The 72089-nt window shown below is 37.7% G+C and overlaps 1 long non-coding RNA gene across 1 annotated transcript; it reads left to right on the top strand.

Moving 5' to 3' along the window:
• The first annotated feature begins 21788 nt into the window (after positions 1 to 21788).
• On the top strand, positions 21789 to 29448 carry LOC144247566 (uncharacterized). Its single transcript, XR_013341207.1, has 3 exons — positions 21789 to 22128; positions 23567 to 23715; positions 28928 to 29448. It is a non-coding gene; the product is annotated as an uncharacterized LOC144247566 (long non-coding RNA).
• The last annotated feature ends 42641 nt before the right edge of the window (positions 29449 to 72089 follow it).

Here is a 72089-nt window from a genome sequence, read left to right as displayed (position 1 = left end):
ACAGGTTGTGGAGCTCCTGGTGAGACGCATCTAAAACCTGGAGCCACATCCTGGAGCTGGGGAGGAGCAGGGGTAGAACATAAGAGGCAGCAGCATCTGAGAAGCTCATTATTACAGACACGTGAACTTCTGACCTAATTAAAGTTAGATTTATTTCTCTTCTGTGTGTAATTTATATTGCTTTGTTCCTGGAGTTGCTGAAAGGAGGTACCCTCCATAATTGGTATTTATCTTCCAAGATTGTTTTCTGCAGTTCCACTGCTTTTCATTAGGAACTTTTTTATAGCTTATAGGTTTTCCTGTTCTCTACAGACTTTTCCAGATTTATCATTCTGGAGGAGAATGCTGAAATTCAAAATGGATAATTCAGTTATATTGCCTTTCTGTGCAAAGAACTGACACCTTGGGGTCTGCTGCAAGCCACATGCCTCATGAGCACTCTGACTGCTAAATCAGATAATTTTAAAAGACTAAGAATAAAAACACCTTTAATGACAAATAATAAAATGTTACTGAAATTGTAAAAAACCTCCTTCCCATTTAATGATTCATGGAAACTGTGGAAAATGTAAAAGCTATTCCACTTACTGTCTCTGTGTCCACATAGCACCTTTACAAAGCATAGCATGATATTCAGGCAGATGTGGGTGATGTGCCAGGACTTACCCTACCCATGAGCAAAGACATTAAGAAAGAACAAATCTTTCCATCTTCCCTACTTCCCCTCAAGCACAGGGAGAGGGCAGACACAAAGGGGGTATTAAAGCAATCCTAGTATAGCAGTGTCATATTTTTATGTCCTCTGGGCTCTGAAAAAAGAAGGGGAAGAGAAGATGCTCCTATTGGGGCAGCAACTCATGGCCTTTGCTCTCAATCTGACAAGAGCCAAATATGGGATGAAGTGTGTGACAAACGAGAGGCACAAAAGTATTCATGCAGGAAACTTGCAGTGTTCTGGGATTCACTCCCTTCATATAAATAATTCATTCTGTAGCTGGAGACTCTGTTTATGACATGTGTAAGATTGGCAGTAAAATATAAGATGGACCATGTGATTGTAGAGCTAGTTGAAAAATGAGAACTCAAGTTTGGGATAAAAAACCAGAAATGGGAGATTTTGAAATTTGTGTTCATTCTGTATTGAAAAAGAACAAGAGAGTTTGAAACATTTTTTCCCTTGATGTAAAACATAAAAAAAGAGCTATTCTCAGACTAGCAATACTGGAGGCACTCATGTGAAATGAAATACTTGCTCCGCAGTGAAATTCCTTCTGTCTGATACAGACAGGAACTTGCACCTGTGGCTTCCATATCCCAGATCAACAGTCACTTGGGGAATAGTTTCTGCTTGTCTCTCTCATTTTGATCAAAAATTTAATCCTAAGTCCAAGGGAAAAAAGGCTGTAATTAAAAAACTTCTAGAAAAATATTTCAGTTTGATGAATCTGGTATTTTGAAATGAAAAAGATAGAATAATTTTGATATTGCATGTACAGCTACACACACAGCATTTTTTCTCAGATCTCTTTTTACCTTAAAGGTATTATTAACACTTCATAAGACTTGTTCCTAGGACAAAATTAATATTAAGATTTTTTTTTCTTAGCTCCTGTAATTGCTAGTTTTTATAATAGCACTGTGTTATTTTCCTCCCTCCTCTGAATGTTTAAAAAATGCTGTTCTCAAAATGAAGGTTCTTACTAAATCTGGACTATAGACTAACACTGAGAACAAGTATTGCTCTAAATTCTTTTATTAAAGATGACTAGCTGTTGGAAGGACATAAGATGTCTTCAATGGAATATTATGAATTCCTTACTCTACTGTGTCTAGCTCTTCTCATCAGGCTTTTTGGCATTGCCCTCTCTATGATCCTGTCATTCAGTTGTAACTTACCAATCTATAGAAAGCTGTGCTATAGCCTTTCAAAAACACCTCGCTGAAAGATGCATATGAGCAAATATTTAATGAATGACATTTGAGATGCTATAATGCTCAACTGTTCATTACAGGCACCGTCTTTGTCCTGTGTGAAGCACAAAAAGGGGAAACAGGGTCATAGCTCAGCTGCCCGCATGTACAATCTTAGTCCTGGTCCTGCCCTCAGCAGGATGCAGAGGCCTCAGCAGTGTGAGACTTTGGCTGTTCTCTGACTCCATGGCTTTGGTGTAGAGGGCTGGACAGAAAAGAGAGGAAGGTACCTGAAGGGGCAGACAAAGGTGTACTAAACAAGAAATGCATCGAGTGCATCAGTAGCTGAAGCGATGAATTTGGATCTCCAAATGAAGGAAAAGTTATCCTGCATTTGTACTGAGGGATGTCAGAGTTCTTGTGTAGCAAAATGATGGGAAAATATACCTCAATGCTGAATGCTAATTACCTGACTGATGCATCAGTTTGTCCTTGTCCCGTATGCTTGTCTTGACCCACTTTTCCACAGCATGATAATGCATGTGTGTGCTTAGATATAGCCTTATGTTACACACAGGAATGTATGATGATCCACACAGAAGCCTGTAAGGTTGTGAGTTATGACCTCAGTATATCTGTAGATATCTGAACCATCTGTAGATATCTGAACCAGTTAGCTGAAACATGCAGATCTCACTGTCATATGAATCCTGGTTGGTTAATGAGGATTTGGGACAGCAAAAAAAGTGAGAGCTTAACAGGAAAACAGACCTTAAAATTTGAACAAATTTGTCCTGTTAGCATGGAGTTCAGTGACAAAGTACACTTTTTTCCCAAGCAAAGGTATTTTGCATATAATTATCTTGATATTGGAAAATACAAATATGATTATAAAGGTAAAGCTTTTCACTCTCTTGTTGAGAAAAGAGTGAGAGACATTTGCCAGAAATACCGCCCGAAATACTAGGACAGCTGATAAAACACTCTTCTTGCTTGACAAGCACTAAAACTCCACTGAGAATGAGAAATTAGAAAAACATTTTCCTTAAGCCCAGACCCAAGATGCTGAAGATGGCACACAGACTTGTATCATAGAGCTGAGGCTCCTAGCACCCACATTTGTCTTTGGAACCACAGACATTTGGTTAATTAGAGACAGCTCCATACGTGAGACACACAATATCGTCTCCCACTGATAGGCAGTGAGCAGTGCCAGCCAAGCAGATCCTCTTCAGTGTGAGAGAAAAGCAGCTCTGTTGTCCAGGATCCTGACAGAGCATGAAATATCTTTTAGGAAGACAAACTGTGAGTGAAGAAACTTAAGATGGAAAAAGGCCAACAAAATTTTTAAAGTCCAGTCTTTGTGAAGCAAGGAGTTTGTGACAAGAAGCTAGCAGTCTGCAGAGATGATCCTTCTCAATGTTCACAGAAACTAAGCTTTGCATAGCTGAGATGAGAGATAAACAGAGGTTAGAGATAAACTCAGGGATCTGCACTGAACCCAAACTGCTAAGCACTGTAACAGCAATAGATATAAAACATTACAAACACATGGATGGGGCTACCCAATTTATTCAGGGAAAAAAAAATGTTTGCTGTTTATATTAAGAATGAGTTCTCCCCTTTGAACTTTGAAGAGCAACTCTGACAACTTGTGGCACATAATTTCACAGGTACTGTTACAAAGTCAGTTTCTATGAACAGCCATATGTTTTGTGGAGAGTTATGGCCTACAGGCAGTAAAAATCCTAGGATTTTTTTAAAATAAAATATTTTAAAACCAATTAAAAACAAAATCAAGCCAGACTTTGGCAAAATATCTTGTTGAAACGCTTTTGTGAGGATGAAGTCAAAGGCTCACTAAACAGATGCCTGACTTTTGAGCCACTGATGACTCTCTTGAGACTGAATAACCCACCACTTCCAGACAATTCTTCAGATAAACCCTTCAGAGGAAAGGCAGAGAGCTTTAGATTCTGCTGTGAATCAGAGTGTCTGCCCTGGCAGTAAAGATGCTGCCACAGCTTTGGGGGACTTATCCAAGGACTTTGAGGTTCCCACCTCAAGGCTTATCCTTGTCTTTCCAGGGAACTTCTAAGGCCCACCTAACCTTGGAGTTTGCCTGAGAAGCTGCCCTTGGGTTCTAGGTAAGCACAAAGAATTGGCAGGAACATGAATATATTGTTCAGGCAATAGGAAAAAGAGATGATTAAATTTTTTCCTTAAGGAAAAGACAATCTCCTTTCTCCCCTGACGCAATGTATTTTTCATTTGAGCCCTGAACTATAATGTATTATCAGTCTTGCATAAAGTGTTTGGGATTTGGGAGATCTTTCCCATGGAAGTGAAATCCTGAATTTTGGTTGCTTTTACTCTAAGACACTCTTCAGAGAATACTCTGCTTATCTTTAAGCAAATAGCAAGATTGTGAAATGCAGGAAAACTGAAAGCACTGGGGACGGAAATTCCCCCTGCTGAGTACCTATTGTCTTCTGAGACAAAGCTCCAGACATTCCAGAAGCCACTATAGAAATGCCCATGTCAAAAATTCTGAAGGAAGCCCATGGACCTATTAAGCTGAGCTACAGTTTTGAAAATTTTGTGTTGGAAGTCCTGTCAATCTTTGATCCACCTCCACATTAATACTTGATTACAAACATTTTGGAATTAAAAAACCACCTAGATATTGTGCTCTTTCCAAGCAGGCCCAGCTGTTCAGAGCATCACATGCCACAAAGCTTCAAAAAAGGGTTAAGAAAGAAATATAGAAATTGCCCAGATGCAGAGCTTTCAGCTTGTGCTTGCTAACAAAAGTCTTGGCAATTATGTCAGTCAAAGGACAATCAAAAATGAAATTACTGAGAGTGCTTTGGGAAGTGAAAACATGCCATCAACTGGCCACCGGGTACAGGTTGGATGCGCCATTTATCTCAAGTCATTTAAAAGTATCATGAAGAAGCTGAAAGATAACCCAAGAGAGAATGATGCTGACAATCCAGGACTGTGGTACTGCTGAAGCTGGGTGGAAATTTGCTAGCAAAAGCCAATCTCACTGAAAAATACTAGTCACTTTTGCCTGAAATATCTGTTTTGACAAACTTTCACTTCTCATTGCCTTTATCAATAGCCATTCATCCCTAAAGATCGTTAGTACCAGAACACCTGGTGGTTGCATTTCTCTTTTATAGAACTGCTTCATGTTCCTGAGCAGATCAGTGTGATTGCTTCATACACCCAGGTATTTCTGCTTCACACTTCTTTTTAAATAACCGGATTCTAGCAGAGAAATGCTTTGTCTTAGTTATTAAGTTCCTTGCCGTGACTTTCCCCTATTGAATTCCATCTAATGATATTAAAATTCTTCCTACAGAAACTCACGATTCTTCTCTTTATTGACAGTTCTTCCCCATATTTTGTCATCAGTACATCTAATTATCTCACTTCTGCTTCTTGTGACAAGACAATGAATGAAAATGCTGAATAAATAGAAAAGTATCCTAGAACCAATCTATAAGAAAGTCTTACTCTAATGCTCACTTTAGCTACATACATCCTCTTTAGTACCACTCATTGATGTCTTTCTTTTACCTACTACTTTTCTCCATTTATAGTTTTTCTGCACTTCATTGTCTTTTTCCATTTAAGTAATAATTTCCCATCCTGGGCTGTACCAACCGCTTTATAGCAATTTGAGTAACCATGGTATGTTTCATTCCCATTCTCTTTTTTCAAGCATTATGTCCCTGATTAAAGACTGTGTGCTACAGTCTAATGTGCTAAATCTATATTGCACTCAATCTCCTTTTCTATTTGTCTTCATTTTATTAATTGCTAATTACTTCAAACTCTGTCCTAATGTCTAGTGTATAATGATATAATGTATGACAAGACACAAACTTGTCTGAGCACTTCTTTCCCCCTTTCTCCACAAATGCAGACATTGCATGCATTGCATACACTGTAATTCAATCAGATGATATTATGTCAAACCCATCGTGACACTGTAAATACTAGTGTGAATATCAGTTCTCTCACAGTATTGGAATGGAGATTATCAAGGTAATTTTTGTTTATTCCCCACTCTTGCCCCCATTTAAATCTTACAATTTTTCTTCAATTTAAAATGAATTAATTTCTGTTTCTACAGGCCCCATTCTCATCCACCATGCCCCATGTTGCTAACTTCATAATTTTTGAGAATCTAATGTCTAATGTAGACTATTAATTTTGTATGAAGACAAACAGGTATTTCAGGTATTTTTAAGCTCCATCTCACTGTTACTCCATTCTTATTCACTTACTTCTTATTGTTTCTTGTGTTTTTTTCTCCTTCTTTTTTAATTCATGCAGCTCAAATATTTTGTTTCATGCATTTTCTTTGGAAAAATTCATCAGAGCTTTTTTTTTTTTTTGTCAGTGATTTTATCACTTTTTCCTGAGAGTTCTGACATCTAAAATACATATTTTAATTTCTTGGACAGTTATTTTCAATTCTTAAGATCAATTTTTTGGGATCATTGTTCCATATTCAGACATTAAAATCTTCCTTGAGTGTAAAATTTTACCAGTTCTATAGGGCAAAATTCAATGTGAGTTGACAAATCTACTTCCTATCCCTTGACACCAGCAAGCAAATCAACTGTCTCATAAAATATCACAATTTTCAGCATCACAATTGGCAGTTATTGACAGTCTCAGTGGAGACAACAATGACTAGATTGGCAATGAAAATGAATTATTTTGTCATTCTGAGTGGATCTCCTGTAACAAGGCTAAAGGAATTTGGCAGCTCATAATTGGAAATCCTGTTTTTTTCTGGCACTACTCTCTGTACAATGAACGATGCAAAGGTTTTAGAGTTATCACTCTGATGCTCACTGGTAATTAATCAGATAAATATACTAGCCAAGAAATATCAATTCAGCTAATGAGAAACAAAAACCAAAATGTGAAGCATGCTCCAACTTGGAGATTGCTGTCTCTTAAATGATTTTCTCATCTGCAATTTGGAGACAGCTCTGCATTAGGAACCAGATTTTTAACATCAGCCTTAGACTCAAGCATAATGTTTGTGAGAAAATTTTACAGATCAGAGGGAGGCTTTGTGAGATGCACAGATCTCAGTGCTTTGTGAACAACTGCTGTTTAGAAATGTGGGGGTTTTTTTTGACAGTGTCAATTAAGTCTTCTATCCATTGGGTCTTGCTGAGAAAATTTTTATCTAACAAGTACTGCCTTATAAAACAGTGCCCATACATGCAGCATGGGCCATTCCTTTTGGAGATGATTTAGGAAAGGTTGTAACAATTTTCTTTTACAGGCTGTTTATTTGCAGATTATTTTCACAAATTTACAGCACTTCTGAGATACACACACATTTTTTCTGCAGTTTCTACCAAAACCATTGTCAGCTGATGGGAGATTTCTCTCTGGTTATACTGGCAAATAGAATAACTAGTGATTTTATGACCTGTAGGACTCCACTTTTCTCTCACATTGTCTTATTAAAAAAAAAAAAAAAATAGCATCCTTTACAGTTTTGCATGGAAAGACTGGGGACAGCTGTCCTTTAAATGAATCCCTCCTTTCCTTACCTGATTTTTCTTCTGCTTCTGGAGGATGATTTTCTCTTCTGTCCCTTGGTACTGAGTATATTTTTGGAGACTCCCTCTACCTCTTTATTTGTTTTTGTTTCCCTACTTCCCCTTTGCCATTTTCTGGCATTGAAACTCTGATGAGCCATGCGGTTCCAGGCTATGTCCAGATTTTCTTTTCTTTCAGTCTCCCACTTCTCTAAGCCATTATCTCACTCTCTATCACCCATGATGGTTTCTCAACTTTGTTTCTTGCTTCACTGCAGGTGCCTTTGTCTTTTGACCTCCCAGATCGAAGAATGATGCCTGTAGAAGTCCCAAAAAAATGAAGATTGGGCTTGTCAGTGTCTGCTTACACATCACCCGACACCCTGCCTCCTAAAGCTAGAACTAATACATGCACAGTAAATAATAAGGATAAACAAAGACAGACGTGATAAAATTTCAGGCTTCCTATGGAACACTTGATGACTTCAGAATGAACACAGTTGCAACTGATGTGTGGTTGATGCTGTTCAACTAATAAGTGATCCAGGAAAGGTCACACCTTGGTGACAGTTTGTTGCTGATAATTTAGGGCACTGAAAAGGGAAAGTTAGCTGTCAAAGAGGTGCAGAAGTATCTCCCAGTACTGAATTACTAAATAAATAGAGATACTAATTACCAGAGATGAACATAAAATAATGTACGTGGGAGAAAAATCCTACTTTTGAAAAATCCTAATTTTACTAATCAGGAGCTAATCATTACTACCCAGAAACAAAGGTTTTGTGCTCTGAAACATAGAGGTAACACAGTCATTCAGTATGAAAAAAAAAGTAAAAGGAGAGAAGAAGAAATTGAATGTTAGAGATTTTAAGGAAAGCAATATAAAACAGAAGAGAAGACTAACATTACTCTGCCACCACCTGATGGAGATGAATCCCTGAGGCATGTAGAGCTTGAACACTGTGTACTTCTAGTTGCTCCATCTCAAAAATAAAATGATAGAACTGCAAGGGGCTCAGACAAGGGCAACAAGGACAATGAAAAATCTGGGATGGTTCTGAGCCACACAGGAACCACAGAGCAGACTGGAGAGATGTCTGAGGAGGTACACAACAGAGGCCTAAATATTGAGTGCCATTAAGAGGATAGAAGGAGAACTGCCTGTCCTCTGTTTTCCTTCTCTATAAAACCTAGTAGTGAAAACCACCAACTGGTAAGTGCAAAGCAGATAACAAGAGGCTGTAGTTTCCCTAAAACTAAATTAAAGAGTGGAATTCCCTGATACAGAACACTGTGAGTGCTAAAAGTTCACATGGCTTGGATGGTGTTTGGACAGTTTTATGGAAGAGACAGTTAAATCCCTCTTTGCTTGTCCTGTACTTGCACTCTTGGCAAGTAATACTGGATTAAACTGAACATGGGTCCACTCTGATGTGTCTCTTTTATCTCAATTATTCTGGTAACCTTGGCATAAAGGTTGTATTATTCTCAAGGGAATGAGGGCTGTAATGTTTATTTTTTGCTTTGAAATATATCCATGTTTAGAAAAAAGTTCAATAAAGTTTAATAGTAACAAGGCAACAACAGCAACCAGAAAAGTTCTCAAAACTGAAATCCAACTTGTTTGGTATATTAGATTGTTCCTAGAAGGGGCTAGTGCAACCCTTTCTTTCAAACCAGGCAACCTGATAGCAGATTTGTACTCAGAAGAAGGTCATTGAAAGAGTTGCTGCCAGCTCTCCACACCAGTGGGCAGGTGAGACTCAGAAGAAGTGAAAATTGATGCTCAAGCTCTTCTCTTGTCATTCTATCTAACATACCTGCCTAATATTTTTTTTGGCCTTAGCAATGCTCCTTGTCAATCAATCCCCATGCTAACAGAAGTGATTAAATATTTTTGTCCAAAAGACTGGAAAGTATGTGAGTTGCCTATCCATGTTGGAAGGACACTAGATTTTCTAAAGAATTTACCTCCCAAACAGAAGTTGTACATAAATAATGTATTTGCTCATACAGGTTCTTATAGAATTATTTTCTGAATGAGTATAAGAGGCTTTGTTCACACTTGGAGCAAACATATAAAACCATATTGCCTTGAATTCTGATTTTATGCAAGTAAATACAAATAATTTGTAATAAACAAACAAAATTGTAAATAAGATTGTAACTGAATATCATCAAAGACTGCTTTTTTTCCTTAATGACACCATCTACATGAAAGCCTACAGCATCTGTTAGCACCTCTTCTAACTAGGAAAGCTGAAAGAAAGTTCTGTGAGGAGTCTCTGCTTTATATGGTGATTTATTTTAGGACATTAGAACACCACTAGGCTGACCCCCTCAATGACACATGACCCATTTGTTGTCTCATTCTCTATTTAGAGGAGAAATGGTTATGTGGGTGTTTCTGAAAATCAAAATGCAGAGCAACTCACCAGACAGAATTCAGCTAGTAAGACAGAGGACTTTGTAGGCTTAGGTCTATTTCTATATACCAGGTTAGGTTCAAGTTGAGTCTGCTGTTGAGGAAAAAAAGAGGGATTTTCTATACATTTTGCAGGTCTACTGCAGTTACCAAGGAGAGACTGGTTTCACACATGATACAGTGATATTTAACTCTTCTGGAATTTTCTGTGCAGTTACATGTGACTTTTAAATACAAACCTTAGATCCTTGTCCTACAATAAACAAAACCACAGATGTCTGGCCTCTTTGACATCACTGAGTAAATTTGTTCATGAGATACTACTCATTGACCCTCTTAATTCCCTCTCAGCTTTCCTCATTACCTTCCCAATTTCCAACCACCACTGTCAATGTCCATGGTAGATACCATCTTGCTTTCCATTAGTATCACTTTTTATGCATTGTCAATTTGTAACACTAGAAAAATGCAGCTAGAGTGAAGGAAGTAAAAGTGAGCTTTTTCAGGCCTTGGTCTTTGGCTTGTCTTCCTCATTTTTAAGACATCTCTGGCTGAAATAATACTGGGCAAGAAAAAAAAAGCAGATTGTGCTGTTTCTGAAGCTCTCTGTTCCATGAATGACTTAGCTTCTTAATAATGTTTCACTACTCTCTTGACTCCTTAACAGGTTTATAAGAAATATTTGCATCCTAAATATCTCATGGTGGGACACAAGATTATGGTTTGGACCCATGTGAGCATAGCTTCCATTGTCTGGCCCCTTACTACCCATTCTCAGTAGAACTACTTCTTATTGAATTTCATGCTTTATTAGGTTGAAGTAGCTCCCTTTTCTTTGGATATTTCTGAACTTGGTTCTGAGAAGCAATTACTTCAGATGTCACAAAATTTCTTTTGTTAAACTGTGCCCCAGTATTACACTTTACCAGCTAATAAAAGGATAATTTAAATAATTTGATAAGAGAAAGGACATCCAACATTGTCAGGAGGTAACACCTTGGCATTAATTTCCAAGAGTCATTCATATTCATTGATTGAGAGACTATGAGTGTGAAATAACTGCAGAAGCCCAGGAGAAAGCAGAGCAGTAGTTGCTTTCTTTTTTTTTTTTTTTTTTTTTTTTTTTTTTAATTCATATCTCCCTGTTCTTTAAGCTATTCCTTCCAGCTTCTCCAGGTGTGAGCAACACCAAGAGTGGGGAGCAGGGTGGAAGATACTGTTCTCTTCCTTGTTGCTTTCCACTTTCAAGGGCTGAAGCAGAAGGCAAAGTAGAAGACTGTATGATTACGATATGTTAAATGAGCAGTGCCCTTTTTCCCATCTGAAAGGATTACCTAAAAATAAATTTCTTTCTTCTCCCCTGAGATAAAATTCCTCCTTAAGATCCACCAGGGAGGTGGGGGAGAAAGAGCACCCAGCCAAAACTATTCATAATGGATCGACTGCAGGATATAAATGGTAGTTGTATAAATACAAAAGATAAAATGAAGCAATGTGTAAAAAGACAGCAAGTGTTGGTTTTCTTTTTAGCTGGAAGAATGTGTGCATCTATTTGGATTTTTTTGGAAGATGTTCAAAGAGTTTCTCTGCTTTTAGAAATGCACACATGTTGTTTCCCATTATCCAGGAATGTTTCTTTTCTTGGGCCAATTTCTTCTGTGCATGAGAAGAATATAAAAAAACCTTCAGGTAAGGTGTTTAAAGTAATAAAAGCATAGAACTTGAAACAATTTTTACAATGGTTTCATATATTTTTCTACTGTTTTAATCTATTTAAGGACTAGTTTGAGTAAGAAACACTTAAAACATTTGCTTAAGACATCTTGCAAAAGATACATCATACTGTAAAATCTTGTTCTGGGATATTTCAAGATGAACAAGTACAAAAGTGTTCCTGTAATACATTTACTTGTTTTTTTTCTTCCCATGAAGAATAAAAGTGACTCGCAAAGGCATTATTTTCAGTGTAATTACATGCAATGCTTCCCGAGTATTTTTTTTTTTCCTGAAGGTAGACAAAACTAATTCAACTTTATTTGACTGGCTTTTCTTTATATCATTCAGCCATGGCTTTGTGTTTGCCTTTCTCTCTCCACACATCTTTTTCTCTTCCTCTGCTTCACCTTTTATTCTGGTTCCTTTCCACTCAATTCGCTCCACTTTCTCCTCCCTTCTCTGCTTCTTCCTCTTTCTCACACACCAGTATCTAACCCAGAAAGACCTAAATTTTGCTTCCTACATGCATCCATTCTTTATTTCTGTTTACTGCATCTTCCATAACAAACCAACTTTTTCTCAAAGAAATGCTATATTCCTTTACAGAAAGTTATACTTCTCAATTGCTGTTGAGAATTCTCCATGTGTATAGTTAAGTTGCTTAGTTGAGAAGGTCTCAATATATACAGAATCTTACGTATTTGCAATAATATATTATTACATATTTAGTAGCTTATTTTCACGTTGCGATTTCTCCATTCAGCACTCACACAGCTGTTATTTGTTTGATCTTTGCAACTATTTCTAAAAGACCAATGATGGCTTCACAATTCATACACCCTTTCTCCTCTCTTGTCTTTTCCTTAACACTTTCTTAGCATTTTCTCCCTCTCTCCTGATAAACCTGTTTCTCTTTGTTTCCCAATTTTCCTTCTTCACATTCCTGATTTTTGAATCAGATAGTGGGTGATTCATTTGACCTACTTGATATGTGTATAGCAAAGCAAGACAAATTGTATGACAGAATCACCTGTTTCCTTTTATTGCCATTACCTACAAAGGGTTACCGGATGACTTGTTCAGCTACAAATATCTACAGAGTTAGAGAAACTCAATTTCACTCTTTTGCCCTAATAAATCCACAAAGCAGAGAAAACTCAATGTGTCAGGTTCTCCATTTTCAATCTAGGCTGATAGTTGAGGTACTTAAAGAACTCATCCACTCTACCAAGTGTAAGACTGGTTGTTGGGTAAACTGGTAGGAAGCAACGCCAGGCTCTCACAAAGAAAGGCAAACACCTCACTGAGATGATAAAACATGGAAATGCCATGCCAAGATACACAAGTAAACCTTCTGTTCTATCAACATGCTCCAAGTAATAGCAAGAGCAAAATATCCAGCCTGAGCTACTTGGAAATATCAGCTATGAGAAGAAGTTGGACAACCTGGGAGTAATTTATCCTAAAGAAGAAACATCTGAACGGGGATATGACATTAGCCTTCAAATACATAAAAGATTAATGAAAAGTCGAGAGGCACAATCTGTTCCCCCTGTCCAAGGTGCACAGAAGAGCTTCAGTTGCAACAAGAAACATGATTTAGAGACATTTTTTCTATATTTCTGTAACTGTCATCAGAATCAAAACTGTCTTATTTTGTGCATGTATGTGCATGAACGTATGTATACATTTTAAAAACCTTTCACGTGAAAGCCAGCTGGTAAGTGCTAAGCTGTAAAACTGTGGCTCGGATTTCAACTGCCTAGGGAACAAGAAGAGCACTGTTTCTCTGATTCATAAAAGGGGTGTGTGCTTGTCACCACATCTCTTATTCTTTTGTCTGTAGAGAAACTGGGCATGGCTTGGGGCTATCAGCAAAGAAAACAAGCCTTTAAATAATCAGCTTCGGGCAGTTAAGTGAAAATTATCAGTATCTGGCTTTTTTAGAGGAGGGACTAGCACCTCTACCTTATTGTTTTAGGCCTCTATTTCATGTCATGGGCAACTCAGAGTTTTTATATCCGATCAATGTTGGAACACCTTCTGATCCACTTGTGGCCTCCATGTAACAGACACATAAAAGTCCCACAGAAGTATGAGGGGGATGGATACTAGAGAAGTGAAAGTTTTGAAAAGAGAAATGAACTTTTTCCCTTCTTACACCTTCAACAAGGTACAGACAGAACTAGCAGGGGAGACATACTGAGGCGGATCAAAAGTGACAGAAAGACAGCTGTGCATATCTGGCACACATTTGCTGGAATAAACCAGCATCTGTATACAATAAGCCTTGCAACATTTGGGTTTGGGAAAGATTCACTTTTCCAAGTTTTGTTGTTTATTTCTCAGTGGTGGCTCTAACAAGCACTGGCTGGCAAATCAATGTGTTTCTGAAGTTGGCAGATGTCTTTAAACCATATTTTTATCCTGGAGAGAACTGGACGAGGTCTTTATTTCATAAATATTATAGTCATTTTTTCTGCATCCTCCTCAGCCTAATTCAGTGAAGCATAAGTAAACAAGGCTGACAGTGTGGTACAACTCACCTTGAAATAAAGAAATGGGTATTTACTGACCACAGTAGGAAAAGTACTTGTTCTTTAAAATAATGGACATAAATGGTCGTATCCTTTGATAATGTAAATGGACATAGCCCTGGTGAATTGTATTATTTAACCATCAGACTGGTATTACCAGCATAGCATGGGAGGAGTATATTTTTAATACACTTTTCAAAAGATGGAAAAGTGAGGTTAAAACTGTAGACTCAAAAGTAGTATTTTTAATGTAAGTTGTCCATTAATTATTTATTTACCATTGTTATTTATTCCTCTCAGTAAATTTTTAAATTGAGATGGGACTGTATGTGCAAATTTTAGGGACTGTCTAATGGTGGCAAGAGTTATTTTTTTTTTTAAAGAACGGTGAAAAGTATCAGCTATCCCTTGATTCCTTAAAAAAATGATCGACATATATGCATTTGTGTTCAGATTATACATGAAATTGAATATATACACATGCATATTTTTTTCAGATATTATGATCCTTTCCCAGCACTTCCTCCAGTAGTATTATATTATTCATAGATGTAATCTGGCACCATACTTACTGCCACCTTGACATCAAAGAGATCTGACTATAGGTATCCACTTACATTTAAGGTGTAATACTATAATTCCTGTGTATTATATTTTTGCAAATAGAATGTTTTGCAACGCAAACTGCTTGTTACCCTGATGCTACCAATTTTTTTCGTTTCTGAATAAGACTAAAGATGCTAATAACTATCAGAAAAAAAGGAAATAAATTATTAATGGGCACTAAGAAATATCAGAAGTTACATAAAATGTCATTAAAAATTTTGCTTAGTTGGTAATTGAGGTTTCTATTAAAAACATTATTTTTCTTTATTTACTCATATGAAATTAGTAGTGTTTTATCTGTCTGTTGGCATAGGGAACCAAATTTCTTTCTATCAAATTGATTATAATGTTACATGTGGTAGAACAAGAGGTTGTAATAAAATTTCCCACAGTTTGGGATGTTTCTGAATGCTGTATTATGATATTTGTACATGCTGTGCTGCATGGAAGCTAAAGAATCATTAGGAAAGTTTGAGAAATCTGTTTATTAAAATGATGATGTTGATGATGATGTTAAAGAGCCCATATGGAACTGAACAGCATACTCAGGTGGAATCAGGAACCCAGGTTGTTCCTTTTTAATATAAAAATGGAACACCTACTGATGAAATACCTTCAAGAAACTGTCACTATTTCAGCACATGGCCTTGCTGACTATGGAAAAATGTGGTGTGAATATGGGGTTTTCTTTGCTCCTATTTACTTTTTGAAATGTGACTGCCACTGTCATTTATGGAAATGTTATTCCTACTCTTGTGGTAAGTTCTGCCTTGGTCTAGAAAAATGCACCCTTAAATAACATTACATAGTGGGATATAAGTACTACAATTCTGCAGGAGTTGGGATTCAGTAAAAAAACGTGCTTCTTCAAAAATACATTTTTAAACTCAGAAATCCTAAGTGGAGAATATCACACAAGATGTGTATTCATGTAATCAGGGAAAATACTTTGCAGCACACTATTCCAATATTTGTAATGGGGGTTAATCACAAGACAAGGGAGAAGAGACTTGTAGACAATGTTAATTTCACATGGATGACTTTGATGTAAGTTGTAAAAGGTTGAACTGTTACACAGGAGAAATATTTTGTGCTGAACAATTTTGGCTAAGAGAAGAAATAAAATTATTACAGTCCCATAGTGCCCTCCCACCTTCACCTCATGAATGAATGCCACTAAAGCTAGGAATTCCTTAGGTAAAAAGATTGCCAATCGGACAGTGACTGAAAAGTCCAGATTTACTTTTTTATCCTTTTTTTTTTTTAATATTGTGCAATATATTACATATTTATTATGTCTTAAGTTAAATTTCCATGTAAACAGCACAGCAAACTTTGAAGAGAATAACACCCTTGTAGGTGTCTGTTCTGTTGTCAAAATACGTGTTCAACAGCTTTCAGCAGCATGTTAACAACTCGTCTGACATCAAAACCATGTTTGCTCTCGTGTTGAACCTTTGTCTTGAATCTGCACTTTTAACGAAGTGCAGGGCAAGAGGATTTAAGAGTGGCTGGTTGCAGAGGTCAGTAGGTGGGAGAAACAACAGTCCTATAACTCACCTTCAGTCAATTTAACTGCAAGACAAACTCAGGATGATGAGAACTGTGCCAACCACGTATGTGTGCTGACATGCTGCAGAATGTGTTTCATGATTCATCAGCCACACCGTGATTGATTGGCCCAGCATCCTGGCAGAGCCTAGAAATTTTTTACTTGTCTCCAAATGTGTTCCATGCTTCTTCAGGCAATCTCTGATTGATTGGCATGTGGGCTGAACCTAGATTTATTTTTTGCCCATGCATTGAAATATTTGTTTGATGATTCATTGTACATACCTATTGACTGGCACATTGGCAGAGTCCAAAGTTTCTTTACAACATAAAATATTGTTTTATGATTTGTCAGGTAAATTGAGTGTTTCCTGCTGACACTTGTAGATAAATTCTGTTAGTGTGAACTGGAGAGAAGAATACAACCTTACCTTAAAGGTACTTAGGGCAGTGATGGACGATACAGTCACATTTTTTTGGAAAGAGAGAACAGCTTCTTTTGCTTGAACGTATAGTCAGTCACCATACTTTTTAAGTAGCTCAAAAAGACCTTACCTTGAAGAGACCCTGTTTGAAAATTCAAAGTGATGGCATTACTTTTACACATTGAATCTTGTTTGTATCAGTCTGGTAACTATGCTGAATAGGTCAGCCAAGTATGACTAAAACAAATAAAGGCCTCACCTAAGTCTGCAAAGAGAGCAGATTTTAACAAAAATTTAAATTGTGCCATTTTCCTTGCATCACCAAATCACACATCCATTCTCTAACTGGCTTTTAACCATACGCATATGACTTGAAATCCAAAGGGGAGATTTTAAAAGCTGGCAACAACTTTTGCACTGGCATTTCAAAATGGGAGTGACAAATCGGATTCTCTTCTCAATATTTGCAGACAATTATTCTTAAGTGATTCTGCCCTGCCCTCCCCCTGATAAATAACATTTATCCAGGGTGAAGGATTTTGTAATTCAAAAAATTATTTAATTAGCATTACATGTCATTGTGTAAGAATTGACTCCATGAAAAAAGTTTCTTGGAAGTTGATCTTTTCTTTTGTCCAGGAAGATGGATTCACCTTCTAATGTCAGGTTTCCTCCCACAGTTATTGAAACACAGAGACCATCACCTAAAATGCATCCCTTACGAACCAGGAAAATGATATCTCATATGTTTCTGCAAGGTCTGTGCACATTTCTCCAAACTCTGCCCACACTAGTATATTTCCACATCTACCAAAAATATTTTACAGCCTGTTTGGAGTCATTGCAGAACCATTTTCCCAGGCAAAATTAAGCCTGAATTGTAGTTGTAACTCTTGCTATTCCAGGAAAGAAATATTAGTCTTCTATGCTTTCAACTCTTCTGCCCCCATAATTAGCCTATTCTTATTTCTACTTGGAAAGCAAGGAAGGGCATAGATTGAGCAATGTATCACACAGATCAGTTAACAAAATTGGTGCTCCTGGGGTAACCAAAGGAATATATGATAAGAAAGAAGAGGGAAAAAAATGAAGAGAGAAAAGCATAAGGTTTTTGCAATACAGAGGAACAGAAAAAAGGAACTTCACTCCCTTCTAAGTGATCTGTAAAATAAAGGCATTAAAACTAAAATTATGCTATGAGCTGATAAATCATAGCACAGCAATAAAAATCATGGAAGAATTGGAAAGGATGTCTTTTGATGAAAGTCACAACCTAGGTAGTGTTAAGCTCCTTGCCAGGAAAAAGAGGCTATGGGCAACAGTTTCCAACTAAGATGGCTTCCTAGATTAGTCCATAAGGTTCTCCTGGTTGAAGGAAAACCATTAATTTTCCTTCTTCTTTTCTCCCTTCCTCCTCTTTCAGTGCAGGATTTCCTTCTCTGGGCTCGCCTCCAGGCATGGCTGTCACAAGAAAGGGCTACCGCATTCTGCAGCTGAAATTGCAAAGGGATCAGGCAGCAAGTGAAGGTCTCCTTCCCTCCCTCCCTCCCTCCCTCCTGGCCTCCCTCACTCCCACTGAACGTCTGCATTTGCATTCCTTGTGACTTTATGCAGCTGAGGCATCACGTATGTCATGACTTCGGCAGGTCTCTTGACATTATTGCAGGGTGCCACTTTTAGTTCTTTGATAGTCCTTCCCTCAATCCTTAAGAAAGGATTGGTATCAATACCAAGCCAAATGTTTATCTCCTAACCTTGTCTGCATCAAAGAAATCTACCTAGCTTTATAAAGAAAGAGGATTAGAAAATTCACTGTTTTCTCTTTAACTGATGTATTTCTTTTGGATTTTGGCTTACAATGACTAAACTTTTACTGACTCCTTCACTCCAAGAAAGGCTCCTTAAATCTTAAATTCCACTGCAAAAGAGATTTCATCAATTTACAATTGGTTTTAGAAGTACTAGCTAAATAGGAACAATTAGCAGTTACTTCTTTAAACCATTTTTTTATTTCCATGCTTCTTGGCTTGTTCGAGTATGTAGAAATAAATTGACAAGAAATAATTAATATAATCCACATGAGAGAGAAGTTGATGGGAATGAAAACAAAGAAGTCAATTGTGCATTTTTAAAATAACTGGACTTCAGTTTATTGAAAGGCATCCTTTTTTTACCACACTATGAGCTAAAGCCTGAGATGCTATTTATGAGCCTGTAGAAACTGAACAAAAAAATGTTATTGGGGCCTCAGGACGTGCTTATGTTGCCTACAGACTGGTCTAAAAAGACAATGTGTAATATGTAATGTGCACTGATTTGCATCTTGTGAAGTCACTTATGCACTTGCCAAGAGCAAAGTATTGGTGGGGTGTGTAAACACTTTAATTTTACTTGGTGTGTTTTTCTGTCATCTTGTAAATTTTGTGGGCATTTATGACTGCTTGAACAGTGGAAAATTGTTCTCATAAAAACACAGAAGGTTTTGAAGCAGGATTATTGCAAAAACGAAAGTCAATAAAATTGGGGTCAATTTAAACACTTTAAAGACGCTCTCTGCTAATAAAAGACTTAGACAAATATATCACTAAAGCTTTCTCTGAATCAGACTGACAGATGTCAGCACTGAGACACGGTACTTTACACATTAGATACTGACATAGTTTATTAATTTTGTAATCTAATTTGGTATTTTTTATCCTCAAATGGGTTGGGTTAAACAGCACAAAAAATTTAGAAAGCATTTGTATTTTCATTAAACAATAATTCATATCTTTCTAAACTTTTGCATTTTAACATAAAAGCAGAGTACACTATGGAAACGTACATACCAAAGAGATAGTTGCACTTGTATGCAAAACCAAAACCAATACCAATGACAAACCCGAATTTTATGCATTACTTGTCCTGTGTACCTTCTGCTTAAAAATGAGAAAATAATGTAAGAAAATTTAAATGGAGGCGAATTAAGCAATTTTGGGGCTTTACTTATTTCTGATGCTGCTCTGGGAGAATGTTTCTTGGCTGCAATGTACTTACCCATCTGTTGAAGAGGTGGCCATAACCCATCAGTCATGAGAAGCAGCGATGGGCCCTTCACCCAGATAGCTGCTGTAAGGAAGGGTCATCATGGAGACTTCCACATCCAGTTTTTTGCAGTTACAGCTGCGAAGAAGAGCAAGTGGCCACTCCTTCTCCACTTGCTTCTGCACCTCTTGATCTCAAAGAACTGTAAGGTGTCAGCGGTGTGATTACAAGCAGATAAGGAATAACAAGTAAGACAGCTGATAACCCAGAGGTCATTAATTTTCTCTTCCAGTGAAATCCACATAAAATCATTGGTTAATTTTCAGATTCTTAGAGGAGGAATGTATTACTTACATCTTATTTATCCCTGGTCATGCTAAAAAATATTACTCTATAATGAACATCTGCACACTGCAATATGAAATGAAACCAGCTTATTCTTATATGATAAAATGTGTCCTGACATTACAACTTGACAGCTATTGAAGAAGGGTCAGACAAAATTATTTTTTGAGAGAGTCTCAGCTGTATAACACTTGGCATGCTTTGTGTTGTATGACGGCCCATGATTGATAGTCTGAGCAGTAGTGCTGGTACTTGTGTATTCACGTGCATGAGGAAAGCACAGGCCCGGAGTACTCCTCTCTTTCCTGAACCATGAAGACTGTCAAGTGCATTTAAGGCTTTGTGTACCTAGAACCAGCCATTTCTGCCTCCCAGGCCCTCAGATTGGAGCTCCTCTGATAATAAAATTCCCAAATAATTATTACTGCATTATCACAGGAATCCTGACTCCAGCCCTGCATCACGCTGCCCCTTCATTGAATGCAGTCTGTAATGTATAGGTTAGATTTTTATGAGGAAAAAGCCAGCTCCATCTGCGTGCCCAGAGAGAAAATATTTCAAAATAACAAACAAAGTAGTATTTCCATAAGGGCAATCGGTGACACGAAGGGCAACACTTCTAAGGCTGAACACAGCAGTACATGTAGCACTTCCAGCGACGTGTAATTAGTGGCAAAATCCAACAGGTGGCACAAAAGTATTTGAATTTTATATTGATTTAAATCATATGCCGTTAAATTAGCAAATAAAGTACGGGGACATTTTTAGTAAAAAAAAAAAAAAAAAAAAAAGGCGGAGGGGTGGGGGTAAGGAAAAAAGGGAGACGCGTTATCCCGAAGCGGCGAACGACGCCCGCCTGTGCCGAGCAGCGGGGCGAGCCCCGCGGCTCGCTGCCCCCGGGCCGCCCCGGGCAGCCGGGCCCCGGAGCCCCGGCAGGCGACACGGCGCTTCCCTCGCCCTTCTCGGCAGCGGCTCGGCCGGCGGCAGGAGGCGGCGGCCGGGCGAAGGCCGTACACCCCCTCAGGCCCCCAAACCCACGGCCCCGGCTGGCGGCAGGGAGGGAAGCGGGGCGGGCGCCCTCCGCTGGCCGCCGCGGGGCCGGGAGCGGGGCCGGGAGCGGGGCCGGGAGCGGGGCCCGGAGCGGGGCCGGGAGCGGGGCCCGGAGCGGGGCCGGGAGCGGGGCCGGGAGCGGGGCCCGGAGCGGGGCCCGGAGCGGGGCCGGGAGCGGGGCCCGGAGCGGGGCCGGGAGCGGGGCCCGGAGCGGGGCCCGGAGCGGGGCCGGGAGCGGGGCCCGGAGCGGGGCCCGGAGCGGGGCCCGGAGCGGGGCCGGGAGCGGGGCCCGGAGCGGGGCCGGGAGCGGGGCCGGGAGCGGGGCCCGGAGCGGGGCCCGGAGCTGCTCCCGCCAGCACTGCCTGCTTGTGGTCCGCCCGGAGTAAGCGGAGAGGGGATGGGAGGAGAGGGGAGAGAGAGGCTCACACTAACCCCGGAGCAGCCCCCATAAATAAATAAACCCGCCGTAAATAAACCCACGGGTAAAGATCTTGGTCCTTCAGCGCTAGGCAGCACTGATGGTGGCTTTGAACCCCTGAGAAGGCAACTGAGATGTTTTTAAGATGGGTTTGTCCTGGAGGTTTGTGTGGAGAGGGAGGAGAAATGAGGGTTCGCAGACACCTGTGGACAAGGAGCGTTATAAAGGCAAGAGTTGCCTGGCATAGTGACACCCACGAGTTGCAATCACGGCTCAGTCTTCCAGCTTGGAGTGTACTAAACACATGTAAAGGGACTTACATAAGAGAGAGGATGAGTTCTTGCACAGTAATATGGCAAGGAGGAAGGGTTTTAAGCTAAAAGAGGAGGGATTTAGATTGGATGTTGCAATGAAATTTTTTACTGTGAAGATGCAGAGACACTGGAACAAGTTGCCCAGACAACCCGTGGATTCCCCATCTCTGGAAGTGTTGAAGGCCAGGTTGGACGATGCTTTGAGCAACCTGGTTTAGTGAAAGGTGATCCTGCCCATGACAGTCACGTTGGAGCTAGATGATCTTTAATGCCTCTTGCAACTCAAACCATTAAATCCGTGTTTTCATACGGTGAATGTTAATTGTTGAAATGCTAAAATGTTAGTCCAGGCCTTATGAGTAGGTTCAAAACTGTGTGACATGAATTCTGTGGTTACTGTCTTAATTTGCTACTAAATTATTGTAGTGAGTCAGGTGGAGTTTTACTGACATTTTTGTTTCCAGACCTGAATGTAGAAGACATATAAATGGCTTGAATTCTTACGCAGTGGTACAGCTAAACCTGAGACTTACATGCAAGTCAAAGGCATTTTCAGAAAGTTTCAAGATGCCTGGTTTGCTAAATTGACTGGGAGACAAAGAAGGAGATGTGAAAGAAAAATTGGGCAATTGCCATAAGTAAATGGGAGGGCTAGTTTTGCATAGACATTTGTGGCAAAGTTCTGTAAAAGACTTGAGCCTGGGATAAAAGATATTAATTCATGCCACTTTACAGTTTTGTTCCTAATTAAACAAATTGTGAGCCCATCAGCTGTGACCTGTAATAGAGCCAACCTTCAGATAGATAAATGTCAAAAATGTCAGCTTCTTAGTGAGCAGATCCTGTGCTTGAAACAGGATCCAGTTTCCAAGGTGCAAACTGATGATCTCTGTTCCTGTGGATCCAAGCTGGAGCAATCATGGTAGCAAATGGCTAATGTGCTGCCACTAACCAAAAGGGATCTTCAATTGGATCTCAGAGAGCAATCAAATTATACCACTATGCAAATGAAGGAGGAAAAAACCCCAAACCCAGTTATTTGGCCTTTTTGTGCAAAAAAAACAGAAAATAAAACAACGACCTGGACACAAAAAAACATACTTGTAAATTTGGGTAGAGCTGACATTCACAAGTGTCAGACATGAAAAGTTATTCAGTTGTTGGAGGAATGGAAGGATATAAAATAGAAGCAGCAAATAAAATTGCAAGGGTGAACCTAAAATATCAGGTCTGGTCTAGATAGCTGGAGAGCAATAACATAGGTCTGGCTATAAAGTGCACTGGCATGGTGACTCTGGGCAAGGAAACCTGGTATTAGATGTGGTAAAAATGAAATTGAAGGAATAAACATGTAGGAAATAAATAGAAACAGCAAAAGATCTGGGTTCTGAGAGCTCCAATAGGCTTTAACTGCTCTAAGCAGCCTCCATGGGGCCTCGTCCACAACTGTGTCCATGGACCCAGAAGCCTCTCTTCAGCTCCAGCTTGGGACTGCTGGTGTGACCCTAACTCCTGAAGAGACCTCAGACCTGTGTTGTAGGTAGTCTCCCAAATGGATGCCTTTAGACATTCTTTATTGCCTGTCTTCTGTCTTGTCTTTGTTGTCTGGGTTGACTTTAGACCTGTGTTGTAACATCATTTCCACTTCTTTCTCTTGTACAGGCTCATCATATTGATTCATCATTTTTCCATCTCTGGGACTACCAGAGGGCCCTGTTCCCTGTGTGATCTGTGTCCTGGGTTCAGATGTGGGACACTGCTGTGGTCACTGCAAGGCACTGCCTGTACTGGGTCATCCTCCTCACCTTGGGGTTTGTACTACCTCAGGGAGCAGCTGGCCCTGGCTGCTTCCTGACACAATGGAAATCCTTCTAACTCATTTAAATCAGTTGGATGGTAGTTGATAACATGCATTTAACCAAGACTGAGCTAACTGAGCCTGGCTGTTTTACCTGTAAAATTTATTAAGAAAGTGAAAATACAAGGGCTAAAATAATAGTTTGGACTTCTGTATGATAAACAACTTTTTAGTAAGTGTCAGGGAAAACATCCTGAAGTTTCACCCATGTGAGTTCCTCATGCAGGTGTGGGCTAGGTGAGGCAAATTGCAGGAGAGAAGTATGATTTCAAAGTTGTTTCTTTCACTGAATGTGTTTCCTGGCTCCAGGGATAGAAACCATAATGAGTGGGAGCTCAGTGAAGTGGAGGGATTTGTTTAGTCTTGCCTCTTGTCTTGAATCTTTCTTAATGGGATGAAATTAGCAGAATTCCTTTAAATAGAAACTCCCTGACAGTTATTTTGCTAAATAACCCTCAAAATTAGCAATTACTCAACAAAAGTGAGGGTTGCTGCATGGAATGAAGCTGTGGATGTGTTAGAAAGGGAAAAAAGCACAGAAGGGAGCAAGAAACTCTTGTTCTAGAACATAGCTAAGATTTTCTAAAGGGACCAAAAAAGCCAACATAGATGTAATGAAAGGTGTTAGCATAAGCTGTTTTCTGATGAATACTGAACCAGTCAGTAGTTCTCTGACCAACTACTGCCATCAGAGAAGAGAGTTGACAAAGGTTATTGCAAGTCTCTCAAGAAATGTGGAGATTCACGATCCCTGACTCTTCATTGTGGTTTGTTCTTCAGCATGAGCTGAAACAGGTAGGGTAATAAAGAATACAGTGTCTGTATTCATACTTGTCTGTATTTATGGCATAGTATGATGACTGTGTTGTGCAGTAGATACCTCTGGGACTGAAACATTATGAATAATCTGTGATAGGTATAAGGCAAAAAATCTGAAATTAAGCTGACATAAATTGGAGCTGCTTCAAAAAGAAGTTGTGTTCCTTTGGCTTGTGGTCAAGGAAGAGGGAATTCCTACTAGCGATGACAACATATACTATATAGGGATTACTAGTACTGTAAACACTCCCAGATGTGTGCAGTTTTACAGTTTTTAAAAATAGCTGCTTTTGTGCAAGGAGAAGGAAATCCATTTGAATGTGACTTGACACTGACATGGTTAAAACCATCTGTGTTGGCCTCCTTGGGTTTCAAAACGGATTCTTGCATTCATGAGCTTGGATGGTCTTGAAACAAACAAAAAGGCTAACAAGACAAGATCAATGACTCAAACAGAAAATCTGAGCTCTATAAAAATAGAAGTAAATGCACCACTGAGTATTGGGTAAGTCTAAGGAGTATAAGGAATCTTTGTGACTAAGTCACTGTATGCATTTGGCTCCTTGGAATCAGCAATCCTCAGACCCCTGGCCAGCTGGAAAATCTGCAAAGTGATGATGTCATGGCATCTGACATGGATGTCAGACAGAGATGCAGCACTGCTGAAGGGTGGGGCACAGTAGAAGGTGGGGAAAAGTTAATTGCTGGGTTTTTCTTGAAGTTGGATACAAGGTGCTGGGCTAAAGTAAGTGTACTCATATATTCTTTGAAGGTCTGTGTGGTTGTAGGTTCTGTAGTCACAAATGGGATTTGATCACTGTAAGCAGCTGATGAGTTTGCCTATGGCTGCACAAAACCCAACACAAGTTATGAAATTCAAGTGAAGCTATCCATGAACCTAAATTAAGGTGTAAGGGCCCAAGTGGAGCCAAAATATGTAATAGTAGGGTACCTGAGATGGCTGTCTGAAAACTAATAGGTTTGATGATGACTGGTGGTTAAATATTTATTACAGTTTACATAAAATATAAAAATAATACGTAAAGTCTGAGAAAAGATATACCAGAAGACATATGTTTAAAAGAAAAAAAGGAAGATATAACTTGCATGGTTAGAGACTTCTTGATAAAATAAAAAAACTTGCATCTTATTAGAGTTTAAATAATTGTTTTAAGAACTAGGAATTATTAGTGATTGATTAGTATGCTTATTGGTGCAACTGAAAGGGGGTTTCCAAGGTTATGTCATGATTCAATATCTCCAGACTTCTGTCTGCCTCTTACATGGGGATACCAGTATCTCATATGAATTGTGACTGATTAATGACATTCTCTATGCAAATGTGATCTGAAATGTGTTATGTGCTTTTTATCATGCTGTTTATTCCTTGGACCTAGTGTGTGTGAATCACTTCAGAGATCTGTAATTTGTTCCAAGGACCAATTATAGTTCTTAGGAAATATAGTGCATAATCTTCTCAATGCTTCTTTAACCAGACACTGTATAATCAGTTGATATTCTCATAGCCCAAATAGTCTTCCTAAAGGGTCATTCATTTAAAACTAATAATTTAATATACAACCAAAATGTCAATTGTCAAAAATCCTACACTGGATTCTTTCAAGGTCGAAACCTCCACTGGAACCATTTTCTAATGGCTGTTTAATGGTTGTCTGATTCCAGTTGGTTTAGAGATGTCTGAAAAGATCATCAGGCCAATATCTAGAAGAGTTTCTAGAGAAACAGAGGTGGATTTTAGGGAAGTAGACCAGTAAACTCAAATATGTGGAAGATACAGTTTTCCAGGAAACTGGTCTGAGAGATAAGAGACCCAAAGGGAGACAGATATCCCTTGAATACATGAGTAGTAAAGACATACATAATTTCCCATTCTGCATGAAAAATAAGAAATATAGTAAGATAGCATCTTTTCAAAATTGTTCTTTATGTCTGGTAAAAGAAAGACACAGAAAGGAAAAAAAAAGATCAGGTTATTCTTAGAAGCATAGCAAAACTAGGAAGATAATGGCACAAAAAAGAAACAAATTGGAGAGGTCACAGGAAATAATTGTCTATGTACCCTAGCATTAAGAGAAAAGTCAAGGAAATTGTCATCTCTGGAGAGATGAATTTGATTAATTTGGACAAACTACACCTAGGAGGCAGATGTCATTAATGTTTTTTTTTAATCAATCTTCACTAAAATGACCATCTACAAGAGGTAGCTAATTCATTGCAGTCCAGTGAGAAAGAAGGGAGAATCTCAGCTTTGAATGAGGCATGTACAGTTTACACTATCCCACCTAGCAGGCAGATAAGATTGGTAGATTCTCCTGAATTGGCTGAGCCCGTGGTGCCTCCTCCCAGGGTGACTGCAGAATTATCTGCTGTAATCAACTGCCTCTGCAGCCAGACCTGGGATAGTGTGGTTGCTCATGGCCTTGTAGTGTGTGTGCTCTGTGTTGCCAAATGAAGTGAAAATTGTATTGTTACTTGAAGTTATTTTGTCTTCTGCTTTTCTGTCACTGGGGAGTGACATAGCTTCCTGTTCTACAAAGTTATTCCAGTTTCCCACCAGTGATTAGATTTGTGTGGCTTTGCTCTCCTGCATCTAAAGATGTGCAGCTGGCACACTAAAGGACTTTAGAGACATTTTTCTTATGGTAGTTGCTAGTTTAGAGATAGTCACTGAGTTATAGGTTTTACTTGGGCTGTTTAATTTGCATCCTTGACAGCTGGGAATATCAGTGTCTATAAATTCATTCCTGTACTAAATTTAGAGCAAGTATAGAATAGTTCTAATTCTAGCCTGAAACTGGTGGTCTGTTTAGTAAAAACACATCAAATGTAGTAGTCATTAAAGTGGTATTTTTTTTCTAGTCAGTGTTGTTCTCTGTTACAACCCGCCCCTAAAGGCAAGTATAACTGAGGTTCTTGTTAATAGATCCCTTGGTGTGGATTAGAGTGAAATGACACTGAATGACTAGTTTTTATCTATCTATCTATCTATCTATCTATCTATCTATCTATCTATCTAATCTGTATGTAGGGTTTACTTTAAAACACTTTGCTTGCAATGGAAAGGAGATACGTAGCCATTTTGATTATTATCTATAGTAATATAACAAAGTATAAGGGTATCACTTAAGAAGATATATGAGGAAAAGAAGGAGAAAGGATAAGATGATAGAAAGATATCACCACTGGTGGATCCAGCAATGAGACTTGATGCAATTTAGATATGTGTTGGTCAAAATTATGGTCACGGTCTTGATTCTTTGGGAATGGGGGAAGCTCCCACCGGATAAAGTTCAGTGGATTAAAATAAGTTCAGTTCAGGTGGGAGCACCCAGGTACTGCCCCTAGAGGCAAGTTTAACAGTTTCTTGCAACACCTTGGATAATGCAGAGTCCTCAGATGGAAGGCCTCAGAAAAAAGTCTAGGGGAACTTTGGGGGTCTTTGATGGTTTGTGACACCCTCCAAGACATGACAGCTGCCTCTCACATCAGGGTAGTTGAGCCAGTCATGCCCCTTTAGAAGGGATGAACACCTTCAGGCCTGTGTGTGAATACCATGGGGAGTTTTCTCACCTGAGCCAGCTGTGTAAGGGAGCACATTGGCAAGATAAAAAGCACAATCCCACCTAGCAGGATTTGCTTCTTATCAGCCTTCTCTCTTATCTGGCTCAAAACCAAGCTTGTTGCTAAACAAAGGTTGGTTTGTCATGGTCATCCTCTGGCAGTGGAAATGCAGCCCCTTGTCTTATGCAGATCAGAGGTTTTTCCAACACGCAATCTCTCCTCTCCTTAGGTTGGCCGGGGGGGGGGGGGGGCCTTTGCAAAATTGGTTTCGGCAAAGCATTCTGCTGCTTTTGTAAATGGCAGATTGTTTGATTCATTAACATTTCAGTCTTGACATCTGTGGAAAGTAAACTAGATCAAAGTTTTATTTTTATGGTATTTAAAATCAATATCTCAAAGCTATTTTTCATAACAGAATAATACTTTTTAAATGTGGTTTAAAAACTTTGGGTAAGATTTTTATCCTTTGCTAAATTAAGAGATGTTTGGGTAGTATATTGGAGAAAAATAAGTGTGTGTATGTATGTGTGTGTGTGTGTATGATGTAAAGATCTCTGTGCAGAGATGCTGGATAGATATATAGCATCTACATGTATTTTGTATTTACACACATGCAACAAAGATAAATTTCTGGAATAGAGTCTTATTGATAAAGAGAGCATAATTTCATAAAAACACATGTAAGGCAAATACAGAAGTACTGTAGAAATACAGCAGTTACATACTGCTGCATAAGTGTTATTTTCTACTGCATGTTTCTCTAGGTGTGTGCACATGCATCCTTGTCTGTGTGTCTCAGTCCTGGTGCCAGTGGATTCAGAAGCTGCCGCTTGTTCTGCTTTTCAGCATCTGTGGGTGCACATACAAGTCAGAGGGTCTCACAGAAATGATTCTGTCACCTACAGAATGGTGGGGACCAGGCTACGTGTGGGTCCAGCACATCCTGCCACAGTCTGCAGTTACTGAATATCTCCTCGTGCTTTGAGAGAAGGGCTGAACCTGCTTTTTTGTCTTCGGCACTACAAAACGACTTTGTGTGCGATAAGAATCTTTTTCTGATTACATGAACTGAAGATTAAACAGCTATTAATACAGTAATTACTGAGACAGGAATCTAATGGTGTGATTGTGAAAAGTGTCACGGAGTACCTTAGAGTAAGAAGTGTCTATAATCACTCTTAGATGATTGAAGTACATGCTGCTAATACTAGATGTGGTTTTGTCTCTTAGACCCAGGCCGTCTCTTGCATACAGCTCTGTCCCATCCCTTCTGCTGGCAAAAGTCTTCAGGTAGCAATGCTGTGAGCTCAATCTGTAGCGACCCGAGGGAAAAAAGATGAGATCAGACCCTGATCTAGATTCACACTGCAGCTGTATTAACACCTGGGCAAGGCAGATTGTATGTAAGCATGGCTGAGGAGTAGGAAGGTGTGCAGGACTTTCCCACTTGGCAGTAGGCCACGTTTAGTTTCTGGATCTGGGGCTGAAGTGATTGCTCTAAGTGAGATCAGAAATTTTTTCTTATTCTAACTGATAACACAGTGGCTCTGAAAACTGACTGCAGAAAAGGTGGTTCTCTCTTTTGGGATAAAATATAGCTGAAATAAATTTTTATCACTGGGTGATGTTCCTATTTTGTCTATTTTTGTCTTCTTGGCAGAATCAAGATCTAAAATAAAAAAATCATTCTGAGAAATTTGTGACATATCCATTATACATAAAAATCAGATGTGACATTCTTTCACTGCTATTTATTCCATGTGTTGAAATGTAAAGCTTCCTGTGGACTATGTTGTAAGAGAAATACTGGTTAATGAAGCATTTCATAAATACTTGGTGTATATATTGAGCAGATTTTGTGAGAATTCAGACTTCTAGTACAGGGTAACAATAAGGAGCTATGGAGTACTAGGACATTTTTAGCAGAGATCAGTATAAAATTAAAGAGCTCAGTTCCAGAGAATGAAGATAGAAGCATATTTTGCCCTCAGTGGTTGTTCCATGCTATGCTTTTGTTATATGATGTGTCATTGTTTGTTTAATTAAAAATCCCTCTTGATTCCATTGAGAATGTAGCCAAAAGAAACAGTGCAATACCAGTTTTTTTGGACTCTGCCACTGTACTGCATATTGTAAAAATGATTAAGATATGTTAAGAAAGTGAAGTGTTTGTTAAATTCTGCTAAAATATACATTAGTTTGCATACATATATATAGACACACAGATGCACACTTTTATAGAACATAGTGAGTGTAATTTTAGAAGTCATAAGTGTCAGCAACTTCTGTTCATACCATTTTGGACATGATCAAAGTGAGAGGAACCAAAGCATAAGTTTAGTGGGATCATTTTCCAAATTAGGAGAAATGATGGTATTTGATAACGTGATGTTGATGCAGAGCATTTATTCAGGTATTTGTTTACTGTAGCTTAAATGACTTCACTGTGTAATAGGTGTACTTTAAAAAAGAAGTAGTATTATACTGTTTTATTGTAATAAAAATGCTATTTGTGCAATAAGGCATGAACTCTGATCTCATTACACAGGTTGTATATACAAATGGCTGAAATTTTGTATACGGGCTAGTTTGTGTCCTTAATTAAGACCTTTGTAAACCAGAATTCTTCTTCAAGAAAAAACTTCCTGAGTCTTTAACATTTAATTCCAGGCTTGCAAGGGAGTGGCAGATTTGGTTAGAATTCTGCAGGAAAATAGAAAGTGAAATTGCTTAATTTTTCTTAGAAATACTCAAAATTGCATAAACTGATGTATGGATATGCTGAAGAAGTACTTAGAGATCCATTTAATCTGAAATTAGACCCTGCTGTGGTTCAGGCCTGTTCAATGACTGCACTGCAGAGTATGCCAATGTCAGTAGTGGATATATAGGGGCCATCTGGATAAAAAAGTATAAGGATTAACTTAAATGTGGGTAATCTGTGGGACATCATACCAGTTACAGCATGTACCTGAAATGTTGAAACTCAGACATCGTAATCTTAGAAACTTCCAAAGAACAGGAAATTAAATAAAATTATGAGATTTTTCCTGTCTCCCTTTTCATCCCATTTCTTCACCATGAAACTTCTTGGTTTCATGCACTTCGTGCACTTGCTTCTGCTGCTTAAGCCACTGGTTAATTGTGCCTTCAGTGTATGGTCAGATGCCACCAGTGGTGATGCTTGTCAGCAGTGTTGGACCATTAGTGGAGTGAGGTGTTTAGAAGGCGCGGCTTCCGGAAATTCTTGAAAATTTTCTCAGTTTGTCCTGTCATTAGGTTTGGGCATATTCTTGTTGATGCTTCAGACCTTTTTGTTATTTAGTACTTTGGTTTGGGAGAGGTGTGCTGCTTTTAAAGATCTGCCTGAAGATCATGGCTAAGTGACATTGCAGATTGTAGTCAATTTTTCAGCAGCATGAAAAATTTGAAGCATGCCTGGGTCAAAGCATGAGTGAAAGGTGATTCTGAGGCTGCTGAATGGTCAAGATCCTCAGGATTTTTGCAACTGTATTTACATGTGGTGATGGAAAACCATAGTTACTGTGGGCTGGCATGTCCAATTCCTTGTTGAGTTTGTGGAATGGCAAAGAAAGTTGCCAGAACTGTCTTGCAAAGCCAAGTGTGTGAGAAACTCTACTGCCTTAAAAACAGAGCTCAACCACTAGAGTATTTTTCAAATATTTTCTTATGTGTTGTCAACTATATCCTCAGATGAGGAAAAAAGGGAGAGATTGCAGCCTCCGTCTTATTGTATTTGTGATAGTTTATGTTTTGTATTCCTCTTGCTACCCATGCCAATCTTTGTAGTCTGTCAAACTGTAAAACAGATGAAACACTAATTCAGCTCCTGGCCCAATTTATATAATCTTTTTTTTTTTTTTTTCCCCCAAACTCACCACAAATCATGATATGCCATTTTTGTCCTTTTATTTTCTTTTTTCTTTTTCTTTTTTTTTTTTTTTTTAATATTGTCTCTTTTCTTTTCCATTTTTTTTTCTTATTATTTTTTTGGCTCTACCTTGCTATACTGTGCCAGGAAAAAAGCTGGCAAGTTCCATTCAATTTCCATGTTATTGTTTAGGTTAAATGACCCTCATAATCCTTGCAGCATTTTTCAGCTCTTCAGTTGTAGTTGATAGCCTACTTTGTAACATTTCTTCATTTAATCAGATTTGGACTCTGCTCTAGCTGTCTGGAATTCAGTTTCCTATGTATCCTATTACCTTTGAAAGATATTTTGGTGTCTAAATTCCTTAGTTCATTTGGGTTCCCTGAAGAGGCCCATAGGTTTACTAAAGTTTATGATAATTGTGTTATGAAATTTTTTTCTGCCCTTTCATTTAATTTATACTAACTCATCTTTCAATGTTAAAGTATTTAAGTCTTTATTACATGGCAAAATAAAATTTTGACAATGTAAGTTTTTGTTAGCTCTGGGTATTTGTTACACACATTTGTTTGTTGTAACATCCAATAGCGAGTCACCTCCACTCTCTGCTGCAGTTATTACCTGATACTGTAGTCAGTTCTAGTTTTCATCGGGAAGTTTGTCTCCTGTCACAATAGCAAATAATATTTCACTTGCCAGTGATGTTCCAGTGTTCATTATCCAAGATTATATCTGACCACGGATGTGATAAAAAGTGTTTCCTTCATAATGCCTTATAGCTTAGTGAGTGCCCCACAGCTGTCATCTTTAGTGTTATCTTTCCTGAATGGTATCTGTCCTTCTGTATCTATGCTCCAGTTCTGAATTCCATGTTGTTAAGCTTATGTTTTCTCCTTAATGTTTTTTTGGTTTTGTTTTTTTTTTTACATCCTATAAATGTAATTCAAGATCTTCTATTGTGTTTGAGAAAGCTTTACACACCAGAGTTGTTTCTTACTTCATTGTTATATAGAGCAAACTCAGGCATGTAATCTTCTTTTACCTGATTGTTGTTCACAGTAAATTATTTTTCTTTACCAGATGTGCTCCATTACCACAGGATTATTTAATCCACGTCTGGGTTCCCATTTACGCTATATTTTTTTCCTTTCTGTAGTGTTTGGAGAGCTATCATTTCTTAGTTTGAAGCTGTTCTTAACAGTTGTGTCAGCTTTGATCCTAGTTAGCTATTCCCTGGAATGTTCAAGTCAAATTTATCTCTTGAAGAGTTACTTCCTGTTACTTCCTTCAATAAATGCATCTCAACAGTCAAACGCTACAGATACTTCTCATACCACTCATCATTTAACTATTGGTTAGTCTAATCTCTTATTAGACATTTTACTCCTCTTGTGACTTGATGCCTCTGAAGTTCACACAAATATTTATTTGTTTTCAAGTATTCCATGAAAGAATTAGTTCCTTATATTTTTTTTTTTTTCAGTGGGAACTGGGCAGTACTAATTTTGAGGGGTTGTAATTTTTTCTCAGGTTTCTTGTGATGCTTCCCAGTTGTAGGTCCACCTGCCAGTTGCATGTTACAGACATGATGCCATTTTGGTTTTTTGATCCCTTGCCATGAGCAGACTGTCACAAGTAGCAAGGGGACTGTGATCGCACAGACCTGCTCTTGTGATTTTAAGCTCAGCTGGAGATTACACCAGGACTACCTGCTTCTCCATGTGTTGCTGTGAATCTCCAGCCTTTACCTATGAGCATAATTTTTAATTCCATCTGGAACTCTGAATGTTCCTTTTTTCTTTGTGCAATCCTATGTACTGACTTGATTTGCCTTGAGTTGCCAATTTCTGATATTCTTCTTGTCTTATTTCAGAGTTAGCATGTATTTTGTTCCTTCATGCTACCCTTATTTTTTTACTTTTTTTTTTTTTTTTTCCTCTGGGGCATCAAACCTCCTTTTCTGTTCTTTTCATATTCACAAGTTACTATAGTCCTTCAAGTTCTCCTTGTCTTTTTCTTATATTGGCAGTTATCCTCAGCTAGCAATGTTTTTCACTTCTTGTTCTGGTTTACAGCTGAAGGTTTCATAGAGATGTTCCTCTCTTCCCCTTTGTTCCAAAAGACATGTTGTCTCTAACATCATCAATTAAATTCTGAGCCCTTCTGAGCTCATTGTGTTTGCATTTTCCAGGTATCCCACTGAATGATAATAATGATCCCAGTCTTTCATTATCTTGTATCCTTATCCTACACTTCAGGGATAATCATCATCCTTCAATAAAGTCTAATTGCCTTTACCTAACCATTCATTTTTAGAGTTGTGACCAGAAGATGTGGTCATTCATCTGCACTCATTTTGCAGTAATATTTTTTTAAATTTCTTTAATTAATGTTGAACTACTTGGGTGTTTTGAATTTACAAATTATTTGCTGTTTTCAAGGAGGATGTAATCATCATCCTGTGTGTTACTACTTGTGCCCTGAAAATTCTGTCTTGGTAAAGATACTGCACACTTACACACTGTGTATGCTGTTGTACTATTAAATGAGGCAGGGACAAGTGATGCCTCTCTTGCTCTACAAGACTTTTTGTTTAATGCATATGAGACTGTGTGGTCATTTCTTTCACTACCCATAACATAGTGACAACTTGGAGCAAATGCATATTGCTGGTGTGTGTTGTGAAGGGAATTCTTTGATTACAGAAAGAAGGATGCTGTGGATAAAGAGCATGAGTTTAAAAAAATGCTTTTAGGGAAGAATTGAAAGCATAAACATGACTAATAAATCATTGTTCTGTGTGTGTTCAAAAAGTGTTGTGGAGATCTTGTAAGTAAGTGTATGTAAGTCCAAGAAGTGACTAACATTTGAAAGAGGAGACAATATAGATGAATTTTTTTTTTTTTTTTTAATGTACATTCAGGAAGAACTGGTTGAGATTATTCAAATGGTAAGGCTTTTAGATGGAGAAAAATGTTGGAGGATTTTTCTCAAATCTGTTTATTGATGGATCTTTCTGAAATCTAATTGTTTGTATGGATAAAATCTCTGAGCAAATGGATTAAAAAAAGAAAAGATACATCTACAGACAGAGATAACATTCACTTAAGAACTCTAAAGAAACCTGGAGATAAAACAGCTAAAACATTATCACTTGTAAGTAAATTCACTGGTAAGCTAGAGCAAACTTTTTTTAAGAATATACATATTAGATGGACAAGTGGAAAACATATGTAGGGATAAGGCTTCATCTTCTGTTAAAACCAACAAACTAAGAAAAAAACCCCCAAAAACCCAAGAAAATCAGGTCTGACCTGATTTCTGGATTTGGTAAATGTATGTCCTCAAAGCAGTTTATCATGATTTCTTGCAAAAATCTAAGAACTAAGAGACCATGAGATCACAGGTCAGGTTTTCATATAGACTAATAGTGGATTATAAATGAGGGTAAAACATCATTTGTCACAGTAGATGGAATTTGCCAACAAAGTCAACTATTCTGTGCTGCAGTATGTTCTTTAGAATATTCCTAAATGATTTGAAGAAAGAATACTGAGGCAACAGTTTGCTGGTGATACCATCTAGTCATGATAAAGAGCTGCAAAGCAATCCAAGAATGCTATGATAAACCAGCTGATTAAATTCAATATAGATTAATAGACAATTATGCCCTTGGGAGTGGGGGAGGGGGCACGGTGAGGAAAGAATGGTCCTAATTTGACGCATTCTTGTTTGGGTTGTGAGCTGACTATTACAACTCTAAATCTCATTCTGACTGGTAATAGATATGCTTATGGAAACAGGAGAGCAGCACTGAGTGGCAGTCAAAAATCAGATCGAATATTATGAATTATTGTGAAAGGAACAGAGAACAAATCTGAACCTCATTATGCCACTTTGCAAATTCATCATGTACAATCATTGTGAATATAGTATGAAATGCTAGTTTCTCAAATTAAAAAGAATATTACCAAATGAGGAAAAGCAGTTGAAAAGAAAATAAAAGGAGATGGGGGTGATGTAAGAATGAAGTATCTGAGTTTCATTTTTAAACTGAAAATAATAGAAAATAAATATGAACTTGTTTGCCTGTGATGTGATGGAAGAGCCATTTTTTCTGTCCCCTTCCCTTCCCTTCCCTTCCCCTTCCCCTTCCCCTTCCCCTTCCCCTTCCCCTTCCCCTTCCCCTTCCCCTTCCCCTTCCCCTTCCCCTTCCCCTTCCCCTTATAAAGAAAATGGATAATAATATAATAGTAATCTGATATAATTTTTTTTTTTTAATTTTTAGATGACTTGAACCTTGTCGCAGAAGCCACAATGAGGCCAAGGACAAGCATTGAAACAGAAGACAGATGTAGCAAAGGAAGATGGATAAACTTCAGGGTACAGGCTTTTAAACAATATACTAAGGGAATGTGGTAAAAATAATCCTATTTGAAGAAAAGCATATGCATTTGAATATGCAAAAACTGTGTGAAAATATGCAAAGGGCTCAGCTTGAAAAGATGTTAGTTATAGTAAAATAATGGCAAATCCTTTTCAACAGGAGGGAGTAACAGCTAGAAGAATAAGAACATTTGAATAAATATTTGAGGAAATATTTCCATCCTGGAAAGAGAAAGGAAGTTTTAACACACACAAAAAGTTGAATTCCTTCAATTCTATCATGATATGTGTCCTGCAGCAGAGTGTGATAACCCTGTTGCTCTGCAGGGTCTAGGGTAAATAATCCATAGTGTGAGTGCAGTTGCTGTTCTCTGTAAGGGTGGAAAAGACCCTCACATGAAAAAATATTTTTTGAATTCATATATCTGTAATAACTGCTAAAGAAAAGAAAAGAAAATTATTTTCAGTACTGCAGTTAGAGCTATCTGGTAGTCAATGCTTGAGCCCAGTTTTTTGTTGTTTGTGTTTTATTTTGCTTTTTAATTTTTTCTTGATGCAGTGATAGCACTCTGGTAAGCATCCTGGGAGAAAGAGGTGCTGTACAAACATCTGTGTGTTTTCAGCAATCTGTTTGGAGAACACTGTTTCTTCAGAGTGCTGCATTAGTTATCATTGGCATCCAATACATTTCAGGAGTGAGAAAAAGTTAGTCCTGGAGTGAGTACTAAGGCATGTATACTGAATTTTGATTTAGAACAAAACTTTAGAGACTTCTTGCTACAGAAAGAAGAGACAGAAAGAAGAGACAAGAGACAGAGCCCTAAGCCAAAGTGAATGAAGGAAACATATCCACTGTCGTGTCTAACATTGCTTCCTGGAAGGGTCAGTCTTGCTTTAAAAAGCCTTCAGATAAACTGTGTTATTATTATGCTATGCATTAGGACTTGGATCATAAGAATATATGTATAAATAATGACTGAGAAATGTATTGACACTGCAGGCAAAATATAAAGCAAAATACATCTAGGGAGTACAGGGGGGAAAAAATATCCTATACAGTACAATGAGCAGAAAATATCCTATACAGTAAAATGCTAGCTTTGCTGCCCATCTGTTCTTTCACTCCTCTGAGAAAGCTCTCCCTGAACATGCTGTCACTAAAAAGGTCACCATAAAACCAAATTCAGTCGGACTAGCCCTTGTTTAATTTAATAATAGCTCCTATTGGGAGATTAGGCTGTTAATACAACAAAGTGTGCATACAGCTATTGTACCACATAATTGTGAAGAAAATAAAGACCCTCCTAGAGCTGAAGAGGAATACAGGGTCCAGTCAACAGTGTATTTCAGCCAGAGATGGACAAAACAAAGCTTGGTTTGCTATCTGCTACCACTTTTTTGTTTAGCTCAGAAAACCGAAAAGATGCATGTCTGTAGACTTAGGTTGTTGTATTTGAGCTGCAGGTGTATCTTGGCAGAGCAAAATAAAAAACTTCAGCATTTTGGTGTTCAGGAGAGACCCATAACTCATAGAAACAACACTGTGCTATGATGTTACAGAGCTGAATGATTCAGATAGTGTTGGAGAAACAGATATAGTTTTAAACACTGTGTTGGAAAACACATAATTTCTTATATATCAGCATGTACTGCAGAGGAGTAGATGTTTTCTGCTCTGCATTCAGCAGGCGATGAATTAGTAGTCACTCAACCAGCCATGTTGCTCAAGAAAAATGTTAGAAAACAGATGCAGTGGGTAGGGTGTCTTTGGGGCAGGAGGGGACCTATGGGTTAAAAACAATTCTCTGCAACTATTTTAGGGTGTCATTTTCTGAAATGGAGATGGAGTAGTGACTTACCACTGTGTGATAGTATCACAGGAAGTCTCAGAGGGTTAGGTAGTGAATTATTTAATATATTATTTGGGAAGGAAGATAAACATAAAATTCCTAAAAGTGCCTTTGCAAGAGGTTTTTGGAAATGGTTGTTGGCCAGTGTAAAAACTCATGTAAGCGATAGCCAATTGGTAAGATCTCATACATTAAATAAAAAGTAAATAGAAAAAATTTGCCAGGCTTCCTGGCTCTGAACATTACAAGAAGATACAGAATGGTTTTCTCTCATTGCCTCAATAGATATTTCAGATTAGAATAGCTTAAACAGGAAAAGCAGCAGAACATGCCAGAAGACTTACTAAGGTTTTTGTGTGTCAGGTGTTCTGCAAAGAGCAGTTACTGAGTTCAGATCTCTCAGAAGGAGGTCAATTAAGTAGCTTTGTGCATGCAATGAGTTGGATGTTTTAAATCCAGGGCTGTTTAGAGAAAAAGAGCCATCTCCCATCTTGGTTTTGTGCCTAAACTCTAGCTCTGCAATCCATTGCTTTGCCTGCTTTAGCAAGACCTGTGGTAATAATAAAATGTTTCTTGCCAGAGAAAATGAAATATTTTGGTTTGGTTCAAAATGGAAGTAGCTTTGCTTTCGCATATTGTTGAAGACAAAACAAACACGTTCTTACCTGCTACTGTCAAGATGAATTTCTTGTTTTGTTTGGTCAGGTTTAATAGTAATTTCCCAAGAAATCCACTGTTCTCTCAGCCTTGCTCTCTCTCAGCGATCATCTGCTCCCCAGTCATTTGCAGAATGAAGAACAGAACTTTAATAAGGCCCTACACACCAGGGGGAAGGGGCTGTGGCAACCTGCATGCTGCTGAACTCAGTGCAGTGTAAAACCAGTGTCCACCTCTATACAGATGCTTTCTTGTAGTGGAGACAGGGTAGAGGGTAGAAGGAATAACATGGTACTTTCACTGGAATGTAATTAAACCATCTAAATTAGAATAAGAAACATATCAATTGAAATATTTTTATTCATGAGACTTTTAATACTGGTTAATGGCATTAATGCTATGTCTTTGTTAAAATTGCATGCTTCTGATTGGAAAAATATCAGGAGTCTATAAGCATTCTGTAGATAAGTAAAGTTCTAAAACTCACATTAGCAAATTCTGTCTGAGCAATCAGACAGCATAGAATAAATATAGGAAATGTTTTATGCTACAATAAATAGCCAATCAGTGTTCAGCTTTTATTGGAGGATATAACTTTAAATGAGGTTACTGGAACCTGGGGATACTGATTACTTGCATTTTTTTCTCCCCAGACTTAACCCATGTCACACAGGTGTCCTCATAATGAACTGCAGTTTTGACAAGGATAAACTGAATTCTAATTAAATGTAACTGTTTTTATACTTCCACAAAGTAAATGATCTTTTCTTAGAAAGGACCATTAGATCGTTTAGTTCCAGATGGCAAGATAGCAAATCCCTAGATCATTACATGCATAGAGCTTAACAATCTATCCTACTCTTTTAGAAGTGTAGGTAACCTAAATTTCAAACCTCTAAGAGATGATTAAATTTTCTATCTCATTGTTAAAAAGTTATAACTTAATTCTATTTGAATTTGTTTAGTGATTGTGATCACTTGTGGGTTCTGCTTTTACTCTTCTCCACTAAATAGCCTTGTAAACTGCTTATTTCAATGAAAATAGTCATTCACTCAAAATCACAACTTAACCCTCTTTTGGTAAACTAAGCCAATGCAGTACTTGAAATTAATTTGAGGCTTTGTTCAGTCTAAATCACTTCTGCACTTCCTCTGTCCATATATAATTGCATATTATTTCTGAGAGTAGAATTACAGTATCTTCACTGTAGTTCTTATCAAGGGCACAAAGAGGTAAAGTGTATCTTGGTATTCTCACATGCTGGTATTCTGTTTACACACACTCACAGTAGCCTTTTTTGGGTGGCAGAACTGGGCTGAAGTTTTTGTTCTGAAGTTTCATAATTATTTAGGAGTCTTAAGGGATGAAGTCACTATTTTACTGGATAGAGTCCTTGAGTAAAGTTAAAGCAGGTATTCCTTGCTTCTGTGTCTATTTGACTGTATTTAGGTATGTGCTGTAAGAATGGGCTTAAACTTACTCAGAGATCCCTCTTCACAGTTGCCCTGAATACCTTACTTAATATTCTACAGACTTTTGGATTTAAAAATCTGATAATGAGTCAGTTTTTACTTAATTCTAGACCATTTACAAAGTATTGAAAGGCATCAAGGTTTACAACACACAAAATCATTACCATTTGATGATTGTTAGTGACTCGTTACATCACTAATAATTACTATTTAAGTTCACTAAGTTGTTCAGATCTTTATTGAATAATGAGATTTTGCATGGCAGAACAAAGTGCTAGATTCTTTTGCCCCTTTGAAAAAAAAGTTGCAGAGACTGCTTTTCCACTGTGGACATCTGTCTTATGTGGTCAGTGAAACACATTCTCAAACCAAATGTTTGAAGTTCCTAGCTTTTATTTTTGAGGTACTTTGTAGCCCTTTCAGGAATCACAGTATCACTGAGTTTGGAAGGGCCTCAGGAGATAGCCTATTTCATCTGACATGAACAAAGCAGAGACAGCTAAAGCAAATTGCTCAGGACTGTGCCCAGTTAAGTTACTCCATAACACCTCTGGGCAGCCTGCTCCAGTGTTTGAATAATGAATTTTTTTGTTTGATGTTAAAATGAAATTTCTTCTATTACAGTGTGTGCCTCTTGCCTCTTGCCATGCCACTGAATATGAATGACTCCATCATCTTTATTTCTACCTTTTCATACACATTGCTAAGATTACTGTGAGCCTACTCTGTCATATACTGAACAGTTCTAGCTTTCTCAAGTGCTTACTTTTCAAATATGCTCCAGTCTTCATGTCCTTTCATTAGAATCGATCCAGGGATTCTTGAAGGGAGTCCTATTAATGAAGTTCTAGGTGAAGCACCTTGGATTTTACCCATGTCCATTATTACTGGGTTCCCTGCCCCATTCAGTGTCAGTCCTGCTTTTTCACGTATGATTAGTTTTGCTGTTGGTGGGCCTCTGGAAGTCCTTATTGCCTTTCATGTCCCTCACTAGATTTGACTTCAGGTGGGCTTTGGCTTTCCTAATTATGTCCTTGGTGTTCAGTACCTACATATTTCTCCTGTGTGACCTGAGCTTGCATCCCTCCCTTGCATGGCTCTTTTTCATGTTTAAGTTTAGTCAGGATCTCCTTGTTTAACTATATGGGTCTCCTGCAATCTTTGCCCAACTTCCTACAGGTGGAGATGGATCATTCTTGAGCCTGGAGGATATATTCCGTAAGAACAACCATTCAGAAAGCATTTGTAAATTTGATTGCCAACAACAAAGGACTTGGAACTGCACATAGTGGAGGAATATAACTGTTTTAAAGTTAGGGTTGTAAATTTCTGGGTTAAGTCAAAATACTACAGAATTTTTATTTCCTTTAATGTCTGTCTGAACATGGAAATACAGGTATGTGGAAAAACATAAATGAAAAAATTTGGAAAAGGAGAAGCAAATTTATCGGTGAAGTTTTGGCTTTGAATGAAGAGCATTAAAGTGTAGGGCAGCTGGAAATCTAAATGGACTGTAGAAAATAATCTTTGATCTTACTGAGTTTCTCTTCGTATGATATAATTCCTGACAGGCCTCTAGGTCAATGAATATGCCTTCAACTCAAGCAAAAGCAGCTTTCTATGATAAAAGATAACTTCCATGTTGTATAGTAACACAGTTGATGCTTCTGATTGCCATTGTCCCCATCAAGAAATCATTTCCTGTTTCACAGATCTCTATAAGACAGCATGCAAAACCACATTTCATTTTGCATTAATGGGAAAGATAACACATTTTACATGTTGTTGCATTTTCAGAGATAGCAAGGGAAAAATAACCTCTTACATTTTGCCTTCTTATGGTGGTCCTCAGTGCTCAGCTGCTGAAGTTTGGAAGGGGGATTTACTACAATTTCTATTTTTTAAAATTAGGCTGCACCATACTTTGACATCAGTTCTGTGGAGACAGATTAGAAGTCACAAATATTCCAGACCTACAATATGGTAAGAAAAAAAAAAAAAAAGAGTGCTTGTTGGAGGAAAAAAAGTACATTTTTTTAATGTTAAGATTTCAATTTTAATAAAGAAATGAATTCAGTAAAATTGAAAAGGTTTATGTAACTGTATTATATTTAGATACTGTATACAGCTGAAAAATGTATATAGCTCAGTGCAAACATTAGGAGTTTAGGGAAAACTGCATGAGAAAATTCATTCTGGATGTGCTGTTTTAGCTCAGGTTCCCTCTGATTGAAGGTTTATGTTTTTTTGAGATATTTCCTATTTCTCTTTTCCATCTAATTCCATTCTTGTAAGTGCATTGGCTTTATAATAGAGGTGGCTAGAAGACAGCCAATTCTATAATTATTCAAATATGAAAGTTCCATAAGGAGAGCAGGATATGCCAGTAAGAGGAGGTAATGGTCTGTTTTGTTTTATCTGATTGTTTTAGCACCTTTCAATTTCCTCAGCCATCACACTAGCCAAAAAAAAAGTGTGAGTCTGAAAATCAAAAAGATGGGGAGGTAATTTGATGCTGTTGGTCTTAGATATTTTGGCAACAGACTGTGAAAATGTGCAAGAATGTTTGCAAGTGGTTTGAATGGGTATGTGGAAAGATGTGGATCTGAGGTATCTTTTTAAAATAAAATAAAACACCCTTAACATGAAACGAGCTTTTTATTTTTTCCTGGTGTGAAAATTATTAGCAGCTACAGGCAGTCCCCATCTGGGGATTTGGAACCTACTGTCTGGTCTTTCAATCAGATAAGTTGGTGATACTAGAAGGAAGGAACGATACTTGGAAGAACTGTGTGTAGCTTATGACAACAAAAGGCTCAACTGGCAACATGTGGCTAACAGCTCAGAGACATCTGGTGTAAGCCATTTTCCTGAGGAATTAATTTGTGTTGAATATATATCCCAAATCTTTCCTTCTTTGAGGAAAGGCACTTGCTAGAAATTAGGTAAAGAAAAAATAATACTGTATCAAACTCTCAGCATTAACTTGACAGGAAAGGAAAAATAGTAGATCTGGCCTTTTAAATTTTTGTTTGTGATGTCTTAAGAAGGAATGATGATCTGTTGGTTCTGGGCTATTTGAGAGGGAGGCAGAGATGAGAAGGATTACATTTTTTTCTATTTTTATACTTAAAAGTAGTAGGTATAGTATGTCATGATTAACTGATATCATCCAGTGGCTTCGTGTTGCTCCCAAGGAATGAAAAACCTGTAAGCACGGTAAAAAGTAAAAAAATAAAAAAATCCTGATGGAAATTTTTTTATTGGTAGTAGATTTCTCCAGTGGTTCAGAGCTGACAAAGTATTTCCAGTCTTCTTTCCAGCTGGAGCTTGAAATAAAAGAGAACAGACAGAACGTAGGTGCAGGCATTGACTATGACAACTCATGAAGGAAGCTGAAGATTATCGTGAATGGCCAGAAAATTTCACTTCTCTTCTTTGTTTTGTTAGTGCTTTCCCTAAAAGGATATAAGGAAACTATATGGGAGGCTGGGATTTTTCTAATGTGCAACTGAAGGGAAGAAAAAGTATTTTCTTTTGTGTACAAGTAGTAGACTTTTCCTGACTAAGAAGTTGTGTTAGATTTGTACTTAGCTCAAAAATTGGTGCTTCAATTTCAGATATAAAAGCAGCTTGTTTGTTTGACAGGTTGCTTGGACTTAAAAATCATTGCATGGGGTTGTAAGAAATAATACAATTTCTTACATATTTTATCTATAATATTGTTTATTCAACCCATACATAAATGGGAAATAGGTTTTAGACAGTCTGGATAATCTATTGCAACTAATCCACTGGTTTCTTTGCCTTCTGATGCCTTCACAGCTGCCTTCCTGTCTGTCTCCAGAGTTCAGATCTCTTCCAGACCTTCACCTAAGGTCTCCAAAACAGTGCTTGTTGCTTCTATTTGGCAGCAGCCATTCACCCCTAATGTCAGTGACTTCAAAGGTAAGTCTCAGTGTTCAGTAAACTGGATGTCCTCAACAAGGGAAAGGACTTCAGGAAGATTTTTCTCAAAAGTCTGAAATGGTATATTTATATTTGTTTCAATGGCAATGTAGGAATGAACTAAATAATAATGGAGAAAGTAAGGAATAAAATAAGGCAAGAAAAGAAGAACTGAGATGGGCAAAGGAGGTAAGTAAAAGATTGAAGGAAATCTAAAAGATAATTCATAAACTTTATGTCAAAACCCAATTCTACAAGACTTCTATTAACAATCAGTAAAATTATTAAATTAAGGAAGACTCACAAATTACTTAAATTCTGAAACTTTTTAAAACTCTCCTATTCACAAGAAAAATAAAAAGAAATCCTCTGAAATTTAAGTAATTTGAAGTTTTCTTTGGAGAATAACATTAAAATTGCTCAAACATACGGAAGATATAAAAGGTCAACTAAAATTGTACAGTCTATGTTTTCATTTTATAGCCCTATGATCAGAAAATAATTCATAAAGGGCAAGAATAAACCAGGAGGGATATGCATGTATAATCTGCTGCTCTACACAGTCATCTTAGGAGTCAGAAGATCAAACCTATAATATAAACTTCTGAAAAGCATGTGGTACACCCTGCAAACTGCAGGTACACTGCCTTTCTTTTTCAGTGTTATGTTAGTCTTTAGGAGAGTGCCATCCAAGGAAGCTCATCAGTAGTGTGCAAAACACCAAGCTTTGCACAGCTCTTCAGACATCTCTGGTTCCCACAGATGGTCCATTGTGGGGGATGTAGCTGGCTTGAAATCTGTGCTGCTGAAGAGAGCCATCCCTGTTGGTGCCTTTTGCACTCCTTTGTCTTCTGCTTGATTTAGACAAGGACACCAGTGTTTGCAGGTAGTTGCACAAGCAGAGAACACCCACAGCCAGGGGAGTGATCTCCTTCACTGGAGACAGGGACTGGCCATGGCAGAAACTGCCAAGAGCATGGAGATGAGGTATGTACAAGTGGTTTGCTGTAGGTTTAACTGCTCTGGGGACTTGAAAGTGTTTCTGTCGTGATCTTCAGAGATTCTTTGAGCTGTGAGGTAATGTTTAAATTGGTAAATGGACTGAAAGCAATATAAAAAGTAAACCCCCAAAATATGTAATTGCCAGGGTGAGGGAACACAAAAGCCTCTTTTCCTGCTTCCTGGCTAGTGATACTGTGAAGCTCCAGTTATTGCGGGCACATGTGTGTAACTGCTTCAGAATGCTACTGGTATTTCATAACCACTTTTATAGAGATTTCATATTTTTTACTTTGAAGTTGCATTTCTTGATGCTTCTTTGGGAGTTAGCAGCACCAAGCTGACAGACCATTCCCTTGTTTCTTAACCATGGTGCCTTTCTGGTATCAAAGTTTCAGTGTAGTTCCCTGCAGATGTTTATCAAGTCTGCAATCTCTATCACCCCAAAGACTGCTTTGGGTTTGCCATTTGACATGGTTATTTTTGTTTGTTTGTTTGTTTGTTTGTTATTTTTGTAATCAATTTCTATTAGTCAGCTCATCAGAAGGCTGCTTGGCAGCTTAAGAGACTGGGATTTTACACTATGCCAACAAGAGGATATTCTGTTTTTATGAGGTATTTTGGGGTTTATGAAGTAGCAAGAATAACACTGAAGGACCATCTTAGCGGATTGTAATGTGACATGGTTCATAATCATATTGTCTGTGTCTCATGTATCTCTCTTTGTCTCTCAAGGGATCAGGTCAGTTTATTTCACGTTGGAATTTAGGAATAAATTATGTTGAAGTTGGCTATGGGATTAGTTCATTCCAGCAAACCAGGGAGTGAATCAATTTGGCAGACTTAGTTGAGCTTACCTGTGAACTTGTGTCTGATTAAATGACAAGGGCAGCAGTTCCCCTGCTGTCTGCGATGTACATGAAAATAAAGTGAAGAGAAGAAACACTCCCATATGACAGTCAATTAAGGATGCTGATTAACTCCATCTTGTACAAAAGCTGAGCTCTATAATACAGTGACATGATGATGAGTTATGAAAGTGATAGATTCTCCTGTGTTTATATACAGAAATGTTTCCTGGGCAATATAAACTCCATCACAGGTCCACATTATGGTGAATACATTTTATGGATTATAATACATTTTTAGTTTTGTGGAGTTGATCTTTAATTACTGTCTTCTACAGAAAACAATTACATGGGAGATGTCAAGCAGCATTCTTTCTAAATACTGTAATTTTATGGAAGCCCTTATAAAATGTTCTTGAGAACAACTGTGACTTAATAACTTAATGGGAAAAGTGAATACCTTTAGCAGAGATAAATAACTTCAGCAGTGATGTATAAATGTGCACTTGCAATTAGACTGATCAATGTCTGTTATTAATGAGCATATAAGAAAGCAAACAACTTCTGTGGCTTTGTTTAATATGGCCATAGAGAGCAAAAGTAGCTAAAACTAATTTTACACTTTGTCTGTGTAGAAAGTAATTGGAATGAAATTGCAGTGCTTGTGGTAATCCTGCCCCAATGATATTTGTGCTTTTACCTTCATGAATATTGATCTCTTTTTTTCTCACTTGAATAAACAAAGAGAACAAGATGAAAAATGTCTCTACAATTCAGTTTGTTTATCTACTAACAAGTGCTTTCCACTTTCTTAGAAGAACTTTGTAGGATGGGATAACACAAATCTATGACTCATAATCTTTGCAATGTGTCTTTTCCTGTCTTTATTTTTTTTGTTGCTTGTTTGTTTTGTGTTGTTTTTTTTCTTTAGTGACCTACTATACTTACAGTCCATGAGCTTTTATGTGCCAAGGTTATGTGTGCATGTGTGTGAACAGGGCCTGACACTGTGAGTCAAGTATTTATGACGAAGGCAGTGGACAGTGGCAGCAAAAACAAATACATTTTTTATCCTGAAGGAAAAAAAAAATGGTGTCCCTGTACGTGGCACTGGTCAACCCATACCTCGAAAACTGCACCAGGTTTAAGCTCCGTACTTTAAAAAGGACATTAAAAAGGCCAAAGCATGTCCAGATAATGACAACAATGCTCGTGGAGGCTCTAGAAAACAAGCCTTATGAAGAACAGATGAGGGAGCTGGGGTTATTTAGCTTGGAGAAGGAGATGCTCAGGGGGGACTTTACTGCTCTCTACAGCCCCCTGAGAAGCAGGGCTGGTCTCTTCTGCCTTGACTGCAGTGAGAGGACAAGAGGAAATGACCTTAAGCAGAGACAGGGAGATTAACTAATAGAAAAAAAAATTCACTGTAAGAGTGGTCAGCTGTTGCAGATGATAGATAGATATGGTTGTTCATAAATAATACAGCTAGGATGAGAACAGTTCTCCCAGCTAGCCGGACAATGCCCCTGCCCTTGGATGAGTCCTGGAGTGAAATGGACTGTTCCATCCCACCCCCCAAAAGATGTATGGCTCATCCCACACCTCTGTACCTTCCCCTAAAACATCAGTGTCCGTAACCCCATTGGCCCATGCCTTATCCCAGCCCACCTAGGAGACCCTGATAAGGGAGCTCCGAGGGGCCATGTGCTCTCTTGGAACTTCCTCCCCTATTGGAACCCCACTCCCCCCTCCTAGAACTTCCTCCCCTCCTGGGGCTTCCCCCCTCCTAAACCCTCCTTTTTTCTCTCCCCTCCCCCGCCTCAGGCCTGGCCACGTGCTACACCTGAGAGCATGAAGCTCAGGCCTTCCTGCACCCCCAATAAACCTCTTTCCCCAAGAGCAAACTTCAGAGATCTCTGCCTCCCTCCACCCACACCGTGCTGGAGCGTGTTCTTCCCACAGTCAGGCATTGGTATAGGTTTCCCAGGGAAGTGATGGAATCACTGTCCTTAGATGTGTCTAAGAGGCATCTGGATGTGGTGCTGGGTGATGTGGTTTAGGGGTTACAGTGGTGGTGCTGGGTGACAGTCACATTGGATGATCTTGCAGGTCTCTTCTAGCATTGATGATGCATTGATTCGCTGCCATGAAGTTTGAAATATTTTTTACTATATGATGTGTGTGTACCCAAAAGCTCCTGATCATCAGGAGTGTAACTAACTGCAAGGATGTACACTGTCCAGGGATGATAAGCACATCGTCACTAATCTCAACCTTGTCTGTTGTGCTATGTGATACACGTACCTGTCTTACCAACTCTTCTCTTTTTTTGTGTCTGTGATGTGTTACAAGCTATTTCACTGTGCATTTATCTCAGCAAAATAGTACAGGCTCCAAGGGTCACTTGCCTTTCCTACACAATACACTGAAAGTGATGCAAGCAATTGCTGCATTATTTACTGTCAGGCTAGAGTTATTAAGAACCAGCCTTAGGATGAAGAAAGTACATATAAACTATAATGTACTTTAAGTGAGATAAAATTTCAGCTGCAACTTAATTAAATTCTTATTTTTTGAATAGTTCCTAGCCTGAGAGGATAAGACAACAATTAAGTGCTGGAGTTGCATTGGCCGAAGCATATGTGACTAACTAACAAAGCATCACAACAGAACATTAATACAGCCTTGGTACTAACAAGTATAGAATGGAAAGATCTCATGGTGATACAAATAAAGGTGGAAACAGGTTACAGATCATATATTTAAGAAAAAAAAAGCCATTGATACAAATGCTTGTGCACTCAGCAAAAGGCTGTGGAAAACCTGGTGGCAACAACTTTAGCTAGGAGAAGTGGGAAGGGCATGTTCAGCAATTGGAAGGAAAGAAAACCTTGATAACTGAATTTATTTGTTTACTGTCATATATTTTGAAAAAAACCCACCCCAACATTTGAATGAAAGATTACTTTCCTGCCTTACTCTCATTCAGATCCCTAGATAAAATGACAACTCATTCCTTGTGTTTTGAGCAGATTTGCACTTGAAGTTTTACACCTCTGTGGCAAAAAAATATGGTCGGCTTCAAAAGTAGAAGAGAATGTCCTTCAATGCTACTCTAAATTTACAATAAATGATAAAAAAAAAAAAAAATATTTGGAATCTGCCAAGTACAGTGATTTTGGCCATGGTTCTGTTTTGCACAGTTAATAAAAATACAGACTTCTTTAACTTTTCTATTTCAAAATTTAAACAGTTCATAGGGAAAAAAAATTTTTAGTACAATTATTAAAAAATTCAGTGATAAGAAGAAATACTCCTGAAGAAAAATGTCACTATTTAATAATATGTCACATCTGGACTTTAATGAAATATTAATGCTAAGTTATGATAGGAAGAGTACCTCTTTTTCATCTTTCTTTTATCTGAATTGTTTAATATTTAATACTTTATAATAGAGAGATAGAGCAGACCAAAGTAGAGTTTGGTGCTGTTTTATTATGTATGATTTTATTACCAGATAAGAGTATTTAAAAATGTTTAGAATATTATAGGATCAGATACAGAATATTTAAAGCTATGTAATGCAATCCTCTACAGATGCAGAAACCCATGATGCTCCTTGCCAAAGGAGACTGTAGATTTAGACTCAAAATCCATAGAAATATCTACATCTATGGTCCTTATGGGTCTCTTCCAACTTGAAATATTCTGATTCTATTTCAGTTTTGCCAAGCAAGGCTATTTTTTTGCCTTTGCTTTTTTTTTTTTTTTTTTTTTTAAAGGAAAAATGTTGCAGTGTGTGATGCATTAGACAAATTGTAGCATGAAGGTGAAATTAAGCCTTATCAAAATGTCTGAAGAATGCTAAGATCTGGTGAAGTGTGTCGCTGGCAGTTGTATAGAGACAGATTTACGTATGGAGTGATCTTACTAACCTCATTGTCAAACTGAAAAGAGTAACCAAATGTTGAGACCAAAAGTTTATTTGTATAGCTGGTGATATATAATTTGATCTAATAGTATATCCTGTTAGACTTTGCTGACTTTTTCTTCATTGCAAAACAAAGCCAGGTAACTGCTAACCAAGGACAGTTCTAAAATGTCACAGGATGCACAGAGGGGTTACCTAGACATTATTTTTCACATCAAATGGAGACATAGAGATTTCAAAAAATATTGAGAGAAAACACACCTTGGGAAAGAACTTGGAAATAGGTCTGATGCAGGCACACATCAGGGAAACAGAAAGGTTCTTCTGAGTTGGATCACTTGTAAGAATTTGATTTTCAAATACTTGGCAGTTGCTGTTTCAAAATATTTTAAGCAATCTGAAATAATGTGACGTATTAGTAATTTGACACAGGATCTTTGCCCCTGCAAATCTGTCAACTTTTAAATTCTTGGAATAGGAATCAGAAGTAACCTTGCAAAGCCAAATTGTAGTCAAGCAAAAACAAATTTATGACAAACCAGTGACTTCACTGTCTCCTTTGAACAGGTGGAGGGTTCATAACTTGCTTACAGTTTGGACACTGCAAGTCTTTGATAAAAGCAGGTATTGTTTCCATCTACCTTTCCATATTATTTGTACTGTTTAACTGATAAATCATACAAACTCATATTTAATTGTCTTTCTGTGTTTCTCTGTTTATCTAATCTATCTGTTTTCTGATGCTGAGTCATAGATTGTATCTCTTTTGGAACAAGGGCCATCCTCTTGTTCTTTAGTCACTGTTTGAAGCACACCAGCAATACATAAGAATTGACAGTGATTTGGGCTTGAAAACCCAGCAATTCCCACTGTAAGTGAATCTGTGGAATTCAGATGTTTGTACTGTCCATGTAGGGAAGTCACATTTCTAAATAGAGAGTCATTGTGAAAGCCAGAAAGAGAGAAATGTACAATTAATTTAAACACCTTAAAAGTATGATTTTTCTGTTACAAAAACCAAATGTTGCAAATCTGAAACTGAATTGGGAAAAGTATTTTTGCATTACTTACATCAATAAAATTACATGATATATCCATTTTTATATATGGATTCCAACAACTCCATTCAGAGATTATTTCAAAGTACTTTTTCCCAAAGATACCTATTCATTAAGCACATAATGAAGCCCAGATATTACCTGGAGACTTCATTAAAGGACAAATTTAAAACACTGAAACATATATTTGGCAGACATATAAGTGCCTAGTGAGATTTTTCTGAGGTGCTAAAAACAGCGTGCTTGAAGCAACTTGAGTCATCTGGATGACCTTACTGTACAACCAGAGGCGAACAGGTAATTGAGAGTAGAGTCAGAGAAGCTCAAGACTCTAAGCTTAATAGTATTTGAACAGAAAATTTCCCTTATGTAGTCAGAAGGACAGCTAAGAAATCCACCGTCTTGCAGGGATTAGCATTAAATGGTGTGAATGAGCCTGGAATTTCTGTTGTGATCAAAAGAAAATGACAACTTTTTTAGATAAAAGGAGGAAGAAGATTTGAGCTATTTCCTAAGTTAATATTTCTGCCCTTATTTTACACATTTGGTCTCAGCAGTCTAAGATCTTACTCTCTGGGCAGCTTTAAGCTCCCTGAGGAGATAGAATGGCTAAGTGTGCTCTGAGCATGCCTCATCAGCTCCTGCAACTACTTTGAATTTAGCAACAAGAGAAAAACCTCACAACCTTATGTTGACATTAGATTTTGCTATGCCTGATGGGTAATAAAGAGCCTTTCTCAGAAGAAGAAAGGTTTTGAGCTGTTCTCAACATGGGGAAGTTTGAATTCAGAGGTAAGACTGATACTAATTTTAATAGTCAAAAATACCTACATGCATTATGCAATTGCTAATAAAAAATATTTCTATATGATTGGTAGGTTTATTTTAGTGCAGGTTGTTTTTGTTGGTGCTTTTTTATTTTTTTTCCTCCAGTGTTTCATAATCAAGCATTACCATTTAAATAGTCTTAATGTGCCTGCAAAAACAAGATCCAGACATCCTAAAGAAAAAGCAACATGACTCCGATGTATAACCTGAACCTTCAGAACTTCACTGTTAAGAATTAGGTGATGGAGGAGAGTAAAACCATTGCTTCCTTGCAGCAGACTGTGTTGGGTCACTCAGTAATCAATAATGAAATGGGTAGCACCCTCAATTGCACATATTTCACTTTTAGTGTAAGCTCTGTTGTCCTTCTTGAGGATTAATAGTTTTATGGAGTGGCTCCTTCAGCAGTCAAGTGCTTTTTCACTTGAACCTTTCCTCTGCTGCCTTCTGGGAGTTTAATGTGCTGGCTGATGTAAGATTTCAGGATCTGGGCACATAAAAAGAATGTTCCACTAAAGACTAAAATCCTTACGTTACTCTTTATCTTTTATACTGAGTTTTCCTGGGGTACACATCCAAGATTAATAACTTTCTGGTGATTTGACCATTTCCAAGACTGTATGGTAGCTCTACTAGAATAAATCCTGCTTGAAACAGAATAAAACAGGATGTAAAATTATGAAAGATTAAATATTTATATTTTTGTGGGAATGAAGACATGCATGTAAAACATTAAAAAGCTGTAACTGAAAGGAAGACTAGTACGCTGTACTGTATACACTTGCATCTCCTTCGTTCTGGACTTCCATTTAATTCTGGGCTGGAATACTGAAAAAGGAATGTGATATTTTTGACACTCATATAATAGGCGACATAATTTCTGGCTATAAACTCTGTCATACTGGAACATTAACAGCATTTTTGCAGCATTATTTTCAACTACTGAGTTCAGTACTATGCTGACAAAATGGCAAATGTGATCCTTAGGCATGAGCACAGAGGATCAATAAGTAGGTGATTTTTACCTCTTTAAACCAAGTCAGTGAGACAGATATTGAGAAGCTAAATATGACTCTGTTCCCCACAGTCTGGCTGTGATCATATTTTAAATGTGGGGCCAGTGCATAAATGAGCTGCAAAGATGATGTAAAGGCTTTTGAAAGGCAGACTTAGAAACCTCCAGCTGTTAGGCTGAGAGAAGGAAAAACAAAAGGTTGCAGTAACTTGATTGCTGCATGTAAGTATTTCTGAGGTAAAAAAATTGCTAGCTGTTGAAAAGCTCCACATTCTGGCTGGAAAACACGAGTGAGGCTCTCTGGGAGCTGTTACCACACAGTGAGAAGGGGCAAGTACTATGGGTTGGACAGGGGCTTCTTCCTCTCACACATCTTGGCAAGTCCTAGGGCAAAAATCTCTGCAATTGTTGGGCAAACAGTTCTTTAGCCAAGATAAAGTTTTTCAGTCTCACATAGGATAGCTGAAAGATACATAATGAATGTTAAAATAAGTCAGGCTGACTGATTAAGAGATCCCTTCAGGGCTTAAACCCTGATTATTTCTTTAAGGACATTTAAATTTTAAGGAAATTTACATTTCAACCTAGGCTTTTCAAAAGTAAGTCACAGATCCTGGTTCTATTTTTATCTTTTTCAGAAGTTTAAGACCTGAAGACTATTTCCTTTAGATCCAGGATACCATATTTCTGTGTATTTTTTGTAGGATTGTTTTCCTAAAATACCCCTCTGAGATCAGTAGTCTTCTCCTTTGCTCATTGGGCTGTGAAGCATTGAAAGGAAGGTCACGTAATTTAGGAAACTTTCTTAATATTACTGTTTACTGCTTTTAAAACTTAGAATCTTTTTGAGAGATAAGGACATGCAATTGTTTAGTAGACTGCTGAAACATCTCTCTTCTTGAAATAATCCCAAATATACTGTTCTTTTGCTTCTTAATTTTGTGAAAAAATGACATTAAAAAATCTGGAACGTGTTTTTTTACTGGTTAGGTTGTCATATCTTATGATTAAGAGATTTAGAATAATGGAAAGTAATTTTCTTAGATATTGGAAAGCTGTTGCTGAGATATTCTAGAATGGATAGTTGGGAATGAAAGAGAAGCCCTGCTCAGAGAGAGAGAGAGAGGCTTATTTTGTAAAGCTTGTGGGATTTAAGGAAGTCTTAACATAATGATGTGTTTTTACAAAGAACAACCCTGCAGAGAAAAATCTCCAGACCAATGCTATCAGGAACATCTGACATTGGCAAGACCATTTTCTTTCACATGACTTTCTTGAATCCTCTGGAGGAATAAGAAATCTTATCTGTATAGGGCAAAATGACTGAACCTGGAACCTAAAATTATGAACCTCTCACTGAGGGGTCACCTCTAAAAGCTGAGCAGATGCTGTGCACTATAGACATGGCAGAAATCATAAAAGTCTCTCATGGACTTTCAGCAGAAGCTATTGCATCTCCCCGACTGTGAAGAGCAAAAGGAAAATGTGAAATAAATAGATAATTGTCATGTATTACTAAACAATATTGTCTTTGTCAATCACTGCTGCCAGTAGATGACAGTGATACAGTCTTTTACCTATCAGCATGCCTCTGTCCCCTTACAGTTGACTTTCTCCAATCCCTGACTCCTGACCTTTCACCTCAGTCCATGGTTAGTGCAGATGATGGATGAGCCTTGTTATGCTCATAAGATGTGCTGGTGCAAAGGAAAAATGCCAGCAGGCATGTTGTGCTCATGTTAGATTTTCATAAGAATAACTTGTCTCCAAAACAGACAAATAGCTGCACAGGCTGAGCAAGATAAGTTTGTCATGAGTGTTTTGGTTGTTGCCATTCAATACTGATGTTATGTCAGCAGACAGGGAAAAGTGAGCCAGGCAGGAGACTCTAAAGGTGGTAAGTATTGGATGATTTGGAACAGGCACTCAGTTTTACTAACATTATCCCAGCCAAAACCAGAACATTCAGGAAGAGAGTAAAGATGTAGTCTCCCGTGAAATATTCTGTATAGCTGCCCATGTTGTAAGTCACACACTTGAAATGGAAAAATAAAGCATTAAATGATGAAATCAGTGGAGTGTAGTTTTCTTCCCCCAAGAATTTTGAACATAAATGTAATTTTAAATTGTTTCTAGTAACATAAGTAATATGAAGTTGTCATATAAAAACCTCGAATTGCACCTAGACAATTGAGCTTTCTAAACTCTTTAAGAATGATTAGGGTTTTTTAAAATCAGTTTTTTGTTCAGAGAGAATTATCTTAATTTTTGCAGGAAAGTGGAAGGAAGGAAAGCATTTACTTGAATCATTAGATGTCAGAATAGGAAAGAGATTTCCAAGGAAATTAATAGGAAGGACAATTTCTTGCTAAAATAGTAGGTAGGATTTTGTTTATGTCTAAGAAGTATGGTTCCATGGAGTGTTTTTTGAGGTCCACATGTTTTCATAAAAATGCAAAGATAAGTACAAGGAATCCAGTGTTAGAGCTCTTGGTGGAATTTTTCCAAGACTCCATAGGCTTTAACTGTGGGCTTGAATTCTGAAGTCCAGGTAGTAAATATCCTGTACAATATCCAAATAAAAAACTTTTCTATGTTTGGGAGGCCTGATAAACAAGAACAAACCAGTTGTTTGGAAAAAAGTATTTTCAGCAAGACTTGTTATTTCCTGCTTGTATCATTTATCACATATAGGTGTTTATTCAAAAGTCTTTCTCTCTTGATCTAGTGGTTTGTATTTCTCCTGTCCATAGTGCATTTAGCACTATCACCCTTTTCCCCAAAGGTTCTAGGGACTATCAGAGCATTTATGTTGCTGAAGGATGGCTGCCTTAATAGTCCTTGCTTCAGCACGATTTTACTTGGCTTTTAAAGATTAAAACAAACAGGGAAGACACAGATTCTGCTTCTGAAATATTGTTTACCACTGAACTGCTTTTTCATGAAGCGATCATGGAAAGGCAGCTTCCGTTCTGCGGTTCTGTGCCAAGCAAAGAAAATTAGCTGTAAGCCTTCTCAAATACTGGCATTTTAATCAGACCATGTTTCAAATTGTGTGCTGTGTCCCCATCAGGAAAGGGTTCTAATTCAGTAGTGAGATTCCTTCGCTGAGAAGGATTCATAGCACAGGCAGTTGCTTCACTGTGCTGAAAGCTATGAAAACTTTGCTACGATGCACTTCACTTTTCTTTAGTAATTGGAAGTGCCCCATGAGAAGGGAACCTCAGGCACAAGTGTTCTGCTGTCTAATAGCATGGATGTGTTTTAAACTTGGGAAATTTGTAGAGGGGAAACTACTGTCATAAAAAGAGTTTAATTACAGTCTCTCTTTTAATAGATTTTCTGACTATTCAGAGATGCACTATCAAATAATTGGGTATAAAATTATACATATCTCTCTGCATTGCATTTCTTATTCTTGAATAACCCTTTCAGAGACTGAAAAAATGGCAAAAGAAAATAAAAATCCTATTGCAGAAAAGAATGTACATATAAAATTCAGGAGTATTGAAAGTTCATAATTCTTTTAGCATGCTGGCAGCTGGTGAAGTATAGGTGCTGAAAATCAAGGTTGTTGCTTACCTTTCCAGTGATGTCTAGAACTGGTCTGCTACTTCTACTATAGTTTTTTTTTTTGTTTGTTTTTTTTTTTTTCCCCTAAACAAGACTCTTGTGACCATCCTGCAAAGATGAAACACAGTTTATTTTCTTCCTTTTTGGCACTGCTTCTCATTCAATGGAAATAAAAGCACGGTAATAAAAAAAAGGCCAAGCAAATGAAAACAGCATGTCCAATTTAAAGAATATAAATGTTCGCTAAAGCAGAATGTTTTTACAGTGTCCTGATTTGTGGTTCAGTATTAGTTTGTACCTGGCACACATTCCATGGCATGTAGCTGTGGGTATGCCTGGTGCCCCACTGGCAGTAGCATTTAAGGTGCTGAAGTCCTGTGAACTGGGGAAATGGCATCAGTTTATCTCCAGATGCTCACAGGTGCAACCCACATCCATGCAACCCACAACCCCTTGCAGCTCCAGAATTGCAAAGGGTTAAAGGTATTCATAAAAGAAGCCACAAAAATAGCTCTTGTGCTGAGAAATACAAGTTATAATGGGAGTTTTAAGGAATTCAGTCTCTCCTTTTTTAGAAAAAGAAGATTTAAAAGTGCTCTGATTATAATGCCCAAATGCCTTTATGGTGAGAAAATCTTGCCTCTGTACTTTAAGAGAGAAAAGATTATTGGTGGGAAGTTAAAGGCATCCAAATTTGAATAAGAAATTAGTAGCAATTTGTAACAGTGAAGGCATGGAAGTACTAGCACAGTTTAGCAGTGGATGTGATGATTTCTACATCTTATAAAGTCTTCAAATCAATGTTAAATGTCTTTCTAAAATAACTGATTTTTCCAAACAGGCTTTGGGAATACAAATAAGGGAAACTGCATTTAAGGGCTTCTGTTCCACATAATATGTGAACTAAGAGTCCTTCTGACCTTATTTTCTCTGAATTTATTAAAGATAAGTGTTGGATAGCAGATGAATCACTGTTCTGAACTGCTAGTTATTCTTATTCTTACACTCAGCATTTCATGTAACTACTACCTGCTTATGATCCTCACTGAGAGAATCAAAGTGTATGATTTCATCTATTATACTTATTTTAATAGGTTATATAATTTTAATATTTCATTTTATTAGCAGAATAGAACTTAAATGTCTTCTCTCTCCAATATAGTCTTGTCTGCTTGACCTCCCCTGACCAATCCCCTATTTTCCAGGAGCATAACATGGCCATTTCAGAAAGCAAGCTCTTCTAAGTCACTGAAGAGAAGCAAGATAATTTGCTATCACCTGGGGAAGTGGTGACCACTGAGTCACCTCCCCTAGGTGAGGAGTGAAGCATCTTTTGTTCACTGGGCCAGAGGCACTTTCCTTTTGCAGTGGACTCCCTTTCTGCCTAAATCTACTTAGATGTCTTAATGTGAAATCAGTGTGGGGCAAACAGTAGCTTCTAAATACAGATCATATAAATATTTACTTTAAATTTTCTGAGTATGATAAAATACATTCATCTTCCTGATAAACATCGCTATGCACACATTCTAGCATCTGTAGGTAGTGTGGATGTTTTTCTCTTAATATTAGTTTGTTTGATTCTGTGGGTTTTGACATCTCTATTCTTTTATCTGACAAATCTGTGCACTGACTTGTAAAAAAAAATCAATATTGTTTTCCCTGGCACTTTCTCTGCAGTTGAGTTGATTTATTATCACAGTTCCCTTTCCCCTCTTTTATCAGTGTATTTCTATTGCTTTAGGGTCGAGTACCTGATAACATCACAGGGTAGAAGACACACAGAGAGTTTCCGTGACCTTATCCCCTGTGTGATCTTGTCCAGTGTGACGGTGAGCCATGGCTAGAAAGTGAACAGTGATATTATCCGAGCTGTGTGATCAGATTTATGTTTGATTACACTGGAAATAGAGATGAGCTAGAACCAATGAACAAAATTTAAATTTATATTTAAACTGTTCTTGTCCAGTACCTCAGTGGCTAAAGGAAGAGTAGACATCCAGTGAACAAAACTTAATTTGTCTGCAAAATGGTTATGTGCTGGAAGAGTCATATAGCCCATAGTTCTTTTAGGATTTAAACCAACCATAGTGGGGAGATAGCTGTTGCTCCCTAAATATGTAGTCTTATTGCTGCTGTTTCTCTTAGCCACCTATATCAAGGTAGCATCTAAGAACCACATTAAAAGTTCAGAGTTACCTTACTCTAGATACTGCATGAACACGTGTCAGTGTTTCAGACCAGATGCAGCTGAAGGCTGCAACAGATAAGATGCTGTGAATATATTGGCAAGTGCAAGTGTAGTAATGCAAACAGGGGCCCTGTTCACGCTGGGTGCTCGGGGAAAATGAGTTGATGAAGTTTGCTAAACCTGTGCCTAATGTGGCTACAGTGTATTAGAGCCACTTTTTTTTTCTTGGAAGAGACTATCCTCAAGCAATGCCTTCTGACTGTTTCTTTAATTCTCTCCTAATCATCTCAGAAACTCAGACCACTCCTGTCCTTGCCACTAGGGACTGCCATTATCTGTAGGCATTGTGAGAGAAGTGTGCTTGAAGGTTGACTGCAAAGCAGGATTTTCAAAGGTGTTTTTCTTATTGCATGGACCAACAATGCAGTTGGACAGAGAAAAAGGGTGTGTGTATGTGTGTGTGGGTGTGTGGGTGTTTTTCCCTGTTTGGGGCTGAAGAGATTTGGAGACTGAGGGGGAAACTTGACAGAGAAGTGAATTCATCTATCTGGTAGCTAGAGCAGGGCAATGAAGTGAAGTCTAATATGAAAGGCACAGTAATGTGTTAACTCAGTCAGCAGAAGTGTGTAAAGTGTGATGATACATTTGGGGAAATGATGGAGGAAGGAAGTTCTAGCAGTCACTAGACAATGTAAATTGGATGTCAGCCATCCATCAGAGAAAATGACACAAGTAAAAAGTTTGAGAAAAGTTTGGAAACCATGCCCTTGCATTATTGCTCCTTCTTTTAGCCTTCCTTTTTTCCTGCAGGGACTTGGGAAGATTTAACAGCAGAATAGGGTAGTTGGCAGTAGAAGGAGCAAGAATACAGTGGGGAGCAGAATTACCAGCATCTATGGAGTGCAGTACGTCTCTTAATGATGTCAGAAGTCAAAGCTTCTTTCACTTTTGGCTGAAAAAATAAGTTCTGATTGGCCTTTTCTTACTTAAGTATGCTTTCATGGAGAAATAGGACTTTAAATTACAGAATCAGAGAGTGAACTAGTTTGGAAAAGAACTTTGAGATCCTCAAGTCCAACCTGTGACCTAGCACCTCCTCATCAGCTAAACCATGGCCACATTCAGTCTTTCTTAAACTGAGTCCCATGTTCAGTCTTTTTTAAAACATTTCCAAGGATAGTGACTCCACCACCTCCATGATTTCAGTGCCCAGTCACTCTTTCAGTGAAGAAATATTTTTCTTAGCTCTGGCATAACGATAGATTGAGTGATTTTTCTTCCCTTCCCTTATCAATTTTTTACAATTTATATTTATCATCAGCTTCTTGTTTCTTTAATCAACAAGCAATGCTTTCATAGCCGCTCTCATACCTGTTAGAGTAGTTTTAATTGGTGAAAGCATTTTTCTTAATTGCTTCAGGCAGAAGAGTTTCAGACTTGTACTGAAATACTTTTACAAAATTTCCAGATATCATTCGATTTTTCTCCCTAAATTATTTTCCCAGTGGATTTGGTCATGTGCTAATACAATTCTGAGCTGTATTAGTGATGCAAGAGTTTGAGGCACAATGACAAAGGAACTAGACAATGGTAGATCTATTTATTTTATGAATTTTTGTTCTCTGACTTCATTGATAGCTCCCTGGCTACCCATATACATTCAAAGTTCTTAAAATTATGAATTTCAAAAGTGAATAATGTTTATATCCGACATAGTGGAAAATAAGTGAAATTTCATGTGTTTTGTTTAGCACAACTGTGCAACATTGATTTTTTTTTTAACAAAAAGACCAAATTTTAAAGTAACATCCAGTAGTTCCTGAATTTTCTGTTGTTCAGGAAGCCATCTGAATTTCCAGCCAGCATAATCTTAAGGCAACATAGTTTTCCTCGCAGTGGAGAATTCAAATTAAAGGAATTTTTTTTTCTGGTTATTTTTAAATTTTGTTTGGTCTGTGTTGTTTTTATCCTGTTTAGAACAGACCAGTTCCAAGGTACGAAAAGGTACCTTTTTTTTTAAGCATCCCACATTATTATGGTTGAGCTCCTCTCTATCAAGCAGTGGCCGGACAGACACTGTTGCTCTCATTGAATCATGCTTCCATTTAATACATGAAAAACCCTTGCTGATGAGAATTATCCATATTGGTACAGTCACCTGAAAAAATAAATGGTTGAGTTATTTGGAAAGATGCTACTCTGTCTGGTTCTGCATATCCATGTGTATGAGTTAACATTAATAAGATCGTATTAATGATATTAATAAGATCCTATTAATTAATCACGTACTCTGTGTTTGCAGTCTTAAATATTTTAGTTTTTTCACAAGTAGATGTAATATTTTTAGTTTGATTTGATACTAAAAAGATAAATCTAAACACAGGGCTGAATTAGTGAATATAAATGGCAACTGCAAAGCTGTAAAAATGTGTGACAATTTTCATGTTTTTTCTGAAAACAAACCCAGGTTTTGACTTTGCAGTTGAAATCTGTGGGTGTCATTTACCTTTTGTTGTCAAAACCTTTCCATCCTACAGGAATGAAAATAAATATCTTCCTCTTTTATAGCTTACAAAAGATAAATTCTTGTTTGCTCTTGCTGGTGACATAATTTTTCAAATAGCCATAGTGATTGAAGTCTTGAGTGTATGAATAGAAGATTGAAATAATTTAGTTTAAAGAGAATCTTATGAAATTTGAAAGCATGCAGTAAGAGAGGAATATGGAGATAAAAACAAGATCACTTTTGGATGTAATACATGCTAAAATTAATAATGAGAAAAAACAAAAAAAAAAATTTTACCAAACCTGCAAGGTTTTCACAAGCAGACTCTCTGAATTTTGAGATCACAGAAAGTATAATAGTTTCATAACACTTCTGGTGTTTTTTCAAAAAATCAGCTCTGACTACTGACCTATAATAAATCTGCCAGATTGCTTCTGTAACATTTGAAACTTACACTACACAATTGTTTACAAGATCACTTTGTTCCTAGTGATTTTTTTCCCATATGCACAAATACAATAATTTCAAATAAAAATACAAATATTTTAATTACTGTTGTCAGTCTGAGGATGAAGAACTCTCTGTTTTTCTTTGTAAATTGGACTCAATGATCTTAAAGGTTTTATTCCAAATGAAATGATCCTGTGTTTCTATGAAATACTTCCAGTGTCTTCTGGATAGTGATTTTTTGTCCCATTGGGAAGATAAGGTCATCTTTATGGCTTTACATTTAGTTTGGTTTTGTATGCATTTTGTTGCAATGGATTCTCAATTTTTTAAGTATATCTGTAAGCTGAGGTAATTTACCATTTAGTGAAAGAGTGATGTTAGGTAAAAGGTTCATGTTTTAGATTAGTTTTATCTGACTTCAGCTTTTTCAAAACTAAAACAGCAGTTTATTTGTTGCAAAAGTGCTTTTAATTAAGTACTGACGTTCTGGGCTCCTCCCCAGAACCATACCTTTCAAGTGCTTTTGTAGAGAAGCTGTAAAAGGGGTAGAACTGTAGCATTAGGATCCATGGGTGCATGTTGGGGTGTGTCCCTTCTCTCTCAAATAGCATTTGTGTCTGCACTGAGTGGGCCTGATGTCTTAACAACACTCAGGGAATAAAGCAGGACTCAGGAGCTGCCTTTGAGCTTTCAATCTTTACCTGCTCTGAGTTAGCTATGTAACTTGTACTGAGTCCTGATTGTTCATTAGTTGATAATACCATAAGAATATTATTTAGTACCAGTTTAGCAATACATTTATTTCAATCCTTAATTGCCAGAAATGAGTGATTATTTTATCATCTTAGTGTTCATTCAGAAATTTGAGAATGTTTTCAGTATTCCTAGTGCTGTGAAGAACTTGAGAAGAGTCCTACTGCACCAAATCAAAAGGTCAAATTAAAAATATTTTCTGATTTTCTCTGTCCTTATGGTTCTTGGTCTGGGGATTTTTGTGTGTGTGTGTGACTTGTTTGTTTTGTTTTGTTTTGTTTTGTTTTTTGTTTTGTTTGGTTTTTTTTTGTTGTTTTTGTTGTTGTTGTTGTTGTTGTTTGTTTGGTTGGGTTTTTAACATTATGATGATGGTTTTGGGGTCCCAGCAATGATTTCTTGTTTAGCGTTTGATGTTAGTCACAATAACACTCAGACATTCAGCAAATGTTTAGCTGCTACGAGTACTAAGCCCAACTCCAGTATATCACCCCCACCTCCCAAATGTATTGAAATGTAACATCTAACAACTGCTTTTTTGCTAATTACTCATCTGTGTTCTTAACACAAAATTTCAATTAGATGCTTATTAATGTTGCACCTGTGTTTTAGCAAAAATGTTGATAAGCTGTAATGATGTAATGTAATGATGTAATGTTGATAAACTGAATGAGATGTAAGCCCCATAACACTTCTCTACCTGTCTTTATTGTATTGCCTTTATGGTATTTATGTATTGCTGCCTTTATTGCTAGTTCTTAGGTAGTCTTGGTGACACAGAGAGATGCAATGAACAGAGAACTCTTTAGAGCTGTATCAAAAAGCAAAGGCCAGTCAGAACTTATTTTCCTATCTTGATTTTATGTTTTTGTGTTTGAATTTTGTGCTAAACATTGAGAACCAAGGTCAAAGGTACAAGAGAAAGGTTGTTAATGTGAATTGTTACTGCATGGGAATAACTCTATGAAATATGACTCTTTGGAATATAACTCTTTAGAATAACTAACAGTATTGCTTTTTAATCTCTAATTACAAGATTAATTGCCCGAGTTTCTATCTGTTTGACTGGCAGCTCTGCTTTTTAGAGGCAGATCCTGAAATAGGGCTTATCTCTAGCATCCTATCCTAAAGGTTTTCATATGCAGTGGCGGAAGTGAAAGGGAGGATGATTTAGGTTAGGTGTTTGAATGTCCCTGAAGTGTGAATGCAAGCTTAGGTGTGATTACAGGTCTCTTGTGGTATCAGTGTTTTCTTTTGCTATTGGTGTCATAAGCTCTTTTGCAAGAGGAGTCCACACAGACAGTAACAGAGATGATAGCTGAAGTAAAGGACAGTGATGATGTAGGAAAAATTGATTTTAAACCTTCTGAGACATCCTGCAAGACCAAAGGATAAAGCTTGACTTTATAAAAGTTAGCTTAAGTGCTCTGTACTGTAATAACAAGAAGTTTGAATGATGTGCCTATATGTACATTGCCATCTGTGCTTTGGTCAGTGGGAGAGATCCCTGTAAAACTTAGTGTGGCAAAGAGGAGGCCTGACCTGAGGAAAGGGGACGTTTTGCCTGTTAATCAAGCCAAGAGAAAAGTCTATCTGAGGCATCTTTTAAGGATGGAAAAACTGCATTGCCAAGATAAAAAAGCTGGTTTTTTTTAAATTTTTTTTTTTGCAAGCTGAGAGACTAAATCTCTCATTTCATTGCTAATTACCATCTTACACATAAGTAGTCTGAATCCTGTTTAGATCAGCCAGGATTGAAAGTGGACTCATCTAATGAAAGCTTAGTAGCTACACCTTTAAATGAGTTTGGTGAGTCTCTGTGACACTGATTATGATGCATCTCTCCATAGAGCTGTTTACAAGGCCCAGCACACAGGACTACGCCTTTTTTGGATCCTCTTATGTTGATTTCAGGCTGCAAGTTTCTAAAAGCTGGCAAAACTCAGTATCCCTTGGATGTTGAAGCAAAGCAATTATTAGAAAGTCTGATTATAGTGAATAATTGAGACTGAATGTTCACATTAAAAAAAATACATTTCTCATAATCTCTTGACTTTTGGCTTTTGAACTTTTTCTTCTAGGAATACCACAAAGATACTTCATTTAACGTAGTTCTGCATGTACTTTTTATTCCACAGTTTTCTGTATCTTTCTTGTTTCAAAAGCAGTGGTGAGGGAAATGAATAATGTTGCCTGTTTATTTATGTCATGTATTGAACCATGATGGTTTGTGTCATTCCTGAAATTCCATGATGAAACTGCGATAGAAGTGCAATATGAAGTGGCTGTGACATAAAACAGGGCATCCGTTCTGTTAATTAAATTTGCATTAGTAAATATGCTAATACAGGCTTAGATATTTTTTGAGAAAAGATCACAAATACTGTATGATTCATTTTCCATTGGTTTTGTGATTCAGAGATGCAATCTGAAAGTGGGCTGTTGAGATCATCTATACTATCTCTGGAATGAAACACTTCTAGCCAGAGTGGGATATTCTATACCTAAATTAATTTAGAAACAATAATGCATCTTATATTCAACAGAGGTAAGGGTTCTTGAATGACTGGGGTAGGTAGAAAAAACCAGAGATGTAATCAACTGTCTTTATGGACTCGTAAGTAAATGAAAAATAAACCCTCCCATGATTCATAAAAAAACGAAATAAAGGTTGCTGGATGATTTAAGGCGAGATTAACAAATCACTACAATGCAATTTATGGCTTTAGATAATGGGAGGTCAAACATGTATTACCAACTGACTTAAATTTGATTTGACTGAAAGATAAAACTCTGCTACATGAACTGTATTAACTGAAAGCCTCTGCTTTACATTTCTCACTGATGGCACCCTGGGGAGGCAACTTTCTTGGCATTTCACATCCAATTTAAGCACATCATTGATGAAAAGATGGCTAAATTGGTGCGTCATTTTGTAATAAAATATCTCACAAATTGTTTATCTGATCAATGGAGAATGCAGTCTCAAGCTGTTCGGGGCTAATGTGCTCATTGCACTAAAATAGTAAATTATTGACTGTCAGAGGACCTGGGAATTTTTAAACTCAGTTCAGATTTCCTGAATGTGAACAACGTATTGTATCAGAATAGTAGGTTGTAAGAGATTAACTCTGCTAGCTGAATTCTCGCTGAAACCAAATAGATGTGAGCAGAGGGCATTAAGCACTTAGTGGGAAATGTTCAACTTCTCATATGATCAGGCTGCAGAGGGCAGAAAGGGGTCTTACCATACTTGTGCATATTTTACATCATTGCAATTTCATTGACTTTATTTGACAGTCCTGCAGCATAAGAGGGGAAGCTATGCCATATGTTATATATGAAATGTATGTTATATATGAAATGCTATTTTCAGAGCTGTAGTGGGATATTTTGTGCCTGGGGTAGGATGGGGTTACTCCGTTCAGATAGGAGCATCTGGGGCCTCCTCAGGGCCAGAGTCTCATGGAGAGTCCCAGGAGGAATGCCTTCTCTTCAGACATGGGCTGAATTATCCCTGAGGGGATCTGGGTGGATGTGGTATAGAGGGAACAGGGAACCATCCTAGGAAGGAACAAGGTAGGGAGATAGGGCAGATACTTCTTTTCCTCTTTTTAGTTTGGCAGCTATTTTTGCTGGAGCTGATGCCCACTTTTCATCCTAAGCATAGGGAGCCAGTACCCTGACTGTTCCTACATTCAACTGGACTCAGTCCTGCTCTCACAGGAATGCAGAGTTTAGCATATTATTTATGCACTCTTCTCCCTAGATTTCCATTTGTCATGCCTTGCTGTTTCTTTTTCCACTGCTATTTTCCCACAAAAGGAAGAGGATAGGAATGATTAAGAATAGTTTTGTCAAGAAGCAAAACCCCAGCAACTCTGTTTAGTAAGCAAGGCTCCCGTCTTGACAAGACTGGCCTCAGTCATTGTAGATATGGAAGAGAATGTGTGATATAAGTTAATTATTGATTTATTTTCCTAGAAATGTTCAGTCCACCATAGAAATGACTCACAGACAGAAAGAAACGCAAAAGATAAAACAGATTGGTTGGTGGATATTTTTAGTGGAAGGAAAGTTCTCTTATCCCAAGGTTGAGGGAGGAAAAAGCTTCTTTCTTTGCAGCCCATGGACTTATGGCCTTGTGAAATTTGGCATACATATTCCTTCCGTATAGGAATTGGTAAAAGAGTGGGAAATAGGTGTAAAGTGCTTGTAATAGTATCACTGAGTTTGGAAGGGCCTCAGGAGATGGCCTATTCCACCTGACATGCACAGAGCATGAGCAGCTAAAGCAAGTTGTTAAGACTGTGCCCAGTTAAGTTTCTTTGGGCAGCCTGTTCCAGTGTTTGAATAATGAATTTTTTGTCTGATGTTAAAATGAAATTTCTTCTATTACAGTCTGTGCCCCTTGCCTCTTGCCATGCCACTGAATATGACTGACTCCATTATCTTTATTTCTACCTTTTCATACACAGCTAAGATTACTGTGAGCCTACTTTGTCATATACTGAACAGTTCTAGCTTTTCACTTTTGGGATGTAGGACATTCCAAGGTGAGTGCTCCCTGGTCCCTTGTTGAAGCTGATCTGCTGTGCACAACAGATTTTAGCATTGTTATGCCTACAGGTGAGTGCAGCAATGCAGGCTGCTGACTTGTGTGTTTATCTGAGAGAGCAAAGCAATAGGTCTCATGCCCTTCCCCTCCATTAGCTACTTATAATTAAGTTATAAGCATTATTTGATTACTTTATTCAGCCAAAAAGACTAGGTTCTGTTCCATGTTGTAATTTAATTTTGTTTGACTGAAACTGGTTGTTTTGTTAAGGGAACACAAATCATGCTTACATGAGGAGGGAGGATGATCTTCTGCATAAAACAGTGACATAGAAAACTCATTTTGGTCCCCACCAGTGATTTGCAGTGTTATAGAGGTCAGATGGCCCAACTGAAGTCCTTTTTTTCTTTTCTGACTTTTGGAAGTTACATAGTCCTAGGTCTGCTCAGTCCTTGAATAAGAGTTTCTAGGAAATCACAGAAAGCAGAAGAACAAACTAAAGAGTATTGCTTTGTCACTTACATCAGAGACTGAACAAGTAGATAGATATGATTTTGACACTCTCTTATGGCTTGTGGAAAGCTGGTGAGGACAGATTGTTGCCTAAGAATTGACTCTAATTCTAAGTGTTTTTCCCAAATAGTTTTTTAAAAATGTGGGAGTTAGAGTAGTGGTTGCTGCTGCCTATAATCTGTCCCCCACACGCCTCACCTGTGGAAAAGTTGAGTTAACCTTCAGACAATGCAGTCAGACCCTCACTCAACACTCACCATAGCAGGCTCAGTGATAGAGGCAAGAAAGGCACTTTTTGTAGAGTTTTATTCCAGTGAAGGATATCACATGTGAGGGAACACAGTGAGGTAAAAAAGATGCAACCACGTAGAGAAAGCAGCTTAAGCAGGGGAAGGGGTAGGGGGCAGAGCTAAGGGCTGGGCAGAGGGGTTTTGTCTCCAGGGGAAAGGGGGTGGTCACCAGAGATACCAATCCAGTGAGGGGACAGGGAAAGGAGAAACCAGGGGAAGTTACACAGGGGACGTTGACACAGAAGTCCATTTGGGAGTTTCTTTTCCCTCCAGGAGGACTGACTCCATGGTAAGTAGTTACTGCTGTTGTCAAGGCCAAGAACTTGGGGGTTGACTGAGGTGGGAGAGCTCATGGGATGCTATAGATTTTTGTGAAGAAAATTTGTCACTAGTCTTCTCCTCTTCCCTAGCCCTCCCCCACACTCCACAAAGGTGTTTGTCTTCAAGAAAACATAGTTTTTCAGAACTCCTAAGGGCCTATGACTGTGCCCAAACACTGATGGTTTCTTTGAGATCACAGTTGTCAAGGCTAGTATGCAAAAAAGAAATGTTAGAAAATGTTTTTGAGGAACTTACTATATAGAAATATCTGACTTTAAAAATATGTGTTAAATGAATGCCTTTTTCTCAAAACAAGAAACAATAGTAGTTTGGATGTATATCTTTCTTGATCTCAAAGATTGTTAGTATGAACCTCTATTGGCATTTACTGTCAGCAGAGAAATGATATGGATGAAAAAACCACAATGGGTAAAATAGAACAAGGACAATGAAGGAAAATACTCTTGATGAGTGAGTGCTTTGCTAGTTCTGCAGTGTTTTCATCATCCTTGAAGTAATAATCCCCTTTGTTTCAGAAAATGAATAGACTTATAGGTAATGGCAAAAGCAGAAACATGAGTTTACCAGTTTTTAGTTAAAACTACTTTCTTTGTGTGTTGGTGCATTCCTGACATTTGCTCATTTTGGTTTTGTGCAAATGAGGATAGAGCTCTTTATATGTTATACAAAATTATCCTAGTCTTGTATTAATCTTGTGATATGAGTTGTTCATGTGAAGTCACTCTGAAGAACTCTTGAGGATTCATTACCAGAACTACAGGCTTAATTTAAAATATATAACCAAGAATACCAATTTTCTACCTAAGTGATAGTAAATGATTAATATTACTGCTACATTAAAATCAGTGTGTTAATCCTATCCTCCTAATCAGGGGAAGGAACATATCCTTAAGAATTAAAATACTCTTATGTTTAACTAGGCTGTGGAAAGCACATTCTTAAAAATACCTGCATCCAGAGCTGTATTTTTCTCATTCAACAACCAGGTAGGTTTTGATCTGATAGATGACATCTTTGGAGTCTTTTCCACACCCAGTGATTAAAGCAAAGCTGAAAGCACACACTTGGGTAGATCATTGTGTCACTCTCATTATTATAAGAGATGGTAGTTCCCAAATGCCCCACCAGAATTCCAGGTCTTCTTGGTGAAAATGCATTTAGGATTAGGAATTTCTTGATTGTCACATAAAATCTAACACTTATTTGAGTACTTTCTTGTCCAAGTTAGGGCACTTTTCCATCAACAAAGTAATTACCAGGCAGGTATGGCAGTAGCAGGTGGGACAACAGTGACTCTCAAACTACAACTCTGTCCTTCCCAAATACATCTAACCACTTTTTGTAGTTATGAGGCAGAGTAAGTGATAACACAAATATTCAATCTCATTACCAAAGGAAGCCATGAAAATGATCAAACATCTGGAAAAACTGAAGGAGAGAGGTATTTTCCCTCTGGAGAAGAAAAGTCTCACAGGAGATCTCATAACCATCTTCCTGTACTTAAAGGGTGGATGAAAAGAGGATGGAGGCTTTCTCTTCCTAAGGAGTAACGTGGAGATGACAAAGCGCAACAGGTTCCAGGGTAGGTTTCATCTTGACATGAGAAAGAAAATTTTCAGAGTGAGAGTAATCAATTACTTAAACAACTTCTGTAAGGGTGTGAGTCCCCATCACTAGAGGTTTTCAAGACAAAACTGGGAAGGTTATTAGCAAATTTCATCTAGGTTACCTTTTCCATAAGATGTTGAGGTGATCTTTCAAAAGCCTTCCAACCAGGGCTATAATGTGATTTTATCTCACCCAGTCAGAGTTTTTTGTTATGTTTGCTTTTAAAGACTTATTGAGAGACATCTGGCACTCTACACACCTTCACAGTTTGATGCCTTCCTAAGCCCATTCAATGAACATGCCTTTTAGTAAATTTCCTTAGAGCTATCAACACACATCCCAATTTGGTGTCTCTTTGGTTCAGATCATGCTATCCTACATGCTACATTAAGGAACCCTTTGACCTACATTTACTAGAAAGAAAACTGGTTTTGGATACCGTTTTTCTCTAGAATTTATTTCTAATAAGATGAGAAAGAATGTGCATATTGTGGATACCAGTTCTGTGATAAGCTTTTGGATCTCATCTTTAACTATGGGTTACCATGACTACATTGTTTGAATCTTTTTTTCCCTGGCAAATGTCTTTTCTGAGTTGTGGACATACTTAATTTGTGAAATGCTTTGTATCTTAGTGCATGTAGATTAGATTAAGTATGAGTACGTAAAAGAGAAAAACAGCTCTTTCAAAAATCTCAGCATGTATGCTGTTCTCATGAAAATTAGTGGAAATATTGGCCCTTGCATTGAAGTAACACTGACTAACTGGTACTGAACATCTATTTGTTTATGGACAATTGAGTTGTATTGAAAATATGTAAATAAAAAAGTAACTGAATGAGTAGATAAGACTAGGCTGAACAGACTTCAGATTGAGATAACTGTAGGCCTCCATGATATGGTAAACTATTAGAGGTGCAGTGTTATCTCATTACAACACATATTTTACTAAAGAATAGCATGCTCTGAGGCCTGTATTAATACTGCAATACATTCCTGCCTCAGACCTGTTCTGAGGTGTAGGATGAAAGGACAAGTGGCTTTGAAACTTGAAAAGTAGATGCCTTTTACTGTAGCTGCATATGCAGCACTCAACTGTATTCAGTGGTTTATTGCCTGTGTTAATTGTGAGCAGTAAGGTTGGAGAATGTATGTTCTAAAGAAGGGCTTCCCCTGCTTTCAAATATTTTCAGAAAGCAAGCAGAAACTCCAGTGAAAGACATACCAATTGCATTTGAGGACTCAAAAGTGTATAGTTCTAAAGTTGTTGCTATAGTAATAGTATTATGGAATATCCAGTTAAAACAGCAGCTTAAACGTTGCTACATTTCTTGTAGTGACAAAACAGCTTAGCAAACACAGCTCTATAATCTATTTCATCTCCACTAGGGATGAATGTGTGGCAAAGAAAGAGTCTCTCCTACGAATTACCCATTTACTACAGTGGTCTGATTGTCCTTTGCTTCTAGTGTAGTGTAAATCTGGACTGGCACAGTGAAATTATTGCAGCAAGTGCTGTGAAAGAGCATCATATCTGCATCATGAAACTCTCTCTCCATTGAAATCCAGGAGAATTAGAGACTGATGTTGGTGCTGGAGGGATTTCAGCTGCAGATATGTTACTAGAAATTATAGTGGGCTTCAGTGGTGTACAGAACTAACTTTTAAAGTCAGCAATCAAGGATTCAAGGCAAAAGGGACTTTCTGTGCTCCATCAAGCAGAAAAAGAGAACAGAGTTCTCTTTAATGGGAATTAAATTGGAATTAAATTCTTTAAATTCCAAACTTTAAATGGGGTAAAGTAGGATAATAATAATAATAATAATAATAATAATAATAATAATAATAATAATAATAATAATAAAGTGACTAATAGTGGTTCAGGGCAGTGAAATTTGGTAGAAAGAGAATGGAGAACTAAAAACAAATTGTTAAGATTTCTATGCTTGTGTTACACTGACGTGGAGTGTCTCAAAAGATGTTGCAAAAAGAAATTTGGTGTTCTAAGGAACTTCAGACCAACACTGAAAAGGCCTTGCTGAGGGCCTGACAAATATGTTAGTGAGGGCAGATGCATGGGAGAAATCATAATCCTAATTTTGCAATTGCTATACTGGGCCTCCCATATGTCAGCTGTGTGCAGTTCTTGGCCACTCTGACCACAGAGTACTTACAGCAGTATGCTAAAAAAGGGGTGCTCTACCAGAATATATCTCTAGCTAAAATATCTAGCTATTAATTTGTTAGAGGAAATTCTGCT

The sequence above is a fragment of the Lonchura striata genome, chromosome 1 (genome assembly GCF_046129695.1).
Source record: "Lonchura striata isolate bLonStr1 chromosome 1, bLonStr1.mat, whole genome shotgun sequence".
In the NCBI taxonomy this organism is placed as follows: domain Eukaryota; kingdom Metazoa; phylum Chordata; class Aves; order Passeriformes; family Estrildidae; genus Lonchura; species Lonchura striata.
Note: the sequence above shows the minus strand (reverse complement) of the source record. Positions and strands in the feature narration are given on the sequence as shown.